The 71,177-nt window shown below is 43.3% G+C and overlaps 1 protein-coding gene across 1 annotated transcript; it reads left to right on the top strand.

Annotated features, from left to right (window-relative positions):
• The first annotated feature begins 12,888 nt into the window (after window positions 1–12,888).
• On the top strand, window positions 12,889–70,876 carry KDM5B (lysine demethylase 5B). The gene is made up of 27 exons (XM_075775856.1): window positions 12,889–13,831; window positions 26,318–26,395; window positions 27,698–27,820; window positions 28,687–28,857; window positions 35,242–35,376; window positions 39,044–39,137; window positions 40,687–40,790; window positions 42,278–42,436; window positions 43,013–43,132; window positions 43,615–43,773; window positions 44,222–44,403; window positions 47,345–47,507; window positions 48,521–48,640; window positions 50,304–50,498; window positions 50,902–51,083; window positions 51,715–51,839; window positions 52,161–52,311; window positions 55,954–56,068; window positions 58,030–58,385; window positions 59,505–59,643; window positions 61,612–61,791; window positions 62,285–62,443; window positions 64,235–64,720; window positions 66,920–67,031; window positions 68,361–68,515; window positions 69,050–69,376; window positions 70,034–70,876. Exons 1-27 carry the CDS (start codon window positions 13,694–13,696, stop codon window positions 70,169–70,171), a joined length of 4,566 nt encoding a protein of 1,521 aa, XP_075631971.1. The 5' UTR covers window positions 12,889–13,693; the 3' UTR covers window positions 70,172–70,876.
• The last annotated feature ends 301 nt before the right edge of the window (window positions 70,877–71,177 follow it).

The following is a 71,177-nucleotide window of genomic DNA, read 5'->3' as shown; positions in this document are numbered from 1 at the left end:
ATTTCTGATTTCTATAGTAAGTATGCCACAGTGTAATTGTATGATAAAAATCTCTGCCTGTTTTAGGTTTATGGATGGTACAGGTAACATAAGCACACAACTGCACATGCTGCCACCTTCAGCAGTTTGAGCAAACTTTTCTCAAATAAAATTGAGAAAGGGCTTTTGCCTCAGATACTTCAAACCCTGTCAGATGACATTCACCCTAGCAGCCTGTCGCTGAAAAGCATGAACTTTTTTAGGAGAGCATAGCTCTTTGAATTGGTGAGGTTAATTGAAAGTGAGTAAAGAAACAATAGTGTGACCCATTATTCTAGTGGAAAAAGTAGAGGTGACATTGCATATCATCTGTTCTTGGTAATGCTTTAGGAAAATACAAAGCAGTATCTGAAAAAAATGGGTAATATGACTTGGTATTAAAGATTCTCTGCCTTTACCTTCTGTCTTTCTCCAGACTGTTATAGTGAGGAGTCAGAACAATGTCTCATGGGCAGTTTAGACTGATTTCTTGTGAAAACTTTGAGGAACTAGTAAAAAAAGCTGAGGGAATAGCAGTGTCAATGCATTACTTTGCCACTATGCTGCTGTAAATGTGCATGTAGCTTTTGATTGTCCCAAGCCTTCAGTCTTGCTAGGCCTTCTGCTGGCATACTACTTCCACTCTGGAGAATTCTCTAAGGCAAGGAAGACGTCATTCTGTGCTTGACTTTGCTTTTCAGTCAAATCTGCATGAACCCTGTAACAGCAGAGATCTTGACATCTGAAACAAAGCTGCTAATGTGCTACCCCATGCCATTCTCTTCTGATGTTTTTAAATGCCTGTATTTCTGCCAAATAAAACTTTTGTTTGCCTTTGCACAAGGTCATGTTTTCCTTTATGTAGGAGATGCTTCACAGAAGCAAAATTGCAGTTGTCAGTATGTATATTGCAGAGCTATTTTAATGTAATGGGATGGCTTTTTCACTTTTCTTGCTGAAGTATTGTAACAACCTAAGATTCAAGTTATTTTGCAGATTTTTGTAGTCAATGCATTTTTACCTTTGAATTCATTTTTACAAGCCTTAAAAGTTTTCGAAGAAAAATCAGCTAGAGTACTAAGTGTGAGATACCATATCTTGTATAGGAATCGTGAATTACCAGGGGTTGGGAAAGTACAGAGGAAGTGTAATTGAGGCTCCTGTCAGGTATAAGATACTGGATTAGGTGACTCCTGATCTCACCAGTTCTTATGTCATGTTTATAAAGGATTACTTCAAAAGAAAAGGTGGTTTTTATTTGAACTCTGAAAACAGGGACTGGGCCTGTAAAGAAACTCAGCAGTAAGGAGCTGAAGAACAATTTTCTGTCATATTGCAGAATTCCACTGAAGTGCTGTAGGGATTATCTGTGTGTATTGGCAAGGTGATAATCATTAATCCTGTCCTATCTTGGTCTGACCTAGAGGAGGACTAACTATGTAACTTCCAGACTGTGCAGAGACTTTGATCTACAGATTTCTTCTAAAAGTTGGGCAAGAGGATTAAAGGTTTGTAGACTCAACTGGCTATTAATGGAGAGAAGGAATAAGAGCACAATGAAGTGGGAGAAATTCCATTGCTCTGAAGGTATTGTTGGAGCTTGCTGAGAAATACCAGGAGACTGAAATGAAAAAAGGGTAAGAGCCGTGTGAGGAGTGGTACCTTCTGTGGAGCTTTTCGGTGAAGTGAGTCAGTTAAATCCCAGTCTCTTCATCTTTTTGATGCCATGTGCCCATCCATTGGCTCTCTGAAGACCCTATGTTCCATGGCCAGCTTCACGTGACAGAAACCATGTTCACTTGTTTAAAGATATTCTTAGTCCATCTGATACTGTCCTGTTTCCTCAGTGATTTATAAGACTTCCAGTCATTGTTCAGGAGCATGTTTCACAGTTTCTCTGCAGCACTGTTCTGGTTTCCCTGGTCTGCGTCAAGAGCTGGGAGTATTTGAGCACGAGAAGTTAAATAATTCTTTTCGAATGCTTACTAAAAGCATCAGCTGTAAATACTAAGTGTGAGGGTCTAGAAAACATTCCAGAAACATTTAGGAACTACTTTTTTCTAGTATTTAGAAAATAGTTAGAAGTGCAGGAAGGCTTAGTCTTAAGTGAGTTACTCTTACTGAGAAGAGGTGCATCTTAGTCCCTTTAAAATGAAGTACTGTGTGAGCTGGGTTCTGCTTTAAGGTCTACCCGGGCTTGTCTGTGACACCAGTAAGGGTTTGAGTGGTCTCAGTTCTGGCCCAATATGTGCAACAGTTAATTGTGTTATGTCAGCTGCAAAACTGAGTGTGTTTTAGCCTGAGGGAAGAACAAGACCCACTTTTTGGCTTTCAAAAAGTGGGAAGGGAGTCCTGATCATAGGCAGAAATATTTAAATTCACTTTATAAGATTGGGACTGGAGATCAGATGGTCATAGAGAAACTGAAAAAAATTTTCAAGGCAACTTTACAGGCTTGAGTTTCTGTTCATCTGGATACAATCAGCTCCAGAAATGCTGTTCCAACTGTCTTGCATTAATACTGGTTAGGCATTTCTCCCACTTCAACTTTGTTACCTTTTGGAGGTGATTGGTGATGTTTAACTGCTGTTACACAGTGGTGTGGGCCTGTTTACAGCCTTTCTGGAAGAGCTGCACTTCTTCTGTCTCTAAATGTTGTAGGATTGAAATGGTGAGATGCTATTGCTGGTCTCTGTGTACTGTTATTAAACATCAGACAGCTTTGCTACTCGGGCAGCTGGTCGAACAGAGGCCAGTGAAGGAGATACTCGGGCAGTTCATAACTCTGTACCTTATGTCTGGTGGGTAAGATTCATTTTTTCCAAACATTCTACTTTGGAAGTGAGTTACCTATTGTCTGAGCTAGGTACACTAGGATTCTTTTGCAAAATCAAGGGGAGTAGGGGAAAGAAAATGGGAACAGTGGGCTTTTCCTGTTCCTTCTAGATGGTAAAGTTAGAACTAGGTGAATTTCCTAAGTGTCTGTTGAAGGCCCAAGGTATCACATCCAGAACTCTGCATTTAACTTCTAGAGACTTGAATTGGGGCAAATTCCTCTGTCCGAAATGGCTGAAACTTTCTGAGAAAGCTGTTCTTGCCCTGCACTTCTATTACTTCTGTGAATCTCTCTGAGACAACGACCTCTCTGAGGTCACTGGCTGTCAGTGGTCATGTTCCTTTTTCAGAGACGGCTGCTGCGAGTGGCTTGTTTCAGTGCTTCAAATTAGGGATGAATTCCAAGCAGGGTTCTTCAAGAAGGCTACCAAGACCTTAAGCATTTTCAAAAGAAAATGCGTTGCTTTTTCTTTTATTAGAGCTCAGGGGCCACAACTGTCAAATGTGTTTCGTAGTCTTACATTGTTACCACTTGCAAAAGCTACTTCCAGTCAGTTATACTGAGTAGAGATCTCAGTGGCTTTTCAGTTATTTCAAAATCCAGTTTGTAGAACCTGCCTTGAGTGAATGCTGCTGGCATGCATTGTTTCAGAGATGTTAATGTACTGTTTTGAGCCTGGCATTGTTTTCCAGCAGTTCTGGAGTCGATCTTGTGCAATTCTGCACAAGTTGTCAAAGCTGCCCCCCATGCAGAGTTACTTTCAGTTTTCTGTCTGTAGCTGCTGTTAAAGCAGCTTAACTGCTGGCTATCACTATCCCAGTCCTCCCTTTCTCACCTGTGCAATTGTGGGTTTGCTCTTACGCTGCCTCTGGCACCATGTTTTGTGTTAAATTAGCAAAAACCCCTTATCCCTCGTTGGGGGAGGGGCATGGTTTTCTTTTGCTCTTGTGAATGAAGGTGGCTCAGTGTAGGATCAGCTGGGTGCTGGAGCAGGGTCAGGGCGGTGTGGGGTACCATGGGGTCAGCTACAGCGGCTGTCGAACCACAGGCTTGAATGTTCTCTGGGATGGAATGGTTTCTGCCTTTGTTCTTCACAACTTATATGGAGTGTTTATGTGGAAGGCAAAAGCATGTGCATGTATGTGTGGAAGTGTCCCAGTCACGTCTCGGTACATTATAGAACAGTTTCTGCCATTGTCCACAAATGCTTTTGAAAACACTGATGTCTTGCAGTAAGCACATATGGCACCCAGAAATGGAGGGTTTCCTTTTCTAGGACTTCCCTCATAATTCAGGCAACAGTTACTGGTAGTTCTATGCAACCTACTCTTCTGTTTCTTGTTTTACTTTTTGCTGTGTGTTTAGTGTTTGTCTTCTCTCTCTGTTTTCAAATTCTGTGTCTGTTTCTTTACGTGTTCACTGCTGTTGCAGCTATCAACAGCGTGTTTAAGTTCCAGCTTTGTCTATTACAGCATATGTGCACTGGCTTCATTATCTTCACTGCCTACAAGTATTTTAATGTCTAGTAAGTGTGTCTGCATGTGTTAGATTTGCCTGATGAGGCTGAGTGGGGCAGCTTGACTGCATATTGATTTAGACCTTGTTTACTTTTGATTTGATGTATCAAATACTCATACGTGTTCATTGCAGACACTTCCCTAAAGCACCTATGTGCTGATACACCCATTGTTTTGCTAATTGTAGGTGCTGACAGATCAAGAGCAATCCTTACTGCTGTTGTACTTGTGGTCACTAGAAAACTTTTCTTGTTCAGTCTTGTACTTCCTTGCAAAAGATGCTCTAAATTCTGTTGGAAATTTTGAAATTTTTACATCATCTTCATCAGATGTGTGTGGTTCCAGATATGAACACTAGCCAGGAAGCCAGGCTTCCTTTGCAAGAATCCCTCAGAACTTGGTGTGTTCCAAGGGCCTGATTTCTGTTTATTTTGGCAGTTAATTGACTGTAGAGCTCAAGTTCTTTCCATTGCCAGGTTGTTTAATCACATCCTTTCCCCTTTGAATGTGTTCTGGCTCCCGAGCTGGTTTTAGACCTGCCTGCCGTCTACCAGATTCTGTATCAGTGTGCCTTGTTCTAGTATTCACGTGGTTTCTTACCACCTTTGCTTTGCTAACATTGTCACCTTTGTCATCAGTATTGTCTGAAATATTTTCTCTGCCTTAGTTCACCTAGCTCTTACACGTTCTCCAGTGTATCTGAGCAATCTGCAACTATTTCTGCAGATGCCTTCTAGAAGCAGTTTTTCCCATGGCTCTTCATCAGTGAATGATAGTGGGTTTAAACCCAAAGTTTTTCTGATGTTCTGACTTGTTGTCTGTTCAGTCTTGGGCTGTAACTTTTTAGTGTATTTTAAGTGACCTACAAGGGTTAGATGACTTTGTGAATACTTGTTCTTGAAACCCAGACAGTAGCTTGTTGGGGAGGGGGTGCTGAGGGTTTGGGGAGTATCTGCATATTTGAACTAGGTCTGTAAATCTGTCCTGACTGCAGCTGCAGGTTACCCAAGTACAAGGATCCCCTGAATCCCTGTGCTATTGCGCAAGCTAATGAAGTCTCCTTATTGCCTCTTTAATGTTACCCTTTATGCATCTAAAAGCAAGTGAATCCTGGAACATATGTCTGGGGTAATCAAGGGGGATTTCAGCTGTAGCAGAGGCAGGAAGCTTGACTAGGAATGAGATTTGTTAATTAAACATTTTCTGTAAAAACAGTTTCCCTCGTTGCCTGGGCCTGTGTAGTGTCACTGAGTTGTGGAGAGGCGGGCAGTGGGTTTATCTGGTGGGGTGATGTGTCACTGCTTTCTGATGAAGGTGCAGTCTTCTCTGAGGTTTTTTTAGTGCTGCTTCTACTCACCCTATGCAAAAACCACAGCTGAGTTCAGATATTTTGGGGGAACAGTTGTGATGGCTACAGTGAAACAGAAAGTACCAGGGGCTTAGGGGTGGAGAAGCTGTGAGTTCACTTCTGAGATACCTTTTTTTTTTTTCTTAGAAAAACCTATGCTTTGTGGGTTTCTACATCATGGCAAGTTGTATTTCCCAAGTTGCTCAGTTTTGTTGCCAGAGCTTTGTAGTGGGGTTCACTTTTCCAAGCACCAAGGTCTGGAGCTGAACTAGTCACTCAAGGCTTCCTGTAGAGTCAATGCAGAGAAGTAAGGGGGGCTTAGGGTGATGTTACTCTGACCTATTTTAGACACCTGCTTTCAGATAATGAGCCTTAAAGCTTCACCTGAGTGCTCCATTGGTGACTGGTCCCTTGTCAGTCTCCACACTTAACTGGAAGAATCCCACCCTTGCCATGTCCTGCCTGGATGCAGACTGTGTCCCACGCTGCTGCCATTTGCTATTAGTGTGCCGAAGAGCAAGAAGGTACAACCCTAATTTGTTGGGCATGAGTCAGCAGCTGCCTGGAGTGAAGTGAGGTGTGTGAAACAGCACCTCAGCTCTGCCTTTCCAGCGCTTCCTACAATCGTGGCTTGCTTATCCTTGTTCTTACAGCAGTCTGGCCACAGATTTGGAGTGAGACTTTACTCAGCCTTTAATAGTTGCTAATGATAGGGTATGGGACTTTAAGAATTTTATTAATACAGGTAATGCTGAAGGCAGTTGCACAACTGCAGAGGACTCCATATTGGAGCAGAGGTATTTTAGTCCTCCACGTGCTCACCAGCTGTTCTTACCTGTCTATTGACATAGTCCCCACTAGGAGCTGTGTGCAGCTGTGGGACTTCCGTCCTCAGCCAGCTTGGTTCTAGCCCAGAAACAAGGCTCTGATTTCCTGCCTGCCCCTTCAGCGTGGCCCCTCTGCACAGTTTCCTGTAGCTGACATCTTCAGCCTGCAGTCTGAAGAGTTAAGAGCTGGTGGTGGTGGTCAGGCTTCCCCCAAGTGTAGGAGGCATCACAGACACGAAGCAGGCGTGTCAGCACGGAGCAGGGCAGTGGCGTGGAGTGCAGCTTCTGGAAGAAAGGCAAAAAATTACCAGGGCATCTCTTTATTGAAACCAATGGTTCTCCTGTAGCAAAAGTTGCTGGCAAAGTACCTAATTCTCCATCTAAGAATGCTTCTGCTGAGACTCAATTAGCCAGGATACAATGTGAGACAAGCAGTCTGGGTACCCAGCATCACAGCAAGAGTCAGTGTGATGTCTGAGCTGGGAGTTATGCTTTTAAAATGTCCATAGCCTGGTACATCGAGTACTCCATACGTCTAACCAGGACCCTGAGATGGCAGCAGCTAAGCACCAGTAGTCCTTTTTCTCAAGGACTGACATACATCAGCATCTCTGGGAGCAGCTGGCTTTCTGGAAAATGTAAAACTCTTTTTTTCTAGCCTTGATGATGAAACCCAAACTACTTTGCAGGTTTGTACAGGCTGCTGGTTTGCCCAGGAAAAACTGGTTTGGTTTGATCTGTCATAGATTCTGCTTACTAAATCTGTTTGTTCCCAGGAACCTATTTTCTTACAGAGCCGAGAGGCTCAGCATATTTTTCTCCCTGCCCTGTACTATCATCATCTAAACACATAATATTTTAATTAGGGCAAACTGTCTGCTGATGAAATGAGTGCTTTGACTTCAATGGTGTTTCACTTATCTATGACTTATAAAAAACCTGACTGTAAACTCATATGTGTTGCTGGTTGTCTCTGGACATGACAGTCTAAACCTTGGACTCTTATGGGCAGGATCTCCTCCAGCTCTCTTCTAGGTCATTCTGGAGTGAAGCTTGTGTAATAGTAGCATCTTTTCTTAAGTATCGCTAACTGCGGAGCCTCTGGGAGCAGTTCGGTTAGCTTTTTCAGTGTCCAGAGTGCGGATCTGTCTGGGGTATGGTCTTTCCTAAAGCTTATCTCAGTGTTCCTGTTGTTCCAGGCTGATGCAGCCAGCACTTGCTGGATGCCACAGGAATGGGCTGCAGTAAAAGCTCTTGCTGTGTTACCGGATTACACCAAACAGACTGCAGGCTGCTGGGATGAAAGGTATCCTTTCCTGACTGAGGCCCAGCTTCTTGTGAGCTGCTCCCCTTCGTTCCTGCCCATTTTTAGCACTGGAATTAACAGCTCTGTAGTGTGTGCCTGGAAATGGATAGGATTCGAAGTTACCAAGTATCAATCTGAATTAATGCTGACTTAACTGGAATTACTGTTTGAACTGGTACCTAGCCTTTGTCTGAAAAGCAATGGCGCTCTAGGATAGTGTGGGCATAAAAGTGGGAAAGCTTAATGTTTGGGGTTTTTTTTGCAGTGTCTGAGTTGGGTATCTAAACCCAAGCCAGGCAATATGGGCTGTATGAACAAGGTGCTCCAGGCAGATGATGGCTAGTGTGGAAGACTGAAGGGGAGGCTGCACTAGTAGGAAAGTTGACAGTATGGTTCCCATCCAAGAAAACACAAAAAAGGATTTGCTAAATATCCCTACAGTTGATGGGACTTCCTGCAAACAAATGGTATGTGAAGAAAGCTGTGCTGAAGCGATGCATTGAGGGATGTTCAAATGTGCAGGATTGTGGATGGATGCTGTATTCCAGGCTCATGGCTAGGCACAGGATGGGGCACAACCGTGTGAGGATGGATGTATTGCCAAGGAAAAGCCGCTGACCTAGGGAAGAGTACTTGGCTTCAGTTGGAACCCTTGATGCTCCTTGCCTTGGGCCAGTGTGACCCCTTGTTTCTTGGTGTCTCTGCTAGGTCACTGCCAGGCCAGCAGCTGCTGTCTCTCGGGTATAATACTGAACTGCAGCAAATGGGGAAATGCTGCTCACTAGGAACAAATATAACAGGCTTAAAGAAAGCCTATCTAATAAAAGGTTTTAATTAATGACAGTCCACTGAACCATGAAGAAGGAATGTCTGCGTTCTCATCCCAACTGAGAGAAATCTGCTTTCCTTTCTGCAGTTTGTGCCTCTAATACTTGGGGAATTCATCACAGAATCCAGGGCCATTGATTTCTAAGCCAGACAGTTCTGTGCCATGTTAATCCCCTGAATACAACAAACACTCTGCAGATGCCTCAGCAGAAGGAGGGTACAGGAGAAAGCAGTGTGCACAAGTACACGTTTGTGTTGATGAAGCATTTACATTAGCAGGTAGCAGGGTGGAAAGACAAGATGCCTGATGGGGTATTCAGACCCTCCAGGGCTTGCTGCTTACCTTAAATTTCCATCTTAGCCAGACCTGAGCCACCTTGCCCTCCCTTCAAGGCACCTGCTTCTTGCCTTGGGTCGTCGCTTGATCTCCCTGCTCTGCTCACCTTTAGATCTTTGTAGCAAGTGGGGTTTTTTTCTCCTCCATCATAACTTCCCGGGCGAAATACCTGCTGTGAGTGTTTTTCCATCAGAACCCCTTGGGGGCCCTTGTGTGTGACTATCAGCAGACTGGTCCTGCTAAACCTGGGCCTTCCAGCTCTGATAAACAGCTTCTCAAGGAGTTGCTACTGAAAAGACTTTTTGCCTGACACCAGAAATGACTGGTGTTTAAACATCCTTGAAACTCTTGGGGAAACTCTCAGACCCAAAGTCACAAAGTGGTCTGCCAGAGACCATTGAGTTTTGGATGTGATGTGGAGCAGCTGTTTCAAAGAATCATAGAATGGTTTGGGTTGGAAGGGACCTCAAAGATCATCTAGTTCCAACCCCCCTGCTGTGGGGCAGGGACACCCTCCACTAGCCCAGGTTGCCCAAAGCCCTATCCAACCTGGTCTTAAACACTTCCAGGGATCCAGGGGCAGCCACAGCTGCTCTGGGCAACCTGTGCCAGGGCCTCAGCACCCTCACAGGGAAGAATTTCTTTCTAACATGTAATCTAGATCGACCCTCCTTCAGCTTAAACCCATTACCCCTTGTCCTCTCACTACACTCCCTGATAAATTGTCCCTCACCATCTTGTAGGTCCCCTTCAGGTACCTACAAGGTAGATCTCCCTGGAGCCTTCTCTTCTCCAGGCTGAACAACCCCAACTCTCTCAGCCTGTCCTCATAGGAGAGGTGCTCCAGCCCTCTGATCAGCTTTGTGGCTTCCTCTGGACTTGCTCCAACAGGTCCATGTCTCTCCTGTACTGGGGCCCCCAGAGCTGGACGCAGTACTCCAGGTGGGGTCTCACCAGAGCAGAGTAGAGGGGCAGGATCACCTCCCTTGACCTGCTGGTCCCACCTCTCGATGCAGCCCAGGACATGGTTGGCTTTCTGGGCTGCAAGCACATGCTGCTGGCTCATGTCAAGCTTTTCATCAATCGTTACCCCCAAGTCCTCCTCAGGGCTGCTTTCAATCCATTCCTTGCCCAGCCTGTAGTTGTGCTTGGGATTGTGCTGATCCACGTGCGGGACCTTGCACTTGGCCTTGTTGAACTTCATGCAGTTCGCACGGCCCACCTCTCCAGCCTGTCCAGGTCCCTCTGGATGGCATCCCTTCCCTCCAGTGTGTCGACTATACCACACAGCTTGGTGGTGTCAGCAAACTTGCTGAGGGTGCACTCGATCCCACTTTCCATGTCACCAACAAAGATGTTGAACAGTGCTGGTCCCAGTACCTGATCCCTGAGGAACACCACTCATCGCTGTTCTCCACTTGGACATTGAGCCATTGACCACAATTCTTTGAGTGTGACCATCCAGCCAATTCCTTATCCACCAAGCCATCCATCCATTGAAACCATGTCTCCAATTTAGACACAAGGATGTCATGCGGGACAATGTCAAATGTCTTGCACAAGTCCAGGTAGATGATGTCAGTTGTCCTTCCCTTACCCACTGACGCTGTAATCCCATCATAGAAGGCCACCAAGTTTGTCAGGCATGATTTGCCCTTAATGAAGCTGTGTTGGCTGTCACCAATCACCTTCTTATTTTCCATGTGTTTGAAGGTGGTGAAGCAGCTTTGTTTTCTCTCTGCTTTGTGGTACTTGCTGATTTGTACTGGAGGTTCCTGTGGTGTAAAATGAAAATATAAACCAGATATGCTGTATTTTACAGATAACAGTTTGTTTTACATCTATAGAACCATAGACTAGTTTGGGTTGGAAGGGACCTCCCAGCCCACCCAGTCCCACCCCTGCCATGGGCAGGGACACTCTCCACTAGCCCAGGTTGCCCAAAGCCCCATCCAACCTGGCCTTGAACACTGCCAGGGAGCCAGGGGCAGCCACAGCTTCTCTGGGCAACCTGTGCCAGGGCCTCAGCACCCTCACAGGGAAGGATTTCTGCCTCGCATCTGGTCTAAATCTCCCCTCCTTCAGTTTAAAGCCATTATCCGTTGTCCTGTCATTTCAGTCCCTGATAAACTGTCCCTCACCATATAGTTTAAGATTCCTATCTAAACCTGATACTGCTCTTGTCCCAGGAAGTGGGTTCACTGACTTCTGTCAGCTATAGACAAAATTCAGCTAAGGAAATGGCAGGAGCCAGAGCCTGTGGAAATCTAAGCTGTTCCCGATGGCCGAGGCCTCTCCAGGGCTCTGAGAGCCGGAGCCTGGCCATGGCCCTAAAGCTGGGTTGGGGGTGACTCCTGGGCCCTGCTGGGGCCAGACTTTCCAAAGAGCTCAGCATTTTGTGCTGCGCCTTCTTGAGATGTGTCCTGGGCCAGCGCCTGCCCCGAGCCCTCGGTGCGTCAGGCGGGGGCCCGTGCTGCCAGGCTCGATGCAGGTGACGTGTGTCTGGGCCCTCGGCAGCCATCTCCGAGCTGTGGCTGCCCCTGGAGGTGTCCGGCAGCCCTCGGTGCTTCAGCCCTGCTCCGCTCTGCAGCGCCCGGGGGTTTGCAGTCATGCAGGCTCCAGCAGCAGAGGAACGTTCCCTTTGCCCCTGTCTGCGCAAAGGCGCTTTACAAAAGCTGCTTTCATTTTTTTGTCTCGGTTTTTAAGTGAGAAGAACTGGCAGCGAACGCTCTGCGCATCGTTACTTCTGTATTCCGATGGCGAGCAGAAGCTCAGGTAGCTGCCTCTAACCATTTCGTACGGGAAACGTTCATCTGTGGTAGGGGAAGGGCGCGTTGACACGGGACTGACGTGAGCAAAGTTTGCGGCGGGACGATGGCAGCTCTCGAGGGGTTAAATGACCCCGGGACCCCTGAACCACCAGCCGCTTCCGCGTCTGACTCAGTCAAACGCTATGTTATAGTGAACCTTTCTCTTAAGTTTTGTTCAAAATTTTAGGTCACTAAGTGAAGTTTTATTAAAAAATTACACCACGAGCGTTGTGTGCTCATATTAAAGTTCTTGGTGTGGGGTTTTTTGGGTTTTTTTGTCGTCGTTTTTTTGGGTGGGTGGTTTGTTATTTAACCGCAGGCTGCAGCAGCGTTCGCGTTGCCATCGTGCTGGTAACGCAGCTCCGTGCTCTGAGCTCCTCGTGTCCCTGCGGGCCGGGAGCTCCGTGGGCCGCTGGGTTCAGCGGGGACGCGAGTGGGCGCGGGGGGGGGGGGGGGCGGGGCCTCCTGGCCACGCACGTGCGCTACGTGCGGCGCCTGCTGCTGCGGCGGGGCCGCCCCTCCCCCTCCCCGAGCACCGCGGGGGGATGGGGGCGCCGCACCGTGCCCCGAGGGACAGCACACACACACACAGAACGCGCCCCGGTTCACGGGGGAGGGGGGGGGCCTCGCCGTACTCCCCGCGGGGGGAAGGGAGCCCCGTTAACCGCCGGTGCGGGGGGGGGGGGGGAGGGGCACCTCCCCGTGTTCTCTCAGGAGCGGGGGGGGCGCCCTCTTATCCCCGTTAACGGCGCTTGGGGGGGGGGAGAAGCTCCCCGTGCTCGCTCAGGGTCGGCGGAGGCGGTCCCCCATGTCCTCGGGCGGCGGGAGGACAATGGGGCCGCGGAACAAAGGGGCCGGGCCGGGGCTGCCAGGGGCTCGCGGCGGCCGTTCGGGGCCGGGCCCAGACAATGCGGCCGCGCGGAGCCGCGCGAACCCGCCCCGTCTGTGACGCAACAGCGGCGCAGCCAATGGCGGCGAGCGGACAGGCTCTTTAAAAAAAGAAGCGCCGGCCGGCGGTGGCTGTCAGCTGTGGCGGATCCCTCCGCGCATGTAAACAGAGCTCGGAGGGCCGCCGGCCCATGTGCCGCTCGCCGACGCAGAAGCGGCTTAACGGGCCCGGGCTGCGCTGCGGCCGCCGCGGCCCCGCCGGTGCATGAAGAGCGGCCCCCCGGCTCGGGGGCGGCCGTGCTGGGCACCGGTGCCGCCCGGGGTGGCGGGCGCGGGGCCCGAGAGCGCAGTGCGGGGCTGAGGGGCCTCCCCGAACCGGCGGTGCTGGGGGGAGCGGCCACGAGAGGGGCCCGAGTCCCGGGGCTGCGCACAAAGGCACTCGTGTGCGGGGGGAGCGCGGGGCCGAGACCCGGCCGGGCGGTGGTGCCGCCGGGCAGGCTCCCGGCGGGGGGGGGTGAGCGAGCGGCGGCTCCCGAGGTCCAGGTCCCTGCCGGCCCCTCGGCGCCGGGCGCGGGCAAGAGCCCGAGAGCAACACGGCGGGGCCGGAGTGGCCCCGCGCTGACCAGACCGGGCTCCGGCCCTCGGTGAGGGGAGCCGCGACCCGCTCTACCCCCCACCCCCCCCCGCCACCGGGTGGTCAGCAGAGCGCGGGCTGCCCCGGGGACACCGGGCCCGCCCCGGCCCCGACGCCCCCTCACAAAGGCGCGTGACGGGGCGGGGCGGCCACCGCCCCCTCCCCCCGCCCAGGCCGGGGCGGACTCTTTTTCTCTCGCGCTCTAGCTCCTTACCCCCCCCCACCCCCCTCCCGGCGGAGGCGCACGTCCCGTTCCAGCGGCGCTCGGCGGCCCAGCGGCTGTTGGAGGATTGTTCGGAGCGGCGGGGAGCGGCGGCGGGCGGCCCCTGGCCCGGGCCCGGGCCATGGCCGAGTTCCTGCCCCCGCCCGAGTGCCCCGTCTTCGAGCCCAGCTGGGAGGAGTTCGCCGACCCTTTCGCCTTCATCCACAAGATCCGGCCCATCGCCGAGCAGACCGGCATCTGCAAGGTGCGGCCGCCGCCGGTGAGTGCCCGCATGGCGCCGCCGGGGAACGGCCTTTGTGTGGCGGCCCGGCCCGCACCGGCGACCACCCGTCCCTTCTTCCCTCCTTCCCCCCCCCCCCCCTTCCTCGCCTGCCGCCGGCGGCCGCTCCGCTCCCCTCGGGCGCGCAGGTGGGGCCGGCCGGGGAGGGCAGGCGGGGCCGCCCCCTTTGCCGCTCTGAAGTTTCGACGCCCCCGGGCCGGGGCAGCGGGGCTGGAGGGCGACCGCCTGGCCGTCCGCTCCCGCAAAGTCGCTCCCAAGTGCCGGAGTTGCCCGGCAGAAAGTAGCCGGAGCGGCCGCCGGGTGCGAGCTGACCCGGCCGCACCGCGCTCCCCGCCTGGCCGGGCTCGGCCTCCTGCCCAGCCCCGCTGCTCGGCCCCCAAAAGTTACAAGTTGGCCGGGAGCGGCGGCGGGGGGCGAGCGGTCCCCCCGTGCCGAGCCCCAGAGGAGGCAGCTGCCTGGGTGTTGCCCTCCATGTTGGCATTGTGGTGGTGCAGGGCTGTGCAGACCTCTCCTCGCCCGCCCCTGGCCCCGCGGCGGCCTTCCTCCGGCCCTGCTCCTCCTCTGCCTCAGTTTTAATACAGGTAACTGCTTCCTCAAGTTGAACGCCACCAAACTCCGCAGCCGTGAGTTTGGCTGGTGGCTTTGCGAGCCGAATCCTAGACAGACATGGCCACCATTTTAGAATGCAATACACAGTGGGAAGAGTAATAAGCCTTCATCTTCATCATCATCACCTCGGCCGGTGCTGTAGTAAGCTCAAAATTGGGGTGTGAATTCTGATCTCCTTTTGTTGGTCGGCTCAATTTACTGAGAAATGCCATGAAGATCTTAGAACCATAGTTTGTGTAGTCAGAATTGTTAGTCCGTGTAAAGGGATAAACAACTGCACTGGTGAGGAGAGGGGCTTCTCATTGTAAAAATCTAATGAACAAGCGTGTGCGAATCATCTTTATTTTGAGTGAATTGCTCTTTCTCTAAGTGGAGGGTGGTGCGAGTCTGGGGTGGTGCAGCTGGCTTGAGGGTAGTTAACATGATGGCAACAACTAGAATGCTAAACTGAGAGCCTTCAATCTCATCCAGCAAGAGGCAAAGCTGACAAAACGTTTCTGCAGACCTAAGTTTTGTGAGTGAGACTTTGAGTTCAAAGAAATAATGTTCAGAAACACATGCTCCTTGGTTTCATGTTTTGATCATTGCCGGGACTCCTGTTGGTAACCATCCTTTTCCTTCCAAATTAAAATAGAAGTAACTTGCTGCGTTACTGTCTGAGATGGTAGAAATGTTTATAGCAGATTGAATAATGTGAATCCCATCAGAGAGGAAGATGTTTCTGTTCTCTGGAGGAAGAGTCCTGGTTTGCAGTGGTATGAACGCACCACAAGAACACTCTTGAATTTATATCTAGGTAGAATATGCCAGTGCCCCCTTTCATGCAGCATAGCCAAATGCTGACATAGTTAAGGGGGTAAGATGGTTTTCATTATACAGTCAATATTGAACTTGTGTAATATTTTTGAGTAGAATAATCTCTTTGGGTTGTATATTGTCAACAGTATTTCAGCAACTGCGTGCAGAAGAGGATTTTTATGAAGGTTTTTTTCTTTTGTGATTTGTTTTTAAAAAAATCTCATCTGTGTTTCTTGGCTGCTTGTGTAAAAAGCCCAAACCCTATAATAACGGCTTCTTGTAAGCAATATTAGCTGTTAGAGACTCATAAATGAATAGCTCTCCTAAGGAATGAATTACTTACTACAACTGCATTTTTGGCATGCTCTCATCCTCACTTACTAAAGAGCTAATATCTTTCTGTGTTTATGATCATACGTTTCACTGAACGTATTTAGAAGTAGGATGAAAATAGTTGGAGCTGCTGAGGGCTGAGCACTGAACAGTCGCATGAGGCCTGGCTTTCAGGAGAGCTCAGCTACCGTGGCTCTCACCTACCCTAGATAATTACTTGGATGACTTGTGCAAGTGCAGTTGTTCCTTCACCTAGAGCATAGAGGGAGCCCTTCCAGAGCTACCAGAAAAAGCCTTGGAGTTGACGTAGTTCCTGGCCTTCCTCCTGAAAACAGGAGACGCAATGAATGTTCAGTTATTGTTCTTTGCTATGTAATCGAATGGTTTATAATACTGTGAGCTACAAACTATACCGATCTTTTCATAAAATTGTATGTGTTGCAACCGAATGCATTGTTTAGCGACAGCTGAGGCTTGAAATCTTCGTTCATCCAAGTGAAGCTTTTGCCTGCGTTCTTAGTCCGATTACGTGCTGGTAAGCAGGGAGGCAGCACCATGAACTGTCAGGACCTGTACTGAAAAAGGAATTAAACATTTGATTGCATTATTTTAGCTTAAACTCTGCTGGATAATTATCAGCAGATGAATTTGTGCCTTTGTGTCTGAACTGCGATATGGAAATAACATCATGTGAACCTGGTGGTGCCCAACTGTAGCATCACAATTTGCTCATGAAGAAGTCCTTACTCCTAAGGTAGCTTTGATGTTTTGGCACTAGACCACAAAGAGGAGAGCTCCTGGTTCTCTGAAGGACCAGGGACATCTTTTTCTCTGGTACCTTTCTGCTAGCATTAGCTGGGCACCAGGTCAGCTTGGAGCAAACCACGTCTGTGGTGGCTTCTCTTGTGTGGCAGGTTTCAAGGACAGTGAACTGCTTTTGGGGGGGAGGTGGGTATCAAGGCATCTGACATACTGTAGGCATTTGGGTGGAAGATAGTGGATTCTGGGTGATCGTTGCATGTTCACAGGATGAAAGAATGTCCAGGAATATAACAGGAGGTATAATTTCTGCATAGCAGTTTCCATTTGAGCTCTTGAGAGAAGCTGCTTTTCCCTCTTCATTCCAGTTCAGTTTGTTCCAGTCATCACTGATGACTTAGTTTTGCTCTTATTTGGGTGAGTCTGGGATATGGCAATGACTGTCTTGCAGAGGGTGCAACAATAACCGCATTCACTGATGCTGTTCTGTATGACATGGGAATGCAAAGCGAAGGCATTTGTCAATAGTCTTGAGCATAAGTTGACAGTCCCATTGGCAGTAAAGTGATCAGATGAGGTATGGGGCTTTACCAGCGACGGTTGCTTCTGGCAGTTACGTGCTACGTAAATTAGAGATGCTTCAACTCTTTGCTGCTGAACTGAAGGTGGGGAGCTGGGTGCAGAACAACTGGTGGTGGCAAACAACTTGTTTGCAGGCCGTCATGTGCTGTCTCGTAGTTAGGATTTTCTTCTATGAACGGAAAACATCCTTTATTAGGATTTCTTTATTTAAATGGTAATTGGAACGGGTGGTTTATTCCAAAGCTTGGCATGTCAAGTGGTGGCGTTACAGTCTGGAAGATCTTATGATAGCTCTGCAAACTATGGGGGACATTTAGAGAAATGAAATGAAGTATCGTTTGAGTAATACCATTGTTATTTGAAGTAAGTAGTTAATAGTGATTAATGAAAGCAAACAGTTGTAATAAATTTGAAGTCTAGCTTCAAGAATGAAAGGTAAAATGTAAAGCATATGATAAGCTTCTTGCTTCAAGTTGTTCTTGAGAATGGGCTCTTCCTTCTGCTTCGTTGTATAGTTGCTTTGCTGCCATGAAGAAATAGCTAATAACAGTTACCTAAATCTTATTTACCACATTAATCTGTTTCAAAATATACAGTATTGTACAATATACTAGAAACATAGTAGTTTTCCCATGGCCAAACATTAAAATTGAGAAAATTCAGGCTGAATTTCATTGCTTTAAGTAAGGTGAATAGGGAGAAGTACGGTTAAGGCCTCCAAGTAACCCTTAAGTCTGCCCTGATAAAAGTAAGCGTTTTAAGATCAGAAAGTCTGTGTTAATATAGCTGAAATCTTGAAGGAATTGACACTGGATTCTCTAAATTGTTGACACACATTTTTCAGTCAATCCTGGAATACTGGAAAACTTTTGAGATTAATTAACTTAATTATGGGTTTAAATTCTGTATGGGTGCAGTTGTTGTTGACCACATCTCACTCCAGGGTAGAAGAATGACTGGTACAGTCTTGAATAGGAACTTGAAAGGTGATAGTATGAAATACGATTGTATGAAAACTGGCGTTGTCAAATCAGTTTTATTGTTTTCTATGAGGCTGTGTATTTGGTTAAGTCAGTTGTGTTGTCATGATCCGAGATCTATAAATTAATTGTGTTTCAGTATTCTAATTATAATTATTGTTGTGCAAAATTGATATCATGCTGAAGGAATCACAAATTATTTCAACTATTAATGAGAATTTGTAATGAAGGATATGTTTTTAATGGTCTTTCAGAACCTCAAGCCAAGGGTATCTAATTTTCATTAAAAGTCTAGAAGAACAAAAGAAATAATTCCATACAGATCGCAGGTTTATGGCGGGTAGCTCATTGTTGCAGAGGGATCCCGATTGCCTAATAAACAATGGGTGTTATGAAACAGTGATCACTTCAGTAGGACTCGATGTGAGCTTTTGCATTTAGGAACAAAGGAGCATAGGGCAGTCTTAGAGGAGGGAGGGTTGTAGAAAAGTAACTGTGGGTCCTTGTGGAATCCAGTGTAACGGTAGAATGGATACTTCGGCTAAACCAGCGAATGCAGCTCTTGAGTTTTTTACTAAAAAATAGGATGATTTTACCTCTGGTAGCATGAGAGTAGAAAATACTGCATTCAGAATACTGCTCTCATTTGAGAATTTTGAAAAGATATGACAACTAGAGAGGGTATGGAGAAGTGTCAAGAAAGTTCTGCACAAATTTTGCAAAATTTGATCTGAACAAAACTTGAGTGGTGAAACCTAAAGGCACAGGGCTTCCGAGAACTGCAGCTGCTGCTCCAGGGACGTTTTTTCAGGAGCAACGTTGATTTAAACAGTGTCTGTTCAGGCTGCTCATTCAGCTGCTTGCTTGATTTATTTTCATTTTTATGGAGAAAAAGAAAACACAAAGCTAACCAAACCCCTTCGTTAAACTATGGACTGAATTCAGTTCACTTTTGGAGCAACTTTGTTGAGGGTTCTGGCAATCTCCCGGTCCTGAAGTTGTAAAACACACCACCGCTAAAACAGGAATTAATGCAGAGAATTGTTAGACTTTGTCCCAAACAGGATGTTGATCGTGGTGATCCCTCTGATTTGATAATACACAGAGGCTCAGTCACTTGATTTTATCAAAAAGAAAACAGAGAGATAACTCGATTACAATACGTAAGTGAGCTTCATAGGGAGAAAATCGTGGTCTGTCAGGCTCGATGAGAAGCGCTTGAGCCGCTGGCTCCTGTTCGGCACAAGCCAGGCTGGCTTGAATTGGGTAACAGAGCGTGCGTTTTTAACTGTGAGGGCGATCAGCTGTTGGGGCAAAAATGAAGGTGGGGGGTGGATTTGGTCCTTTATGGCACTTTGGGGTCAAGAATGGGCGGGTTTTTGGGAAGAGATGTTTTAGTGCTGAGGTTCCTGTTCACATGCTGTCAAATTCTAGTGAAGAAAAATGGATCACTCACCAAAGCTCGTTAGGAAGTTTTTACTTTAAATGAAGAATTTGCTGTGTTCAGTACAGGGGTTGTGCTGTGAAATTGGGTAAATTCAGAGTCGGTTATTTACTGGTTTCCTCTGATCTTTAACTATCAGGAAAATGTGAAAAAGGAGTACGGTTTTAGTAACGGCAGCTGCCATGCACAGCGCTGCTGCAGTCACTGGGGGTATGGTGTCTGCGCTTCAGAAACACTGAAACATTGGAGTGTGCTCAAAGGATGAGGAGAGAATATCCTCTCCTCCACTCGGCCTCTTCCAGTGAGGGGTTTCAAACACTCTACTTAGCTCATTGAAAATTTAAGATGAAACAATTTAGCCTGGAACTCTCTGTATGGGGCAATAGTAGCAGCAGGTTTGGGGAGGTTTTGTAGTTGTTTAATTTGAGATAAATAGTGTCAATTAGCTAAAAGCTGAAACTAGGGTTTCAAACTAAACCCAACTCCATTCCCCAGCATTGAAACTAAAGCTGCCAGGGAATGGCACTAATCTGTGCCTGCGTATCCATTGGGATGCGCTTTCTGTCGAGCCCAAATGACTGAGTTGTGTCTGGGAGCTGCTGGGGGCAATGCTGTGCCTGTGTTCGGGAGACCAGGTTGAATGTTTTTAAAAACCAGGGAGAACTTCTGGGATCATACAACCTGCCACTGTTACGTGTCTGAGTAAATGCTCTTTGCTGAAAGTAGGTGCTTTACAAGTGAAAATCTGAGCAGCTTGAATGGAGACGGATGAAGCCAGCAGCATTGTCCGTAGCTGTTCTGCTGCTGTTCTGGGGTGGCTGTTACATTCAGATCTTTTCTTAATCTGAGTTACATTGGGATTAAAATTGGGATTCGAAAGCTGCCGGTTACAGCTCCAAAGAGGGCACAGACTGTCTCCCGGGGCTGTGATGGGAGAGCTGCAGAAACACTCTGCGCTGACCCTGCCGCTCTCTGGGAACGTACTACAGGATCAGACCAAAGGTCCGTCGGCATCGTGCTATAGCTCTTGGGGCCTGGTGCCCGTGAACGCTGACGGCTGAGCCCGGCCCCAGTACGGATGGATGCTTTGCTTCGAGGTCTAGGTCGCTGCCTCCAAAATGAATCGGAGATCCTGGGTTCCTTGCCAGCGTGCTGACCCCAAGGCCCTGTGTATCTGCAGCTGTTTGTGCCGTGCTGCTGGTACATTGCTTATTCGTGCCTGGTGCTGCCAGAGCCTCTGTGTCTGTTCTTGCATGCAGTTGCCTCCGTGGAGAGAAGACTGGTACCTCCTGTATGTAAACCCTGGTACCTGTTTTGTGTTGATGTTCAAACCCTATGTATAGTTTCTGTCCTCTGCCTTTGGGTCTCAAGGAGCAGCCAGCTCTGGTGCTTGAGAATCATCTCAGGTTTACCTGATCTTTTATTTCTCTCCAAGTTTGGAGCTGGCACAGAAATGCTGGGATCTAGAGAGGTAATTTCCATTGCAAGCTCATCTTTGTCTGTGGTTCTCAAATGGGAAGGATTTGTGGTTGTGTTTTCTCCTTTGCTAGTCTGTAGTACATGAGCCCAGTTTTGTTTCAAATGAGAAATACTCCACCAAGCTTGTATTATTGAAGAGTTTTACGTGTAAGGTATCCAGCTGCACCCAGGGTCCCTTCTTAGCACGGAGGAATTCAGTGGTTTTGTTGGAAAAATCACCTACACTCAACCAGGCAAGGACCATGTCACCACAAACTAGGTTAGCTGATGATTGGAGTTACCAACTAATGTTAGCCTTTTAACAGGGTCAGAGGGGGATTAGTTCCTGTCCAAAAGGAAGCTTTGTGGATGACCCGCTGACACTGCTGGGGCGATAAATGGTGATGCACATCAGTTTTACATAGATTCTGCTATCTGAGTTTCTTTTGAGTGTGTTTTTAATGTAGTCATAAAACCATGAGACTAAAAGGGACCTCCTGAGTCACCGAGTCTGCTCCCTGCCTCTTGAGGCAGCAATCACATAACACCTCTGCAAAGGCAAGATCATAGATCTGGGAACAAAGAATGTAGGTCACGCTCGCAGGGTGGGCATCCTGGGAAGCAGGGAATTACTATAGTTAACTGAATGAATATGTGTTTCTCCGGCAAGAATTGCTAAGATATTCTTTTGGATCTTACTATGAGACGCTGTCTAGCAAAATAATGAAAGTGATGTCTTTTTTTGTGTCTGACATTGGAGAGATTGCAACTAAAATGCTACTTGCGGTTTTCAAAAGATGTTGAAAAAATGGGAGAGGTTTCAGAAAAAAGCCTGAGGAAAATCTTTATTTGTGGGGCTGGAAAGCTGGTCCTGTAAAGAGAAGAAAAAAGATATTTGTTCATTGAAAAATGCCTTGAAACATTGCTTGCAGGAAGTGTTCATGAATAGCTTCTTGGACAGTAAGCAATACTTGATTAAAGATGAGGATAAAGGGAAAAAGAAAAGTTGAAGCTAACTAACCTGTAGAACAGCTCACCAGTGACAGTGGTAACTTCTTGTTCACTTGAATTCAAGGGGTTGGGGGTGGTTAAATTTTAATTAGAGGGAGTTTGGATAAGGTGCAAGGTTTACCAGCTGAAATTACATGAAGCCTGCTGTTCCTGTAATGACGAGTCTGAAGGAGGAATATAGAAATACTGTAGAAATAGTTCCCCTGACCATTTGTAGTTTGCATTACTACTTGAAATATTAACGTGATTCTTGGAGTATGCCTTCTGCACAGCTGGATTTGTCTATGAAGTTTATAGAAGGTTTGAAATTTTGATGTCAGTCTCATTTTTTTGCATGGATTTGTATTCAGGTTTATTCTGCTAGGTCTGGTTAACAAATACATCCCAACATAGGCAAATGATGTTGCATGTCTTGCAGGCTTCTAACGATAATGTCTGGATGCTAAAAAGCAACAAACTCATTTCTGATGAAGAGGTGGTGTAAAAACTCTGTATTTTTTAGGAAATTCAGGTTTTCTTGCTTTTTATGTGGTGGTTTGAAAGAAACTTAAATTGATCTTTTTTGATTTTATTTATTTCTTTTTTTTTTTTTTTTTTAAAAAGGGGAAATCCAGACCAGTTGCTTTTGCGGACCTTGCAAGCGCATGCTGGGTGGAAATGGCAAGTCTCGCAGGTTTCCCAGACACAAATGTAAGGGAAGTGGGCCTGTAGAGTTGGTTTGTGTGGTTTGCTCTTCCTCGGTGAAGCTGGTGGTGCGGATCAGCTGCTCTGCAGAATTAGCCTTGCCAGGGAAAGCTCCCTCTTGCGGTGCTGCTGCATTCCCAAGGTGCATAAAGGCATTGCTTTCAAAACACCGATGTCTCTTAATGCTCCTTTTAATGAACATTGCGTTTATCTTAATAAGTTGTGCTTCAAAATGTATGCAAGCTTTTTGCTGAGTCAATAATAGACTTATTAGAGAAGGGTTGAAAGCATCTTGTTTAGGAATTGAGGAACTTGCCATACCCTGGAATATAAGACAATAAATATTATTCTCATCGGCTATTTCAACTTGGAGTAGTTCAGATGGTCCAAAATGAACCGTTTGTGACTTTAAAATGAATCAGTGATAGTCAGGGTGGCCTGTTTACTGCACCTGCTGTAATTTCTCCGGATGGTGAATGGCTATGTATCGGTGGCTAACGTCATGTGAAACGGTTTGTGATAAATGAGATGTGCATTAGTGTGTTTCTAAAGTCAGAAATCTTTTTATAACAATCTAATATGACCTCTTACATAATACATAGCATGCATTTCCCTCTGCTCTACGTGCTTAAAAATATCAAAAGCCAGAGTAAATCCAGGGTTACCTCTCATTAAGCCAATTCACCGTATCTCAACAGAAGTTCTTGCAGTGGCTTTCTCCTTGCTAAAAGTTAAACACTTTTAAGACTGTTAAATTTTTATTTCTAGTTGACGGACCCAAGACTGAAAAGCTGTCTCCTGAAAGTCCTGTATTGAACAGATTGAATTTCCAAAGCTTTTCTTTGTAAAATAGCTGAGGTACCATCAAAGGGTTCTGGTGTGTGTAGTGTTCATTCAGTATCATTAAACTTAAAAACTGCAAGGTGTAGAAACTACCTGTTGTGGAAGCTTGGGTGTCTGGAGCCGTGTTACTTTTTTTCCAATGAACTAGATAACTAGTGCTTTGCTAGAGCAAGCGTCTTTGGCCGAAAAGGAAAGAATTTCCCAAAATGTGTGCCAGTCAGTAATAAATAGGAGATGTATGGAGCTAACCAGCCAATTCTGGAGGAGCGTGTTTCAGTACGCCACGTTGCGAATGAGGTATTTCTGTAAGATAATGCATGTAATCTTAATTTTTTTTCATAGCTGGAGGGGGACAAGCTTGCTGCTGTCCTGTCTGAAGGCAGGCTGCTTTCTAGCAGTGGGTCCTAAGTCTGTATCCGTCCTGGGAACGCCTGTGTCTTTATTTCTTTAAGATTGAGCGGGAGCTGGAACCTGTAGGAACAGGTGGGAATGCTGTTCCTCCTGTTGTGCCCCAGTGGCACGCAGGCTTTCCTCCGTGCCAGGGATGTGCAGCCCAACCAGGAGACTCTCCTGCATTCCCCCCGCCCCCCTCCTTTGGCTTTACTGACGGTCTGCAGCTACTTTATCTGCAAGCGATAGCCCTGAAGGACAGCATCAGAGGTAGGATCACTGCCTGTGCGAGCTGAGTTCTTGCTCCTGTTCTTTTTATTCCTGTCTCTTGTCTTCTGCAGATCCTTATTACGGGATCCTGGTTTAGGTTAATGCATGGCCCACCTGGCGACAGCCTTGGCTCATTACTTGGCTAAGCAGTCAGCCAGCACATGCCTCTCTGTTTTAATTTACTCTCTCAGCCTAAGCACAGTGCTTAGGGTCTTACAGTTCTCCTTTGGCAATGTCATCCCCAGCATGTCCCAAGGGTGGTGTCTGTCCTCTCCTGGTTTGGGTACCTGTCTTCTGTCTCTCTTCACACACAGAGCAAACTCCAGACTTGTGACTAATGTAACAAATTGGTTCAGCTTGAAAGTCAGATTTGTCATGTTGAAGTACGGCACTTCAAATCTTGCCCTAAATGTTCCCAGTCATGTTTCTCATCCTACAGTTTGGGAGGCACGAATTATTCGGCAGATACCAGAACGTTACAAAAGAACGTCAAATGTTTCCTTCATCAGACTGGCTATTCTCATTGCATTTGGTGTTCTGGCAAATAAAAATGTAGGATTGATTTTATCTAGTTGTTTAAGAACATCATGCCATTGGACACCAGTCTTAGTCCTGTGGTTAAAAGAACAAAAACGATTGAGAAGCATGTCACATTGGTTGAGGATTGACCATCCTCTTGATAATTGGTCATCTTGATCCCCCTATTGTCATCTAACTTGCAGTTCAAGTTTTAATGTCAACCTTGCCAAGTTTTGATGTGCTGAAACTGCCTTGTAGGATCAGAAAACTTGAGAGGTCTGGATTAGTCAATGTATGTTTGATAAAATGTGTAGATCGGTGTCTGTCCGTGTTTGCTCTTCAGGTTTTCCACACTTTCGGTTACTCCTGCATCCCTCCTCTGTTCTTGTGAAAATACCTGATTCTGCCTCAGGCTTGCTCTAGTGACAAGGGGGGATGTCCCAACTAGAATTGTGCCTGGGTGTTTGTATGTAAGCTAATTGCTCTGCATATCCTTTATGGTTGTTTTTGACACTAATTTTCATATTAAGTATGTCTGCTAAAATAACAAATACTCTACTTATGATGCTGGTCTTACTTCAGTTGCCTTAGTCCACAGGCATTGAGTAAATGTTCTTTTTCCTGGTAGAAAGCTCTTGTCTTACTCCACTATCAGTAACTCTCATGCACGTTATCTTCATTTTGTAATTAGTGATAATAAGATAGCTTTATATGTAATAAATTACTGTCAAGTTGAAATCAAATCTAACTTGGTTTAGTGAAGCTGTGTATTGCCAAACCAACTACATGTGATAGATGTCAGAGATCTAAAAGATAAAATTGCTTTATAGTTGTATTTATAAATAACACTACCAGTTGCAGGTATTTTGTCAAAGTAATAATGATCTTTTTAAATTGGTCATATTCCAGCTGTTCCTGAGTGTTTGCAGACAAGGAATTAAGAAAAGAAGCTTTCATTTCTGGTTTTTAGTATAGCTGCTGTTTGTTTTGGAGACTAGCGTTCATGAGTGCTAACTACTGCATTTGTCCTTCATGAGCACGTGAAGTCTCTGCTATCAAACGTTAGTCTTCCTGATCAAGGCAGGCATTACAGTTTGGATCATGGTTTATGAAACTTGGCTTTGTTCTGTGTTTTGCATGGTAACGATACTGAATTTGTTGAGTGACATCTTATCTCAAAGTTGTGACTGAGTCTGTTACTCTGGTTTAAAGCCCCAGGTGGGTTTGACTTCCAGGGAGTTCTCCTTTTGCTGTCCGGCAGACAAAACCCTCGGCTCTCGTACAGTCCCCATTTGGGAGTGGGCTGGTGGTGGTTGGTGTGAGACTGGGGCAAATGGGCTGTGCAGCACCTTGAGCTGGGTGCGTGGGGAGGGAGAAGATGGACTGACTGGGTCTGCAACTGAAGGCTTATCTTTGGGGACAGGTCCTTAGTTCCAGAATGTAATTTATTTAGTGGTTTCATTATCTGTCTATTTGAAAGGGGTAGACAATGAAGCTTACTCGGCATCTCTTATTGTTCCTGCTTTCCAGGCTTGTTCAACATGAAGTAGTTTGGAAGCAGCAGTAGACCTCGCCTGGAAGCGTGATGGGGTGCGATGGCTGACAGGTTGAGGTGCTGCGCAGCCGCTATGCTGGAAGGGCACATGCCTTACAGATTAGTGCTGAGGAGGGCTTGGGAACCATGAGGCCTCTTCCATGCTTTGGGCTCACCTGGCTTTTGACTGTCATATGGACAAGTTTCCTTCATTTTCCTGGTCTTTTGATGAAGCTCTTCTGTTTTTGCAGGACTGGCAGCCTCCATTTGCATGTGATGTCGATAAGCTTCACTTTACACCAAGGATCCAGAGGCTCAATGAACTAGAGGTAAACTGTAAAGCTGAACATTGCTTCTGCTCCAAAATGTTTAAATATTTTTTTGAGATGGTGTTTTCCAGTGGTTTGACCATAAGCTGTGTTTGACTTGAGCTGAGAGCACTCAGGACTGCTGAACATCAGTTTTTAATTAGTACAGAAATTCATCTGTTTCAGAATCTTGTTGAAAACATGCCAAGCATGAAAAGTAAAGTTAATGCTCAATAAAGGAACATAATTCAGGCCTCTTCCACACAGAGGCGCTTATAAGTGGTTAAACTCAAATTCTGAAGTGCCATAGATTTTTGTCTGCATTTTGCACATACAGCGTCTTTTAAAAGTAGAAGAGATGAAACATTTACAGAGCACTTTAAAAATAACAAGCCGTTGAGAAGAAACAATTACAAAATCTGGATTCAGTTGGTGGAAATTTGCTGTTTGCAAGCACTTTCATTCACCGCTTTCATGAATTCAGACTAGAAGAAGGGAGCGGTGAGGAGTCCTGCTTAGCTCGCTACTGGTACTGATTGGAATGACGGTGACTCTTTGCCTGCCTGATTTTTCTTGTGATGTTTGCTTTCTAAAGTCCTGGTGTGGTGACGTGAAGCGCCGGGGTAAGGGTTCCAGCGCTGGCTTCGGATGCTGAGAGAGTGATTTGTGCGGACACAAGCTGGTTCAGAGCTCTCTGGAGTTTAAGAACAAGCTGGTCTGTATGGACATGGCCGTTTTGACCTTGAAAATAAAACATGTGAAGATGTTAAGTCTAAGCTACTACTCTTTAACATAGCACCAGTCCAATTACCTTGCTGTTTGAATTGCTGTGCAGACAGACGCATTGGCTTTCCCTGCCCTGACGGGTTTGTATCCATAAAAATGAAACCAGTGCAGTTGGGAGTGAAAAGGGATAACAGAATCCCCCTTTTTAATTTTTTTAAAATAAGCCATAAATATTGGTTTATTTTTGGTTTATTACAAATAAACCAAATTAATAAATGTAATACTTCATTACAATGTAATAAATCCTAGCAATGCAGCTAGTTTAGGTGGTTTTTAGCAGTAATAACTCATTGCTTGTCTGTTCTCAGGAAGTACTTTTCTAAATGCAGTAAAAGTTAACAGTAAGTGACTTGAGGGAGGACTGGTGGTATCTGTATGGAATTTTTTTCCCTGCATATGACAAGAGAGAAAAATGCAGAATTACACTTGCAAATGGAAAAGCCAGGCAGGCAACTGAGGCTGCAACATTATAAACACTGGGATACCAAAGATAATCTGCGTTTAGCATGCAATTCTATTTTTTTACTTTTATTTCAGGCCCAAACTCGTGTAAAGCTGAATTTTCTGGACCAGATTGCAAAGTTTTGGGAGCTTCAAGGATGTACGCTGAAAATTCCACACGTGGAGAGGAAGATCTTGGATTTATTTCAGCTTAATAGAGTAAGACTGTTACAAGGGAGAAACTCATCCTACTGTTACCTCAGTTTCTGGGATGATACCACAATTGTTCAAGGGAGACTTTGTGGTGTATCTAAGCTGAAAAGCTGAAAAAAGTATTACTTTGTTTAACCTAGCATAGCTAATGAGACAAAAATAGTAAGAAATGTAATATCATGGGAGTTTTCATGTGAGCTAGGAGATGAAATTAAATTTCAAGCTCTTCTTTAAAATCAATCTTGGATACAAACTGGTCAAGAATAAACTTAGGCTTAACTGCAGAAAGCTTCTGAACAATGACAGCAGTGAGAAAAACATTTTTCCATTAGTAATATGGAAGAAAAGAATCCAATTACTTTTAGGATGAAGTTTGTTAAACTTCTGGAGAAGTTTATGTAATCTGATAGTAAGGGGTGGGATTCACTGACCCCAAGGATACATTCTCTCTGGGTTTTTATGTTTAGGGTAGTTTTTCTTTGCTTGCTTTAGAGCCTATTTCATGGTACTTGTTCCAGTGAGAAGAACTGATTATACTGTGCTAGAAGGATGCGTTTGAATACAAAGTGGAGGCATGACAAATTACAGCCAGACAAATTCTCAAAAGTAGGCTGAGTTACTGTTTGGTCACCTAATACAGGTGCTGACTTGTTTGCAAAGTAATTCAAGAAGTTTAGAATTCCTGAATAGGTTATACGTATTCCAGTTGTTGCTTTTAAACAACTTTTATGTTTTGTGTTTTTCTAAATCTATACTTTTCTGGTTTAAAATAGCAATTGTGGTGTTGTCTTGCCTTTTAAACTAGCAATGCTTTCCTTAAACACTGATAATTTTAGTATTAAATATATGACCATTTTGTTTTTGCTTTTTAGCTAGTTGCAGAAGAAGGAGGATTTGATATTGTTTGCAAGGAGAGAAAATGGACCAAAATAGCCACTAGGATGGGATTTGCTCCAGGCAAAGCTGTGGGTTCACACATCCGTGCACATTATGAGCGCATTCTCTATCCTTACAACTTATTCCAGTCTGGAGCAAGCCTATTGGTAAGCTACACTGAAGCTAACTGAAGTCCAGTTTAGCAGCCAGTCTGTTATTTTTTTTTAATTGATGGAACATTTCCAAAGACCGCATTTATGGCAAGCAGGTGACAAGAGGCAGGCTGTGGTGTTGGTGAAAGCTGCAGGCAAACTTTTAATCAAAAGTAAAGATTTTAGAATTACTCTTTAAGGTAGCCTCTTAGTGACTGCTTTGAATACTACCTTTTTGTATTTTCTCTACAGTTTACAGAAGCCTCGTGATAACGGACTTTCAGACTTCCTATAACAATTTCTTTAATGCTGTTTTGTCGAATGCCAAATACTACTATATTCACAGATCAGTATAGGTCCATCTCTGATAGAACAAGAGTGCTGTGGGTCAGTATCGCTTGCACATAGAGTGGCTGAGGAACTGTATCAAACCATGGCAGATTTGTGGCAGTAACCCAGCTCACTCTCACTAAGGGTGTCCAAGTTCAAGAATGCTTCATGGATATTGCAGCGTGGGTAACAGTACTTGTGACTTTTTTTCAAGCTTAAATCTTCCATCTTTCCTGCTTATATTTGGCCATTAAAACAAAATTCAGTTTGGTTGAGAGTGGAAGCAACGTAATGCCTAATGAAGAAGAGGGCTTTTCTTTTAGAGCAGTAGTCACTTATTTGGAAAACCAAAATAGGTTGCAGTTGCCAACATCTATTTTTATTTATTAGAAATACTCTTACTATGATGATCTTTCAGAGAGAGGAGTGTTGACCTTTTTTTTTTTTTTAAGCAATACAAGCCCTAATCCTGTTACAAGCATGTGTATCTGTCTCTACAGAAATCAACACTAGCCTTTTACCTAAAGCTGCCAAAGTGAGGGAGGGATTTGAAATAAGTCAAGAAAGGTTGGAATTGAAGGCTTTTTCCTTAGCTAGTGTGGTGGGTTGACCCTGGGTGAGGGCCAGGTGCCCACCAGAGCTGCTCTTTCACTCCCCTCCTTCACTAGACAGGGGAGAAAAGGTGCAACAAAAAGCCTGTGGGTCGAGATAAGGACAGGGAGAGATCACTCACTAATTATCATCATGAGCAAAACAGACTGAATTTAGAGAGGGAATTCATCTAATTTATTACTAAGCAAAACAGAGTAGAGGAATGAGAAATAAATCCAAATCTTAAAACACCTCCCCCCACCCCTCCCATCTTCCCGGGCTCAACTTCACTCCCGGCTTCAACCTCCGCCCCACTCAGCGGCACAGGGGGACGGGGAGTGGGGGTTACGGTCAGTTCCTCACGCGGTGTTTCTGCCGCTTCTTCATCGTCAGGGGGAGGACTCCTCTCATCGTTCCCCTGCTCCAGCATGGAGTCCCTCTCATGGGAGACAGTCCTTCATGACCTTCCCATGGGCTACAGTCCTTCACGAACTGCTCCAGCGTGGGTCTCTCCCACGGGGTGCAGACCTTCAGGAGCAAACTGCTCCAGCGTGAGGTCCCCCACGGGGTCACAAGTCCTGCCAGCAAACCTGCTCTGGCGTGGTCTCCTCTCTCCACGGGGCCGCAGGTCCTGCCAGGAACTTGCTCCAGCATGGGCTTCCCACGGGGTCACAGCCTCCTTCAGGTGTCTCCACCTGCTCCGGTGTGGGGTCCTCCACGGGCTGCAGGTGGAATCTCTACACCCCCTCATCCTCCTGCCATGGACTGCAGGGGGACAGCCTGCTTCACCATGGTCTTCACCATGGGCTGCAGGGGGATCTCTGCTCTGGCACCTGGAGCACCTCCTCCCCCTCCTTCTGCACTGACCTTGGTGTCTGCAGAGTTTCTTACATCTTCTCACTCCTCTCTCTGGCTGCAAAAGTTCTCTAGCTGTTTTTCTCTTTCTTAAATATGTTATGACAGAGGTGCTGATTGGCTTGGCCTTGGCCAGCGGCGGGTCCGTCTTGGAGCCGGCTGGTATTGGCTCTGTCAGACACAGGGGAAGCTTCTGGCAGCTTCTCACAGAAGCCACCCCTGTAGCCCCACCACCACCAAAACCTTGCCTTGCAAACCCAACACAGCTAGTGATGATCAGTTTTCAGTGAAGAAGAGCTAGATTCTGCAAACCCTTCAGAAAAAATAATTTAACTTGTGTAGGTTTGAGTTTTTGCAAACGGAGCGAAATATAGTTGAAGGAAACTGCTGTATCAAAAATATTTTGCTTTGACTCAGACACGTTGATGTTAAGCAATGGAAAGCAACACCATTTTCTGAAGGCATTTCATTGAAAACTTTGCATTTTTATTAGTTCTCAAAATGTGGATTCTCGTTTTTTTGAAGGCGACGTGTTTTGTGACACCTCACTTTGTTTTCATATTTGTGAGATGCAATTATACAGGGAAAGATCTAATAAAAAGTTGGAAAATAGTTCATGTGGTACTGCACTCTCCGTGCCGGTGTCTGTCATGCAGTTGATGTTTACGTTCATGGCTTTCTCAGTAGTGAACCCTTTTAGGAAAAAAAAGCATTCTCAAATGAGGTCACGCTTCTGTCTTTTGCAGTGGGCACCTGATATTTGTTCCAAACTGATGTATTTAGTGCATGCAGTTCTGGAAAAGCTACGTTAACTTCATTTTTTAACTCTTCCCCCCCAAAAGCTATTAAATTATTTCCTTCCCATATGTGGCAGAGATGTGTATTTTCAATTAACGGAGAGAATCCATAGAAATATGTTGAGTTTAGGTCACTCTTCACTCTAAGATTTTTTTTTTTTTTTTCTTCCTGACAATGTTGTCTTCCAACTGAGTTTGTTTTGCAATATGTTTTTTGAGGAAGAATCTCAGATGACATTCTTTTTGGCTTTCTTCCATGTGTTCTCAGTAAGTGGTGCTTTCCCAGATGCTTCTTGTGTAGGTGTCCGTTTTATTGTATGTCTGTTCAGTGCGTTACGGGGAATCTAAGCATCTGTGACTTTTGTTTTTGGAGAAGATGTAGCTATTAGATTTGACAGCTGTCAGTTTGAGATGTGTGGTTCCTTCTTGCGATATTTCAACAAGCCATTTGAGAGAAACTCTTCATGCAGCCAGGATGATCATCCATAAAAGATGAGTGCTTGCATTCACTGAGTTTTTGAATGTATTTTTTTTAATTGGTAGTACTTGCGGTATTAATTGACTTTTTTCTGCAAAAGCCAAAAATACAGAATGATGTAGTTTACACCAATGACTATGCCATAACTTAAATCTTGTCCAAATCTGTGTGTAGCACTAGTTGTATGTGTGGCTTAAATATATGTTAAACTGGCTTCTGGAGTTATTTTGACAGATAGCCCAGCTGGAGATATTGCTATATACATACTAAAAGAGTTAAACTCTCTGGAGCTGTTCAGAAGTTAATAGATAGCATGTTTTTATTAAAGCTCTTGTTTAGTCAAACAGCAAAAATTTCTTAAATCAACCAGTTTCTAATAGTCAAAGCAGCTCTCCACAGGTGTGTATTTATTTTATTCTTATCTTAAAACATTGGACTAGAGAGGTCTTGGGTGTTTGTCTCCAGAGTAGTTGCAGTAGACCTTTTGGTGTACTGGTTCTTACTATCTGTGCCTTGCTTGTGTCCTACTGATGGTTACTATGGCTGAGAATATTACAAAATCACTTTGTATGCCCAGAGGGATACATGTCCCCCTGTGTGAATTGAGGTGTCCAGAATCTTCTGTCAATGCTTCTTCTGTGATGCATTGCCCAGATGTTTGCATTATTTAAAATGCAGATTCTGGGGGGATAGAGGTGGTCTTGTGGTGTTTCTCTTTTTCACTGAATACAACCGGTTCAGTAATTCTGGGTCTGGTTTCTTTTCCAAAGGGAGTCTTTAATGTTCCATGTGGGATTCATATGTCCAAAGATTTGTATGTGTATGTCTCTAATAAAGATGTTTCTGTATGAGACGGTTCTCTAGGACTCTGCTGTTAGTGGAGAGAAATAAGCACCTCGGGAGTTTGGTGGTTCTTATCCTCAAGTGGATATGTAGCAGGGTAGACCAGTTGTATTCGGCAAGTATGGGGAGCCTGGGTGATTAGTTTATGTGTAAATTACTACTGCATAAATATCTAAATCTGAAGGAGTTGAATGGTATCTCTACATTTTTTTTCCATCTTTGACGTTCTGGAGGCCTTGTGAACATTCCTGCTGTGTCCTTAATGCTGCTCCTTAATGCTTTCAGCTGGTGGGCTTTTAACTTGCTCTCTGCCACCATTTGGAGTTCAAGGATTGTATGTGCAACCATCTTCTCCGAATATAATGCAATCACGATCACAGTCTAGATTACAGTATGTAGAATGAGTTTACGGTAGAGTAATTATTGATACAAGCTTAACCTTACCAAAATTGGCTCTCTTAGTTGGGAGAGGAAGGGACCGAAGAAATAACAGGTAGTATCCTTGGTTAAAGACCTGTGCTTGCAGTTGATCCAGTCAGTCTAGGAGTAAAGTGGGTTCAGAGGAATTCTATCCTTAAGACAGGACTTACATTTCTAGTTCTTCTTCTAGGTACAACTGAAAATGTTAATTAACAGCCGTTTCATACTACTGCTTTGCCTTCAGGTTACTGAGGCACTGGGAAGTGTTTCTGCTTAAATAGTTGTTGAAACCTCAGTATTTAGGAAATGTCTTCTGGGCATTTTTCAATGAACAGTGCTTTTTTCTCGTTTTTACTTTGGACACTCCACTGGAGTGAGGCAAGTCATGCTATTTCTTGTCTGTCTTTCCATGTTTCACTGCCCTTTTTGTTTACGAAAAGCTGTTTGCCTTCTAGATACTTGCTTTCACAGATCATGTGTCCTTTGTTACTAGAAGGAGTAGAAACTGTGTTTAGTGAAAGGTTTGGATTTCACATGAGGACATGATTCAAGGAACCAGAATTCGCAAAAGTCATTAAAATTGGCAATGTTCTGTATAGCCTTAGTCTCATGTGCTTTTCTGTTCTCTCATTTTCATGTTTTTCCTACTCACTTGCCTTTTCTGCTTGTCCATTTTCTGTCCTAAGAAATTGTTACTTGTGACTTTCTCCCCCTGATGTTAATGTGAAATAATTCACATAATCATCTTTCTGCGTGAGCTGTAAGGGAGCAAGCTCTCGGGAGGAGCTGGCTGCTCTCTGGCCCCAGGTACGCAGCACGGGAACAAGCCACGAGAGCCTCAGCCAGGACTTACTGCTCCTGTGCTTAAGCGGCAAAGTTGAATGGGTTTCTGCATTTAATGTTGAAATTAAGTCAGACATTTGCTTTCAAAGTATAAATCTAGAATTTACAAAGTCTAAGGTTGAAGGCGGTCCTAAACAAAACAGACATTCTGGAGGTTTCTTTGAGCACTGTTGTGAACTCTCTGTGGGTGAGAGGTAATGGTATCCTGCTACCCTTGACTGATTTTTTTGTTGTTGTTGTTAAATACATACTTCTTTCAGCGTGGACTTGTCTTCTAAAATACCACTTTTTCTTCCTTTTCCATCCCCCCCGTTCTGACTACCATTTGTTTCAGAAAGTGTGATTTCTGTGCTGTCTACAGCGCATCAGTCCTTATGCTGCTGCAGCGGTTCTCTTGCGGTTGCTATCCTGTTTCTCAATTGCTGAGAAAATGCTTGTGATGGGAACAGATTAACAGAACTGAGGAGGTGTGGACCAGCAATTCATGTGAAATACTTTCTGACAACATAAGACTTTTTTCTTTCTTCAGGATTTGTTGTTTACTCGTTAAACTGTTATATTTTGTCTACTGTTACTGAATGTTGTGTGGCTTGACAAACTTGGAATTGTCATTAATTATTATTTTTCCTGCCAAATATATGCACAGTTTTCAGCAATTAAATGCGTTCATTCAGCAACTTGAAAGAACTAAAACTGTTCCTGCATCATCATCTTCCCTTCTGCCCTTAATTCATGCAGCAGAGTTGTCCTCACCAAAGCATACAAAGAACGTAGTCTCTTCTTCAGACAAAATTGTATTTCAGTTAAGAGAGGGATGTATGACAGGCTGTAACTTACTTTCGTATTGCGCTCTGTTAGCATTACAGGAATGCAACCTGAGGATACTACAGCACTTTCCAGTATGCTGGTACAGTCTCCAAAAGTACCATCTACTAGAAGAATTGGTGTTGGTATTCCCATAGAGGAATGTTCGGTGCTCATAACATTTAAAGGATAACTTCAGCTTTATTTAAGATCCTCTATTATGGTTACTGCATTCAGTAAAAGGGCAGGAAAAAGTGATTTTGTGTCTTGTTCAAATAGGTAATGTTACAATTGTCATAAATACTGTTTTTATTAACTCAGCACAGTAATTATTAAAGCCCTGTCTACGTTCTTTCACATTAGCTAGGAAATTGTTCTACACAAGGTTTGTATTAGCAGTGGAGGCAGAAATTAAGTAATCAAATTGTGTCTCTCTAGTGCTTGCAGAAACCAGACCTCACCAGTGACACAAAGGACAAGGAGTATAAGCCCCACGATATTCCACAGAGACAGTCTGTTCAGCCATCTGAAACTTGTCCACCTGCTCGTCGAGCAAAACGCCTAAGAGCAGAGGTGAGAATCTGTCTTTATGAGGGCAAATGCTCCATGGTGACAGAGCTTGAAATTGTAATGCAGCGATAGTTTGCCTAGCCACCAGGCACAGCAGGGTTTGGTTAAGTTTCAGGGCAAATGTTATTTTGATCAAATTGCTAAATGTTAAACAGCTGTTTAACTTTTTTGTCATTGTTAAATATACCTAAATGTTTATAAATACATAAATTATAATACAGTAAGGATTGTGTGATACTTTAAAAAGTGTGTTACTGAGGTTTGGAGTTCTGAGAGGCTTTTCTACTGAAGCTGTTCCACTTATACATTAGTTATGAGTGTGTACACTATACTAATGTTTTTAGCATGATTATAAATAATAGTTGCTCGTAGATTAAAATACAGGTGACAAAATCTAGACAAGAAGCTTGTCTTTTGCAGCTTTGATCTCTGACATTTCCTCAGAGAACAGCCAGCGAACAGTAGTTATTCTTTAAATGTGTTGGGAGATTTCTGTAAATCTTTCATGAGGTGAAGGCAGATGTTAGAGCAGAGAAGGTTAGAACATTAGCATTGTTGTATTTCATTTTTTTACTCTGAGTTCTATCCATTTGCGATATTTTCACCATGCAATATAAGGGAAAAAATTGCATAACATTAAGTCAATATGGTTTTGTACAGTCAAACAGGATTAATCTTACATGTGCTAAAGAAATAATATTTATTTGGATAAGCATAAAATTTGTTGATTATATCTGCATAGCGTTTTCCTGTGAAGACATATTTTAGGAGATCATGATGTGTCTCCTTCATTGCTGGAAAACTGTAATATTGTGACTTCAGTCTTTCCAGCCTGATGTTCCTGCCTTCAGAGAGTTTACTATTTCTTTTGTTTGAGCAGATGAAGAGTAGGGGAGGCTTATTCCCCAGAGACGGTCTTATTGGTGGTGACGTCATGAGTTAGGAAGGTCATGATTGACTCCCTTTGTTTATAATCCAGATTTCTATTTAAGTTCATTTCAGACTCTCTATTAACTCCCATTGTTCTAGACTTGGTCTTTATTACTTGCAAGTAGTACAGCTTAGTTGTTGCAAATTCTGCCTATAATTATTCTTGGTTAATAAGTTACAGTTAAGCTTTTCTAAAGCTTTTCCACTCAAATACCCGTTTACAAGTTGATTTATAATTCTGAGAAAACCTCAGTAGTTTGATCTGAAACTTTCCATTTGAAGTATCTGCCTGTAGGTGAAAGATGCTGACTCTCACGTACCCATCAAAGATTAACAGCAGGGCAAATATGCACTAAAATTTTAGCTCTTTCTCTGGCAGTGGTGTCAGATGACACTGACTAACACAGAGAGCACGTTTTTCTCATTTCTGTGGAAACTAATTGCTCATACTTAGCCAAATGCAAGGCTACCCTCTCAGCTCTTCCCTAAGCACTGTGGATGTCATGCACCTAATTTTTGTGCAAAGAAAATACTTGGTTCAGAATAGAATTGGAACATACAGAGCTAAGGCAGCATGGACTGACTCACTTAGCAAGGATCTGTACAGTTTTAAGACAATTTCCGAAAGTTAAGATTTGTTAATGTGAGTGTTTCTCTTCCATTGCGGTGCAAAGGCAGCTAAGTTGATGAAATCTGTTTTATCTTTCATTGAAGCCACACACAGTTGGTACTTGCACCGACCTGGCTGCAGAGTAGTAATGTTTGGTTACTGTGTCTCGACTTTTTTCTCTAAGGATTTGTCAGTGTCTTAACTTGTAAAACCTGAATTGGTTCTCATGTTCACCAGTTTGACATTTCCTGCTTCTCAAAGGGGTAACCATCTACTATAAACCTTTAAAATGAGTGAACTACAGGAAAGTACTGTAAATTATTCTTACTAGCAAAAAATACAGCCTGTGGGATAAGTGTTAATTTGCAATTGGGACACATACAGTTTCATCTTGCCCTTTCCTACCTGGTGAGTAAACACTTAGGAGAAAATGTTCAGAATTGGAAAGGAAAAGGGCAGTGACGGTCATAGACTGGTTTTGAAATGCAGAGGCTTTAGATGCTTGATGTAGAAAAGTGTAAAAGATCAGAACAATGGTGCGGAAGCGAAAGTGAGATGAATCAATATGATAAAAGACTCAGGCCAAAAAAAAAAAAAGCTGCTCTTGTGAAGCTAAATATAGGCTTAAGCACAGAATACGGATGCAACTCATAGAAGTTAAAGATGCAGAAGATGGGGCATCTGTTATTGCATTGCTTGAGGATCAGCGCAAACTGGTCCCGATTCAGTATTACTAAATATAATGAACAGCTTTTTTTTTTTGCATATCTTAAGCAATGGGACCTCTGCCTGGTCTCATGGAGACAGCAATTTGGACAAAGAACATAAAAAGTGGATGAGAAGTAATGTCAAAACCACATCTGTAAAAATCCAAAACAAATCAACCAACCTACCAAAAACCCCTGAACAAAACACCCCCTCACCCCCTTTGAATACCTGATGCTGCATTCAGGCTTTTAGAGCGAGGCCGACAAGTCCCATTTTTGGGGGTTCAGGGAGTGGTTGATCGTGGACTGACTTTCGTGAGTAGCAAGAGAGAGTGGATGCATGACCTCATTTCCTTAAGAAATTAGGCTTAAAAAATACGTTGTTTGAGAAACCCATCTTAACGCTGAGAGATTTGAGAATTGTTCTCCCACAGTCTCAAAACTTCAGGGAAGAAATATAAGAATTAAATGGAAAAATATTATTCTGTGTTGAAAGCTCCACAATACACCAGGTGAGTTCCCTGCTTAGGAGGAGTATGCTCTGCTTCTCAAGAGTAAAAGAAAATCTATGAAAGCCCAAAGTTCCTTGCTCCTTTGCTTCTTACTAAGTTCCACTGAAATCAAACTAAAAAGATGGTATCATTATTGGCACAGGCTTTTTGTAGGATTTCCTTTCAAATCTCCTGGTTGTTCTCTGTGTTATTTCTCTCAGAACTCTTTTTTTTAAATAATTGAATACAAGTATTTCAGAAATTCAGATTACCTTTTTAGATTTATTCATTTGTAAGTAAAAACAGTTGAGTCTAAGTGAAGTCCTCAAAGTCTTTATCTGACTTCCACCTGCCTAGCTTTTTCCTAGTACAAGTCAGGTTACAAGTTTTAAGACCTCTGTTGTACCTCAGTGAAGTGTTTGTGTCTCACATCAGCTTGTTCTCTGAACCTGTGCAGTCCTCTCTTGGCATTTGTCAGAGCGGATTAAGAATTGTAGGCAGAATTTTTTTTTTTTCCAATTTGGAAGTAAAAATTGTCTGTTGTCCCCGGTTCTTTTCTCAGCTCTTGAGTATTGAAATGTGTATTTTCGAACCTTGCAGGGTCCTCCACCAAAGTTACTCCAGTGTAGAGACTCGCATAGAATTACTCAGATCTTAATAGGCATGCTCTTGTTAGGGCTGCATGTTGAACACAGCCAGCAGCTTCCCTTCTTCAGAGCCAAAGCAGCTCTGGGGCCGGGAGAAGCTGAGGGCAGGTCGGTCTCCTCGGGCGCTGGGCACAGTACCCAGCTCTGCATTCCAAAATCCTCCATCGGTACTCAGACAGGCAGCCGTGAGTTTAGATGGCAGTGAACGTTTTCCCAAATACAAGTGTAAAACCGAAGTGTTCCATCTAAGGACATTACTGATTTTTTTCTTTTTCTCTTTTTAAGGCAACCAATATTAAAACTGAATCTGACCCTCCAGAAGCCAGAACTCATAATCTGAGACGTAGAATGGGATGTGCACCTCCAAAGTGTGAAAATGGTGAGTGGCAAGTGGGGAACGAAACAAATGTGAAGGTATTTTCTGTTACTTTGTACAAACTTGGTTTAAGACCAGCTGGAACAATTCAAAGTATTTAAAAAAAAATACTTCTGTTAACTTCATTTTTAAATTGAAATTTATTGTAAAAGTTATTTTATGGCTTTGAAATCTTTTTGTTTGTTTTGTAAGTGGTTGAGTTTTCTTGGAGAAGAATATATTCCAATCCACTAGCTTTAAATAGAGGAAACTCTTTTAAGAATGTATTAGATTTCAGACACTTTTAGGAAAGAATTTGAATTTGAAATCAGGAATTGAAACTCATAAAGGCAAAAGATACTATGTTGTGAATTAAACAATAACGTTCCTATAATATGATTTTTTTGAATTGCTTATATCAAGAGTCCTGAGTGTGTTGTTATCTGTTCTTAAGAAGTAGTAATTTCGGACTGAGAAGAAATGTTTCGTGCCATCAAACAGAAGAATAAGCTTGTTGACAAATAATTTGGCAAAGCAAATATAGGAGCTATTTACAACTAGTTCATAATTGAAATTAACTGAGCAGTTTGTCAGTCTCCTCTGTTCATTCAAAATCTCTTTTTCCCCCCCCCAAGAATCTGTGGAAGTCGTGATCTTTTTTTTTAACTGGATATTTTTTTCTTTAAAGAGTGTCTCTAGGCATTAACCTTTTTTCTCCCCCCCCCCCCCCCCCCCCCCCCCCAAAGAGTATAAGGAAAAAGCTCTTGACAGTTTTTTAATATTTAAATTTCTGAGAGATGTAGAATGTTCTTCTCTTTAGTATCTTTGTTAGCTGCCAGACTCCCAAGAAATGCTTCAGCTTTTGTCTCATGTCTGGGTGTAAAGGCCTCTAGCTCACTCATAACTTCAGCTAAGGACATCATTGCCCCTTTGTCTTCAGCACCAGAGCCCGGGGATTCTTCACACTCTGGTGTGTGGATTTGGGTGTGTGGGTTGTTGTTTCTTTATAATGTCAGGAATGAAGACTTGAGTGGAGACATGCCTGAATTAGGTAGGAGTGTAAGAATGTAGAGGATTTGCTTCTTTGTCAGGCCACTTCTGCTGCATGCTCGTCTTGGACTACATGTTTTCAAGAAAGCTACACCACAAGAAACTGAAGTGTGGAGACATCGTAGGAAGCTGTAGTGTTGTTTCATGTTGTCATGTGACATACTGCTGTAAAATTGATGGAGTGATTCAACTACATTTGTTAATACCACATGGAAATAAAGTCTTAGTTTATGAAGACACTCATAATTCAATTTAAATGAATTTAAATGGGATTTAAAATATCTATTTGAAAATTGTAGGCTGTGATAGTCATTGCTAGCTCACCATGGCATGCTTGGTTTTTCTGATAATACCAGCTTCTGCAGGCATTGTCAGTATTCAAATCTTGCCTTAAGCTAACCGAAACAGGCGTGTGTATGGGGTAACAAGTAATTCAACAAACAACTTAGTGATGCAGTCTAACAAGTAATAACAAATAAAATAATAACAAGTAATACCCTCTTTTTTTCCCTTGTTGCACCAGAAAAGGAAATGCATAGCACAGTGAAACTTCCCGAGAAGAGAGAACATGCTGGGGAGCCAGAGAAAGACAAATCCAAAGTCCGATCTAAAAAACCTACTAATGCTGTGAGTACGCCCTGCCCTCCTGCTGCTTCATATTGATTGCAGGTGTTTCGGGGTTTCTTTTGGGTATGTGGTGAAATCTCACGTCATTTATATCACACTAAGGACTCTCTTGTGCTCTTCATGTAACCCTGTGATTGAAACAAAGCAGTGTCTGTGCCTGCTGGAACGTATGTGCTCGTAAAGCTTTGTGCTGTTACAAAGCTGAAAATAACAGGATAGTTGAGTTTCACCATCTATAACTAAAGTAACTTGTTTTCTGTCTCCAAGGTATGGTCTCAAAATAAGCATTTTTAAAGAAGAATCCAAGTAGAAGTGGTGGTTCTGTGAACTGATCTCTCTCCCCATTGCTCTTTAACCTCAAGGGAACTTACTGTGAGCTTTGGCACCCGGCTCTCCAGCAGACCTGCCGCTTATTCCACAATTTTCAGCACTAACTTGGAAGCGTCGTTGTTCAAATGCTTCTCAAAAACACAACCCTGTTCCTGCTCCAACTCTCCACACCCCTCCCAAACACCCCAAACTGAGAGCAATGGTAGTTTGTCTCACTTTTGAGCAGGTGACACTGAGATTCTTTCGGTCCATGCCACTACTTGGGTCCTTCCTAAACCCAAAAATATTCTTCATTTAATCCACACCTATAGTTAAATACCTGCGAATGAAATGTGCAGTGCTAGAAGCCTGACACCCCCACCCCCCAAACAAAAAAAGCTTGCGGGGAGGAGCAGGGGAGGTGCTGCTGCTTTTTTTTAACAATGTAAGACAGCAGGGTCTGCTTGTCCTCACGGCTCTGTGCTGTACTGGAGAAGAGCCTTCCAGGCTGTTGCTGCAGGCGGTGCGGTGTCAGACAGGCAGCAGACAACCTTCCCGTGTTGGGATTGCCTGCATCTTTTCCTTGTGCCTCGGTAGCTGCTGTGTGAAACCTCCATCCAGCTTCTTGAACAGCTGCCCCCCTGCCCATGGGCACACAGCTCTGCTGGGAAGCTCGTGCCTTTCCAAGTGAAAACGAAGGTCTTGGCCAGCACCTCTGGGGAAAGAGGAGCACTCCCATCAAGACGAACCCCTTTCTCTCTCTCCTGAGGCTCCAAATAGTTGACCTCAGAGGAGGATGAAACATCTGTGCACACACGCTGCATGCGAGAGCAACAAGAAAAAGGATTTGTGAGCCCCCAACAGGTGTTGCGTTATACCTGCCGAATCCACAGTACTGCTGATTTGAAATGTCCTGGCCGCTGAATCAAGCCTTCTGCCATTTGGGGGAAAAAAAAACGTGGAAGGGCTTGCAACTCTTGTGGCCCTTCCTTAAATTAGAGAGGGGTTATTTAAACTTTCACATAAATAGTTTGTGTTTGCTTGTCTCATTTCTGTTTCAGAGGTAAAGTGAAAATAAGCTTTGGCAAATGTCATAGATGACTGAGTTACCAAGCTGCTGTTTCACCATGAGTTGCCTCAAGTGCTCAAATTCCCACTCTGGCGATTTTGTGTTACAGGTGGATTTGTATGTATGTCTCTTATGTGGCAGTGGTAACGATGAGGACCGTCTCCTGTTGTGTGATGGCTGTGATGACAGTTACCATACTTTTTGTTTAATTCCACCCCTTCATGACGTTCCCAAAGGGGACTGGAGGTGTCCACAGTGTTTGGCTCAGGTAATCTGACAAACCATAAAAGTTAGGCTGAAGGTTATTTTTTACTTTGTGGGATTTTTTTAAACTTGATCCTAGTGATTGAAAATACAATTTATTACTTGAGATTCTGCAAACAAGGTGATAGAGGGTAAAGCTAAAATGAAGACTGGGCATGCCCCAAATTGAAAAGCTGTCACTTAATATTTTTGAGCCAAAAATTGATGTGCCTTTAAAGAATACATTGGATTTTAATTAGCACCTTTACCCTGTATTTGAAATTGGAGTCTTACTGGGTCCTTCAGTGTGGAGGTCTAGACATCTTTTTTTTTTTTTTTCTTAGCTTTACTAGAGGAAGAAGAAATTAGGTATATCACTTCATTAATGTTTATGCAGATTTATAAATAAATAAGTATCTTGATTTGGTGAATTAAGCAGTGTTGTTTCTTCTTCTGACTGTTGACTTGGGGCAGTCCTTTCATTTCGGTCAAGCATCCTGCCTTCTTACCCGTCAGATGCTGTAATAGTAACTGATTTGTGTAAAACCTGAGCACAGATTGTCTTAATACATTATAGAAATAATTCTCTTTTTGGTTACAGGAGTGCAATAAGCCTCAAGAAGCATTTGGTTTTGAACAAGCAGCAAGAGACTATACACTTCGCACATTTGGAGAAATGGCAGATGCATTCAAGTCAGACTATTTTAACATGCCAGTACATGTATGTTCATGTATTTATCCTGATGCCATAATGTAGATTTCATTTTTTGTGCTTAGTTAAAATATACAACTTTTGAGGGGGAGCGGAGAATTCTGGTTTTGAATGGGATGAAATCCCAAATCAGAGATTCTCATTTATCAGTGAACCCTTGTTCTTGCTGGTGTTGTGGTTTCTTGTTCCATTGGCTTCTTGGTTGTTGGGGTTTTTTCCAGTGGTTTTGTTTTTCACTTTTGAAGAATTGTCTGTAAGGAAGAGAATACTCTCCAACTGTCACCCATTTCTGAGAGCACAAAGCAGCAGTATCTCCTGGGTGGAACCATGTTTCTGCTGCATTTTTTTTTTTCTCTTGTTGAAACGATTTTGAAATGGGGAAATGCTTCAAGCTAATGGAGGTTCCTCCCTGAGATATCTTTTATGCACATGCTTTTTATATACCGATTTCCTCAGTATATACTCCTTGTTTTTCTTCTTCTTGTACCTAGATGGTCCCCACTGAGCTGGTTGAAAAAGAATTCTGGAGACTTGTTAGTACCATTGAAGAGGATGTGACAGTAGAATATGGAGCTGATATTGCTTCAAAAGAATTTGGCAGTGGCTTCCCAGTTAGGGGTGGGAAATTTAAAGTTAGACCAGAAGAAGAGGTAGGTCTGTTTTAGTTCACTCTGTATGTTTGTATTGCAGTTCTTCATTAAATAAGTCTGTCTGGTTCAAAGCACAGTAATGGAGTAACTGAGTTGCAAAGTGTTTGGTGTGTCTGGCACAGTATTTGAAAAGGAGAATTACATCAGAGTTTTGAATAAATGAAATTTGCTGTGATCAGACTTTAAAAGCCACTGGTTTATCCTAGAAGTTAATAAATAATTTCCAAACTAACAAAAAAAAAAGTCTCATTTTAAGAACGCCGGTCAGATAAGGTTTCTGAAATGAGCAAAGACAACGGAGGTTTTGTTCTTTGATTCATTGACCTATTTCTTATATTTTTCCAGTTGGGAAGGATGCTCTTCTTCTCTTGCTCTTTTGGCAGTTTTACCTTCTTGGGTTTTTCACTTCATGTTGTATAAACCTGTGACTGTTCTGTTCAATTTTCAGGAATACCTTGATAGTGGCTGGAATTTAAACAACATGCCTGTGATGGAGCAGTCTGTTCTTGCTCACATCACTGCAGACATATGTGGAATGAAATTACCCTGGCTGTATGTAGGCATGTGCTTTTCTTCATTTTGTTGGCATATAGAAGACCACTGGAGCTATTCGATTAACTATCTGCATTGGTGAGTTTGAGGAATAAACTCAGCGTGAGAAGCAATCTCCCTTTCATTCCCCATTCCCCTTCTTAATTAGTGGACTAAAACCAGATTCATAGAGTTCAGGCCAGAATAACCCTTGCAGTCCTGTAGCAGCAGGGTTAAAATTGACATAGTGTGATTCCTGCACTGATTTGGTTTTGGACAAGAGGTCATATTTTGGAAAGAGACATCCATTCCCAGTTTTAAATAAATCCATGAGTGATGCAGCAGATACTCCATCAAATGTTTTATTATGCTCAGTGTAAAACTAAAAACCATGAAAATTTTTTTAAAAATCATCTAGCTTCAACTAACAATCTTAAGATCCTGCATATTTTTTTGTCTGTTAGATAGATCATTCTATCATAAATCCTCTCATCAAGCGAACACTTGTCAGCTGTAATCAGGACAGATCTTTGCCATCTCTTTGATATTCTAAATAGATTGAACTTCTTACACTTTTCACCTTACAACAGCTTTTCTAGAGTTTGAATTATTCTTGTCACTCTTCTTGAAACCTGTCAAGGTCTTTCCCTTTCCTTGTTCACATAAGTATTCCAGCAAAATGGTAAAACCACATCCCAGCTACTATTCAGTAGGTTGTCTTTTTGGTTGGTTATTCAGTTGTTGCTCCTTGAAACAGCTGCTGCTGTAGCACAGTCCAAGTAGTCAGTGACTTAATTCATTTGCTTTCTTAGTACTTAACATTAAAAAAAAAAAAAAAAAGCTAAGTAAATGAGTGATCAGGATTACATTGTAAAAATTACATTCCTTGTCATTGTTTGGGTTTTTTTGGTGGTGGGTTTGTTTGGGTTTGTTTGTTTTGTTTTTTTTTTTTGTGTCTGGGTCTTCAGCTGAAAACTGTGAGGAAGAGAGGAAGTTTTCTGTTTGCCATAGAAATTTCATTTCTTCATTTCTTCAAGGAGGGCTTCCCTCAGTATTGTTAGGAAGGCATGTCCTTCATAATTTGTCCTGAATTGCATTAGTGTTTGCAGTCTAGGTGAGAAAGATGCATAAGTGCATACTTATATACATGCACACACATGTACATACCTTGACAGACACATGTGAAAGTTGCCCCACCTGCTTTTCATTTATTTCTCCTTCGGCATGAAAGTCTTTGATGTCTTTTCATTTGCACATATTTTTCTGTATTTCCCTTCAACTCAGAGGTGTTAGGCTGGGGTTTTTAGCCTATTTGAGATCAATGTGTAGTTGAGGTTAATACTTTTCTTGGCCAGAGGAGTCAATCTTAATGACCTGCCACTGAAGAGACAGTGATCCAAACTCTGAAAAGACTTCAGAAGACAGGACTCGTTCTTGTGGAATATGAGGGATGGCATGTCCATCTGCAGTGTTCCCATGTGCCTTGAAGGAACTTGTATCCTGATATAGGATTTTGAGCAGGTAGTCCCAAGTGAACCAGGCTACAACAGCACACCTTCCATAGGGTTCCAGGCAATAGTTCTCCTGCGTGACTCTCAATCCTGTGTTAGTTCTTGAAATGGTAGAAGGACTAAAACAAATCTTCGCTTCTGAAGATGTTTGCAAATAAATAAGATGTCAGTCCTGGTCAGAGGAAGAATTTCCATCATTGATGCTAGTATTTCTGAAGGCAGGAATGTAGAGCTGTGAGGTAGCCGTGCAGAAAGAACTGTCACCTTCATCCATTCTGCAACTTGCTGCCTTCATAAGGCTGATGCCTTAACACATAATTGGAATTGTATCTTTCTCCATTATCTGTTCTCCTGAGGTCCAGAGACCCTGGTACCAGTATCCTGGTCCAGGTTTAGCATAGTTCACATCTGCTGTCATCCACTCCTTGGCACTGACACGTATCAAGGAGCAGAATTCTTGACTAACCCAGTACTGGATCAGGACGGAGGACAGCTGTTAGTTGCATCTGTGGCTGGTCTTCATGAATGCACGGAATTGTTCCAAGATGATGACCAGGTCCAAGGCTGCGTAGTCATTTAACACCGCAGAGTGACGACTCTGCTTGTGCTTCTCCTTGTGATCCCAGTGTCACTGCCCTTACAGAGTGTGTAGTCGTGTCGTGTCCCCCCCCAACCGCAGCTGGCTGTCCCATTTGCCATGACAGAGGTGCTGTTTGAGTACAGGAGTAACCTCTAGGTACGAGGGGTATGCCTCTGGATTTGTACTTCACTCTTTTCTTCCGGAATCCTCCCAATTGCTTCATGACCTATTGGGAAAAAGAAGCTGTTAGGTCAGCTTTTCTCTGCCAGCTTTTTCAGGAATCTTGGGAAAAGGCGGTTTGTCTGTTATCTTCTTTTCTAAATACTTTTTCTAACGTTGTTCTTTATAAGGGATTGAAAGGCGTTTTCATCTTTGCACTGCGGTGAGCCAGCTTCACTGTAAACCTGAAACGATATCTACTGGAACACATCTGCATAACCTTAATTTTCTCAACTGGCTTGCCTTGGCTTAAGCTGTTGCTAAAAGTTCTTTGTTCCTACTCTGGATATGGAATATTTTTGTTCTTGATGTCTTTTGTATAATTTGGAAGTTTAATTTCTACTTACTATATGTTGCTTTTATGGCAGTTATGCACAAGACCAAAAGAACTGGCTTTGGTTATTAGTTCCAAGAGGGAGTTTGTGTTCATGGTAAAAGAGAAACGGCTTATGTTTTGAAGTTGTGCTAGAATCAGCAGAATTTCACTGAGGACTTCTTCAGTCTTTTTTTCCCTAGAATATTTTAAGTATGTGCTAAGAAATGTAGGCAGTTAAAAAGTTAGGTCTGGAGGAGGGACCTGTGTAAAATGTGAAGATTCAGGAAGGTGCCTAATCTTTGCATTTCTTCCTAGTGATATACCCTTCTTTTGACATGGTGTAATTTAAAGCAGAAGACTGAAAATGTAACTTACAAGATTGCTTATATTTAACTTTTTTTAATAATCTTGCAGGGGGGAGCCTAAAACGTGGTATGGAGCCCCAGGGTATGCAGCTGAACAGCTGGAGGATGTAATGAAGAAGCTTGCTCCAGAGCTATTTGAATCTCAGCCAGATCTCTTGCACCAACTTGTCACCATAATGAACCCGAATACTTTGATGGCCCACGGAGTGCCTGTATGTTGTTGGACTCCTGTGCTACTCCCCCAAACTGAACCCTCTTCCATTTGCACTGAATTCTACTTCAAAGCTGATAATTGAAGCCACTTTTATTACAGAGATGGTGTGGTAGTTGCCATGTGTGTTGTATCTTCCTTATCTAGTGTAATGTGCCAGTGTGAACAGATGGGCAATGGAATCATTGCTTTTGGAATTGCTTGGCAAACTCTTCTCTGGAGATCCACCTTTAGTGTATTTCTATTTCTGTATCTCAGCTGGAAAGTTTTTAGTCTCAACCTTTGAAACAATGGCAGGACCTCTTCGTATGTCTGTCTAATCAGACACAATTTTTTTGGCATAGAGTTTCTGGCAAGGGGCCAGACCCCATTCTTCCTTTATTTGTCATCCACATCCTCTATTTTTCCTGGATAAGTTCTTAGGTATTTAAAAACATTTTTCATCAGTTTCCATCATACTCCATACTAGATTATTCATGGGAATTATGTCCCTTTACAACTTAATTAGCTTTTGACTACCTGACCTTGGGACTTGAAGGAAAATCTGGAAAAAGCAGCAAAATTTGTGGTGTCTGCTATGCTTTGAGAGACTCCAAAATTGAAAGTTGCAGGAAGACTCGCCTGCTTTCATGCTGATTATATACCACCAAAAGTATTAGATTTACAGCAGTATGAACTTTTGAGTAGGTTCCAAACTTCTCTTCCCCTTCAGCTGCCCGTTGAAGCGAGCCTTGCCTGTGCTTTACCTGTGTAACTGCACAGAGCCAGCAAAGTGCAAAAGGCACAGGCAGCTGACTTAAAATGGGTTGGTGTGTGGGTATGGCTGAATGAAACCCCTTTGCTTCTAGGGTTTTATATGACAAATTACCAAATGCTGGGTGTAATTCTTGGGCTTATGGTTTAGAACTATCCAAAGTTGTCGTAGAAGTTACTAGGAATTGGAAATCCATATTCTCTTCGCAGCCTTCAGTTCTGTTAAGGTTTGACCTAATGCTCATCTGTCTGTTCTCTTAGGTTTATCGAACCAATCAGTGTGCCGGAGAGTTTGTGATCACCTTTCCAAGAGCTTATCACAGTGGCTTCAATCAGGGTTTCAATTTTGCTGAAGCTGTGAACTTCTGCACGGTTGACTGGGTATGTTCCAAAACCAGTTTCTCATTACATATGCGGTCCCAAAGTTGTTCGTAGCTGATGTACAGCTCTAATTTACTGCTGATGTGCAAATCTAATCCACAGATCAGAAGGAGCCTATTACTGGAAGCATAATGTTTTGCTGAAGGTATTTCTTTCATATAGTGAACTGTGGGCTTTCTCTGGTTCCTAAGGTTTGGTTTGAAACTATACATTAGGGCAGATGCATCTTTTACAGCAGACGGTAGGCTAGGTCCTGTGAGAAGCACCAGTGCTGCTGGAATCTACTCCTTTTGCGTCCCAAAATTCCATTCAAATTGTTAAGAGCTGGAATGAAATTTTTCTCTTTATTGCACTGGGAATTCTCTAAGAGGTGCTTTCTACAGCTGAAAAAGAAAGCTGACTTGGACTTCTTAAATTTAGCTTCTGTGGTTAAATCAGATGTTACATTTAACATACGTTAAGAACAGGTAAAGACTTTGATAGTCCTCTTGGAGAAAAGATAATAAGAATTGTGTCTGATGTGAGTACATCCTCTTGGACAGCAGAGGTGCTGTAGGTTTTTAGGGAAGAATACTTAATGAGAAGGGAACAGGAAGTTTTAATGTTCAAACAGAAGGTTTACAGCCCAGTACTTTATTCCCATTAAACTTCACTCAGCTCATTGAAACAACAGAAACGGGCACACATTACAGTTATTAGGTCATGGTAATGTATTAAGTCTTTTTTTCTTTTTGTAAATAAAAACAAATGGAGCATAGTTGCTCCAAAGTTACAAGTAATCATTTCTCCTTCCCAGCAGATTTCTCAGACACAGGGTATTGCCTGATCTCAGAAAGATCCTCTGAAGCTACTGATATTTCGGGTTACTCCTCTTCTGTTTTTTTTTCCCCAAAAAAGGTCTTGGCTATTTGTAAATGTAGCCCATCTAAAAATGTTGCTAGATTTAAAAAACATCATTTAGATTAGGAGATAGCTAAAATTGGAAGAAAGCTTTCTGCATTGTGGCTGTGTTCACGTAGCAGTTGGGTTGGGTTTGTTTTTCCTCTTGACCTTCCATGAGTTGTAACCTGCGCATCGCTACCCACCTGGCCAGTGAGAGCCTTAAAATAAAGCTATGAGTAACCTGCCCAGCTCATAATGAATTGTTTACTCTACCTGGGGTTGGTTAGGGACTTTAATGGTTCATGGAGTCAGCAGTTTCTCAACACTGTTTGTGTCCTATGTAAAACAGCCATAGCAATTGAGAAAAAGGCCCCACGTGTGCCGCAACCTGCCTGTGACAGGGCGTCCCTCGGGTGCAAGAACAGGGCGAGGGTATCGACTGTTCCCTCTGCTGCTTTGCTAGCCTCTGTCTGTTTTTAGCTTGGGTCTTCCTCAGCCTGCTGTGGTTTAGTGATTTAGTTACCCCTAATTATTCCCTCTGTGAACCTAGCCAAGCAACTTGGATCCCCAGTGTCCGCTGTAAAGGAGTTCTAAGCAGTCCTGGTTTACAAGAACTCAGGGCCCTGATTTCTCTAGTTTTAAATTCTGAATTATGAATATCATTGCTAGAAGGATTTGTCTTGGCCTTTCATTTAGATAGTTTTGGGTTAGTAGCATAATAAAGTTAGTACCTTAATGTATATTTCAAAATAAACCATTCATTTAATGTTTTTCAATGCAGCTGCCCTTGGGTCGCCAATGTGTGGAACATTACCGTCTGCTAAACCGTTACTGTGTGTTTTCTCACGATGAGATGATCTGCAAAATGGCTTCCAAAGCAGATGTTCTTGATGTTGTGGTAGCATCTACAGTTCAGAAAGACATGGCTATTATGATTGAAGATGAGAAGAGGTTGCGTGAGAAGGTTGATAAACTGGTGAGTTGGAGGAAATAGTATTGTAATGGATGAAGGAACAGTTACACAGTGGTGTGAGAACACGCTGGGACTTGTACTGTGTTGTCAATGACTTAGAGCTCTGTGGTGCCTTCCTGAGCAGTGGGGTTGATTTCAGAGGACCACCTGGGTAAGGAATCATTTATCGTGCATCTTGTTTTAGCATCTGCCCTTTTTTATGGTTCAGATAGTCTCTTTTACAGTAATATTCTTTCAATGATTTAGTTAGAATAGCGGGTTTTTCATTAACCAAGATTTCTGTCTACCTGGTTTTAATATCTTATTTCTGAACTTCATTATTCCTTTGATAAATTCTGATGTTTTAGCTTGGAATAATCACCTCTTCCTTAGATTTTGAAGCGATGCAACGTACACTCTTTTGCAGGGAGTGACTGACTCGGAGAGAGTGGCTTTTGAGCTGTTTCCTGATGACGAGCGACAGTGCTTGAAGTGTAAAACCACCTGTTTCATGTCTGCTGTTTATTGTCCGTGTAAACCTGGATTATTGGTATGCTTGTACCATGTCGAGGATCTCTGCTCCTGTCCCACCTACAAATATAAACTGGGGTAAGCTTTAGATTGCAGTAATACTGTGTTCTGGAGATATTTATTATATGTGTAGGTATTGTGGTCTGATCATCTGGTGTCTATTTGTCAATGGTGCTAGTCTCGGTATTCTGTTTCTCTCTGTCCTTTGCAAATACAGTACCCCCAAAACAAAGTGCCTTTTCTGTGCTCGTATACAAAGACTCTTTCTTTTCAGCATTCAGCTCTTCTTGCTCCATAATGGCACAAATTGCTGGATAAGTTAGTTTGCTTTTTGTATTTATAGCCACAAGGTCATCGTCCCTTACATCCAGTCCTTGCCGAGTAATATTTTTTGCTTTTGTTAGCTTTCATTCCTGTTATCTTTCCTTTCCTGTTGTTTGTTACATGTTTATCCTACATGAGTGTAGCTTGTCCTAAGACAATTTCACAGTTGCTTCAATTGTAATGTTAAAATTGCTTTTTGAAGCAATTGCAACATTGAAATTGTCTTAGGAGGAACATGGTGTGGTTGGAGGTCTTAATTGTATAACCCTGGATGCGTAGTGGATCGTTTCTGTGTTGTGTGGGCCAGCATATCGCCATGGTCTTCCCTTCCGCCCTCCTGCTCCCCCCAGTTTTTGCTGAAGTTTGAATTCTGTGCTACTTGTAGGTACCGCTATACCCTGGAGGAACTGTATCCAATGATGAACGCGCTAAAGATGCGTGCGGAATCATACAACGAATGGGCTTCCAATGTTAACGAAGCTCTGGAGGCAAAAATTAACAATAAAAAAAGTAAGTATCTTACCTTTTGTTTGCAACACATAATTTTAAAAGGCTAATTTGTCAGTTTTTAGTTTCTGAACCTTTGCAACTTTTGTCTTATGTGACAATCAAAAGAAATCATCTGTGATTTCATGTTTTAAAGTAAATATTTTAGCTGTTATAGTTCCAGAAATTATGCTGTCTCTGTGTGAGAAGACTGTAACTCATTTTGACACAAAATATAACTGAAGTTGAAATAGAAATATTTTTAATGTGTTGTGTTACTCAGCCTTACCATTTAAAATTCATTGCAAAGGGAGACTTTTGTTAACTTAGTATTTTTCCCAAAAGGTCTCATCAGTTTTAAGGCTTTGATAGAAGAATCAGAAATGAAAAAGTTTCCAGACAATGATCTACTGCGACACCTCAGACTGGTTACGCAAGATGCAGACAAATGTGCCTCGGTTGCACAGCAGCTTCTTAATGGCAAAAGACAAACCAGGTGAATGTTACTGTATGTGTTTGCAATAAAACTGAGTCACTGAAGAGAGATGCCAGTGTTCTGTAAGGCTTAAAAATGAAAGTAATCTATTTGTCTTCTCAGAAGAGCCATCTTTTACAGGGAGATTCACCTTTACTGCATGTAATAAGTTAAACATCCTGAGCTTTGAATTTCTTCTTCCTCTGTGTTTTTGACAGTTGGGCAGTAAATTCATTCTAATGTTCCCCAAAAGGAAAAATTGGTGTTGTATTTCCAGACAAAGCAACACCCAACAAGATACAGTCCACTTGCGTTTGTGCCATGGGGACTGAAAAATCTGTCTGTGGTGCATATGTCATCATATTCATTACGCTTTATGCCTTGTGGAAAAATAAAGTGTCATAACTTCCTGAGCTGATGATGGGGGGAATACTGTATGAGATCTCTGAAAAACACTTGCTCTTTCTTTGGCAGTACTTACATAAAATCTTTTAGACAGGTTATTTGCTCAAGGAATTTGAAGGTAGGGCAGTCTTTGGGTAATACATTCTTTGTGACCTGGATGCCTGGTCCTGCTAGCGCTTTCTGTGTCTGAAATGAGCTGAAAGAAGTCAGAAGATCCAGAAGGACAAGGCCAGATCTCCTCACTGCATCGGTTTGATTGTGACTGTATTGATGTAGTAGCCTTTCTCTGGGGATCACAAATTGCCATCTTGTGTTGCAGATTCTCCGCTCAGACTTACAGTGGCTGTACCTGGCTGCGCGGGATGATGGGTTCCTAAGAAAATCTTGGGTTTATGTATGTGGAGGACAATATTGCTCAAGTCCAACAATCGTAACAGTGTGAAGTACTTCAGGAAAAACTGTTTCTCTTTTGTCCCATCTGGACAATTTTCACCTTTCTGCTGCTTTGACCGACGTGGTGTTTGTCAGAGCAGTTGCTCTTTATGCTGGTATAACTGCATGTGTCTGGTTTCTGCACGTTGCCTGCCTCAGCAGGAAACTTGTAGCTTGTCACTCTTTGTGTTCTTGCAGTACTTCAAGGCTGGCTTCGAAGGACTTTGGTAGTAGAATATTCAACTACTATTTAGACATGATTCTTGTAGCTGCGCTTTCCCTTCCTTTAGTGATCCTTGTGTAAGCCTTTGTAGCCAGGACTTGATAAAAATTCACTCTCGCTGTCTTGCAAACACAGGAAGATGAAGCCCCTGTCACAGCAATGTAAAAATACTACAACAGGTAATTAAAAATTCAGCATTCCAACAGATGTCACTTCTCCCAGATAAGTAATTGCCAACCTGGAGATTCATGGCAGTGTTATCAAAAGACTTGCCCACTCCTAATCTCTTCCTTCATTTAGTGTTAAGCCATCTCTTCTCGTTCTGGTATCCCCAGGCTGTGTGTTCTCGCATCCTCGGTATTTGCTCAGCCCTCCTGATGATGAACTTGGAGCAGCAGCCGGGCCCTTTCCAGCTGTTCTGTGCCAGACAAGCTCTTCCAGGAGTCCCTCCTGCTCTTAACATGTCCCTGACTTTGGGCCTGGAAAAAGCAGGGGGCATTTTTATCTTAATCTCCTTGACTAAGTCTGTGCTTTTGTCAGGGTGATAGTGCACAAGCCTTTCGCACAGCTGTACTCACCAGCGCCTTCAGCGTTACGGGCTGTGATGAATAATCCACCCAGTGTTGCACTACACAGGATCAAGGCAGCTCTTGGATTATGTTTCTTTCTTGTTCTAAAAGTGTTTCTAGCCCTTCTCTCACCATTTCTCCTTTGATTTTTTTTTTCTTACATAGTCCAGTTGCATGTCTTCATAATTAAACTCCATGTTATTTAATGGATTTTTTTTTTTTTCCTTGAACGATTGAAGGGGGGAGTGCTCATAACCTATGTAGGAAGATAAAAAAGAGAGAATAATCTGCTTAAAATCGTAATACATGTTATATCAAATAGTTTCATCTAGTGAAGTTCACATATCTGCAGGATGCTGGGCAGCCTTTGTCACACAGACTGCTGTGTGTTGGGTATGACGGATTGTGGATTCTGCCTAAAGTTTGGTTCGTGCTTTTGACAAACTTTCCTTTCTGGACTGAGCATTTTGTTCTGGTCCTCAGTTGGGAAGAGTCACGCAGCAGACTTGACTCAACTGGAAGGGTCATCCCTGTTAATCATGGTAGTCAGTGATACTCAAGGATCTCCTCCCATGTAGTGTACACAGCAGTTCCTGGGGAGAAAAAACCGAGAGAGATGATAAATATTCTCTTAGAGTAAATCTTGTGACTCTTGCTCACCACCTTCTCTGCAGTACCTGGGGAGATGCAGATGGGCTGTACTTCCCTATTTCCTCCGGTTCTGGTGGTGCTGGGTGATGAAGCCGTCCTAACAGATGCTGTTCCTGATAACAGCTCCCTGAATCGGGCCCAGGGACAGCATAGCCCTCGTTCCCCTCTGGCCCTGGAAGGGAACAGCATGGCAGCAGGGCAGGTATAAAGGGATGTTCTCACTGTCCGACCCCTTTCTTCTCTGGGTCTCATGACCCTTTTCTGCTTTTTAGGGTCTCCAAGAGTTTAGAGACCTGGTGCTTAGAGATGTTTGTGATTAATAACCCTGGATGGACATGGCTTTTCTTCTGTGAATGCTTTTATTTTTTTCATGCTCATGTAATTTCTGGTTATCAAAAACATCTTGTGACAGTCAATATTGCGGTTTAGATGTGTGCGTGTGTATACACATAAATATATATTTATTTTAGAAACTTGTGCCTTTCCTGGAAGATGCTGCAGAACTTCCACAAAAAATAGTAAAACATTGTAGACCATAAAACAGCCTGTGTTGTACCTGAGACTTTAAATTAGTTTTATTGTTCAGCTTACTATGGATTTTGGAACTCCCGATGTGATGTTGCACATCCTTTACAGATACCTATTTTTAACATAGAATGGTAAATTAAAATTTATTTTATAGTGTTCACATTCCAGTCATGCTGGCATATCCTGCTGGGATGTTGTTTTCCTCTTTTGTTTAAGTGACATAGTGTGGATTAAATTGGAGCCAGCATTGTAAGAGATTTCTTTCCTTTTCTGTTCAGGGTTCTCAGACCTAATTAATATTGGCTTGAGTTTAGAGAGGTTTTTAATATTAGCCAATTTGTTAACACTTATAAGCCGCTCATTTGATACAAAGCTTTTAGATAAAAATGAAAATGATGATTTCAGTGTAAAGAGGATTTTTCAGAAGTGCCTACATGACCTGTGGATAGAAAACTCATTCAAAATTGGGATTTGTTCTCTTTTAGTATGGGCATGGGGGAGACCTTACTACAATAGCTATTGCAACACAACTGAATAGTTTATCCACAATTGCTTTGTGTTCTGGAAAAAAAGCCTAATTTTATTCTGTAATAACCAGTGCTTTTCCAAGGCTGAGTAGCTGTTCCAGAATACTATTTAATCTGAAAGGGTGTTCTCAACAATAGCTTATTCTACTATAGCTAACTGAGGTTTTCCCATGTATGGAAGCCCTAGGCTGCTTGGATGCTTTTGAATATTCTATTATTTGTGAGTCAAGTTTGACTTACAAGAAATCATAAGCAGACTTTTGAGAAGTTTAGATTTTATTTTAGTTTTTGGTGGCATCCAACAAAGTTGAATTGTGTGTAATTGCAGGTACCGCTCCGGAGGAGGGAAGTGTCAAAATCAACTGACTGTGAATGAGCTCCGGTTGTTTGTGAGGCAGCTGTATGCTCTGCCGTGTGTCCTCAGTCAAACTCCATTACTGAAGGTAACTTGGAAAATTCTAGGGGAAAGAAGACGAGCATATTTGTCGTAGTGATGTATTCGCACTGCATTAATCTCCTATCTCACCATTTGCTCCAAGAATAAATACATTTAAACTGGCTAGACCTGGGAACTTGTGCACAAGTTGCCTAAGGACGGAGCTCTCTGACCTGCTAGTGTTCAGGGTCAGGAGATTTTTTTACTACATAGGGGAATCAAAATGTTGCTGTTGCACAAAGTAATGTGAAAGAAGCAGCAGGATGACCTGGGTAACTACAGATTAAAAGTTTGGGGTCAGTTAACTAGTGTCCTCTTAAGAGTGAAGCCAGGTTTATCTGAGAACGTTCCAAACTCTATAATGCTCTGGGTGACAGTTCTCCATTCATATCACTTTCCTCCTTTGTTAATCCAGAATCGGCTTTCTCACAGTCTTGTAATGAGACACCTCCTCGTGCTGTCAACCCAGGAAACACCGTACACCCTGAGCCAAAGCTAGCAGCCTAGGCTACCTAAATGCGTGTTCCAGCAGAGTACCTGCTGCTGACATACTGTCAGCTAGTGCTGCCCACCAGACAATCAGCCTTCAGACAAGTTGAAAGTAATTCCAGATTTAGTTTCAGAATTTGCCAAAATGTTGCATATCACACTGAGGAGTACTCCCCCCGCCTTCCCCCCACCCCCCCCAAAAAAAAAAAAGGAACAGAAATTCAGGGCAGCTGCAGTTTCTGTCTTAAAGGAGAACGGCTTTGCATATTTGTGACTCTCAGAACCAGGAGATGGAGCGTCTGGCTCCTGAACCACCTCTTAGGTGCCCACACAAGGCTGAGAGACCAGACAGTGTTGTGTAACTGAATCAGAACAGACCAGTTCAACCCAGTTTTCTGACAATTTCTTTTGAAGCTTTATCAGGTCCGGAATGTGTGAATCAAATTTTATGTAATCCTATTTACAGTTAGTTGTTCATAGCATTGTAACTCTGTGAAGTTATTTAACTATTTAAAAAGCAGAAGTTCAGAAATGCCAGACGTGCAAACAGTTCTCCATCTGGCATTCTTGAACAGGGAAATATCAAATACACGTGGTCAGGGTATGTCATTCTCAACAATCCTAAATTATATGTAGTCATGCAAATTAGACTGTTAATATAAATGACCAACAGTTACTGGAGATAGGTTCACAATTTAAAATATCGCTAAAAAGGCTTTATTTCCATTTGCCTACCCTGCAAACAACCTCATTGGCAAAATACCAAGATGGCAGCTGTGAAGGGAGAGCTCACTGCGGGAACAGTGTTTCAGCCAGAACTAGAAGCCTTGGGCAGGGTGGCTAGGTACAGAATAATGCCAGCCTTCGTGGTGGGATTACTCTCCCTGACTGACCGTTATCCTGGGTGAAGTGCAGCCACAGATACACCTTTTGGGGGGTAATTAGCTGTTGAACATACAGAGAGAGAGAGAAGGTGTTGTGCTGCATGAAAGAGTAAAATGCCTGTGGCTTACTGAGACTGCATGGTCCAGGTCAAAAACCTTCACAGTGCAGCAGAAATAAACCCCAGAAGCTCCCTGCCCTTCCCAGCATTCTTCAAAGCCGTGTTAATCTTAACCTTGCTGGTTTTCAGCCTTCTTAATCATTCCACAACAAAGCCAGAAAACAGCACCAAGGAAACGTTTACATTTTCCCTTTAGATCCTTTCTATTTTTCTGAGACCTCTTTTTGATACCTGTCTTAGTTCAAAGGAGTTTAGAGTGGAATTCTCTTGTTCTGCGATCCTCGAGCTGGTACATGAGGAGATGCTGACATATGCACTACGTGTTGAAGACACACTGAGTGTTCCAAATGTCATGATAATTTGCCATGCATGTTGTGTGCATTGCAACGTGGTGTTTGCCAGAAAGCTTGCACATACATGTTTGAGAGATGGCAGTGGGTTTTCTTCTTGTTTATTGTTGCATTTGGATATTTCAGGATCTTCTTGATCGTGTGGAAAGTTTTCAACAGCAAAGCCAAAAACTCCTTTCTGAAGAAATGCCCAGTGCTGCAGAGCTTCAGGAGCTGTTGGATGTCAGCTTTGACTTCGATGTTGATCTACCCCAACTGGCTGAACTGCGGACACGCCTGGAACAGGCACGCTGGCTCGAGGATGTGCAGCTGGCTTCCTCAGACCAAAACTCTCTTACTCTAGATGATATGAGACGTCTTATAGACTCAGGTGTTGGACTCGTTCCCTACCCAGCAGTCGAGAAAGCAATGGCGAAGCTGCAGGAGCTCCTTACTGTATCCGAACACTGGGATGACAAAGCCAGAAATCTGATAAAGGCCAGGTAGGAGCTTAGAGTTGCATTTTGTAGTACCATGAGCTGTTTAAGATGGAAATAGTTGGCTTTCCTTCTGAAGGGGTTTCTTTTGTTCATCCAGTTCACAACAGGAAGGCAAAACTTGTCCAGAAGGGAAAGGGTTGGAGAAAGGGGATGAGTGACTGAGCGATTTTAAATGTTGCTGTTGGCTTGCTTCACTGTCATTGTGCAAACTCTGCGTTTGCCACAAGGAAGGGTTTCCAGACACCTCTTCCTTTCTTTCCACCTTCTTCCCACCCCCAGTGTCAGGCTGGAGGATGCATGGCCAGATGGAGCTTAGATAGATATCACCAACTGATAAAATTTTATTATATGGATTATTTCTAACACTGAGGAGGTTTTTCCAGATAGTTGGTGCAGGGGAGAAGGAAATAAGCCAAATACATCCTTACTGAAAAAAAATTTCTTACTCATTGCTTTGCCTTTCTGATTTATCAAGTAAAATGGGGGAGAGTGCAGTCTACTGAAAATTTAGAAAGGTGGCACAAACTCGTATGCGAGGTTTCTTCCCTCAGGATTCCTGATTTTTATATTTTTTGTTATTTTTTAGTTCCCCCCCCACCCCGGCCTCATATTATGAAAGTATTTGATTGTTTCTTACCCATTAGTAACCATACTGTTTTAAAACAATAACTTCATAGAGCACAGAACTGGAATAAGCTTGGGTTTAACCCCCAAAATGGGGATGCACTTGTGTTTATACTTTTCTAAAACAGAATCAAACTCTGAAATACAGAAAAGTCGTCTTCAAGTTTTTTAGCCTTCTGATGTAGAATCTCTTAGCTGGTGCTACTTCAGGGTTCGGTGTGCGTTTGAGGATCTGAGGTTCTATCATTCAAAAGTTAGTAAATGTTAAATCTCCCTTAAGCCCAAACGTGTGAATATTTCTAGTAGGACTCTGTCGGAAGCAAATACATTTCTAAAAGCCTGCCTGCACTACCAGTGGCCTGGTGGGGCAGTGTACATCTCGGGCACTGGGCATAACGTCGTTATTTGCTGTAACCCTTTGGTTTTAATAAGCCAGATGAGTAGAACCACCCCATTGTGCTGCAGTGTTTTACATTCCAAGATGTTTTGTTTACATAGACCACGGCAGTCGCTGAGCAGTCTTGTAGCAGCAGTGAAGGAAATAGAGGAGATCCCAGCCTATCTCCCGAACGGTGTCGCGCTGAAAGACACGGTGCAGAAGGCCAAGGACTGGTTGCAGGAAGTGGAAGCCCTGCAGGTACGTGAACTGGCCCTTCTTGGTGAGTGGCAGTTGCCCTGTCAGGTTAACAGTACGTATGTTTGGTGCTTCAGCTTCCCACTGAATTAAGAATGCTTCATCTGTGACTTCTGTTGCTCAGATGTGGTGCTATTATGTTACTTGTGTTTCTGGGCCTGATTTGTATTCCTTCACCTTTGCAATTAACTGACTGCAATAAAACCTCTAAAGAAGCTATTAAGAAAAATCTAAAATTGAAAAGATATACTATGGAACTTGAAGTTTTGCTCAGTTGCTTAGTAACAATTACTTGGTAATTCATTCGCTGTTTCCACATCTGCATCGTCAGTGATATTTCAGACATCCTGTGATGGAGAGGTATTCCCTCACTTGTTTGCCATTAAGCATGGCTGGTCTCGAGGCTGTTCCTTGTTCTATTCCTGTATGGCCAGCCTTTGATTTCCAAGATTATAATTTTGTAGTAGTTCTGTTTGAATTTTGAGGTGGAAGTTACTTGATTTCCTCTTCGTCCTTCCCTCTTTCCACCATCCTGTTCCATTTTTAAGGCTCCTTCCAGCTTTGTGTGATTTCCATGTTCATGCTCTGAAATAAGTCTTCAACTGAGCAAAAAGTTGATGGTGGAGAATGAAAAGCAGAGTCTGATACAGACCTGTGCAGGGTTTCATCTTGGCTTCTGATGCTTCCCACTCTTTTATTTATTTATTTTTAAACTTTTCAGACACTTATTTGTGGATCCAATTCCCTTTATTGTTTTTAGAGGTGGTGGGTTTTTTTTTAGGTTCTTAGTGGCAGCTTAACTCTCCTCTCTTCTCTCTCCCACCCTTGTGTTAGCATACTCACTTGTGCAGCCAGACACCATGCGGTTCCAGTGAGAATTGTGGCCGGGGCTGACTCTGAAGTGGTTGATGGCTCAGCCTCGCAAGTACTCGAGCCAGGGGCAGGAAAGGTGGGACTGGGGTAGCCCTGACTTCAGGTTTTGATACAAGCTGCCAAGTATTTTCTTATATTTTTGTTTGTCCTCATGTTTTCTTCATAAAGTGAACTCTGATCTGACTTACTGTATCTTCAGGTCCATCTGACCTAAATTGGGCTTTCAATAAAAACTTCTGAGTTCAAGAAGCTTTTATTGAAAAAAACCTAGTTGTCCTGAGCCTTAAAATTTTGAAGGAATAAAGTTCATGTAATACTGACTTCTGTTTGAGGACTATCATGAGAGGACATAAGTGAATTGTTCTTGGCATTGCAACTTCTTGGTTTGGATTCTGAAATTCTGCCTCCTGTACATGGAGAAATGCATCTTCACGTGCCAAGAATTTTTGCTTCAATTTTATGAAGATTGTAGTAAATGCTCGCAGTTGTTGTGACTTGCAGGGAAGTTCTTGGTATCAGCGCTTTGAGATTTGCTGCTAGAGATGTTTGGGTTGTTCTGGATGACTCCTTGTTTTAGAAATTACCTCTCGGTAATTTCTAGCTGCTTTGCTGCCGGACCTCTGGTAACTGGTGGTCTGAGGCGTAGGCTGCTGAGCGAGCGTACAGAGCTCGCGTTCAAATGGCATGTTGGGTACTTGAGGTGGTTCCTTGCTCTTGGTGTGGCAAGGACTAGGTTAGACTTGTCTTCTGGGTCTATTCCAAAATTATTTTGAATTTCTGCTGTGAACGCAGATTGTTAGATTGGGAGTCTGCTTACGTTGATGGCAGGTTTTGTTTTGTTTTGTTTTTTTTAAACTGTCATTTGGTAAGTATATTCTCCCCCTCCCCAAGTGTTTTATTAGTTTTGTCTGTGTACTTAATGACTGGAGCATGAGAAGCACAAATGTTGGAATAACAGCTATGGAAGTGACTGAAGTGTCCAAGCAGTAAATTCATTCTCACAAGCTCTACCTTCAGTTAATCTAAATGATGTGCTGTGACTCATGGAAGTGGTATGTCTTGTATGCATCGAGCATTTCTTGATTTATAACCTGACAGGTTGGAGGACGTGTGCCTGTACTAGACACGCTAGCAGAACTTGTCACAAGAGGTCGATCTATTCCAGTGCATCTGGAGTACCTGCCGAGGCTGGAGTCCCTGGTGTCGGAAGTTCAAGCGTGGAAGGAGTGTGCAGCGAGCACGTTTCTGTGCGAGAACTCCCCTTATTCTCTTTTGGAGGTAAGAGATCTCAGCCCTGGAGAAGACTGCCATTCATGCCACAGCAAAAGCACATCAGAGTTACAGTAACTAACTCATGAAGTAGCAGTAAATATTAAGTATATTTGCAGAATTGTTTTAGGATTATTTTACTTACTTTAACATAATTTTCATTAGATTGACCTATACTTCTAATGATAATTTTAAACTTTTTAAATGCTTAAGATTTAGCTATACTTTCTCTATTGTTTTTAATCAGTGGCTGTCAAGAGCATGCTTTGCCAGTCTGACATTTTCAATATGAATGTGGGAATATTGACATGTTTGTGGCACTGAATTTACACTGAATTTTTAACCTTCCAGCTCTCCCCATGTTCCAGATAACCTCATCCTAGTCCCCCAAATCTTTGATGGAAAAAACTGCAAGAATCCCTGTTCTAACCTGTGTGGCTGTGTTAGGGCAGGACGAATGCATTAAAAATGTTGCTGACAGCCCTGCTTTTCTGTCCATCAGGTGTTATGTCCCCGCTGTGATATCGGAATGCTGACTCTGAAGAGAAAGCAGAAAAAGTTGAAGGAGCCAGTGCCAAGTGGAAAGAAGAAAAGCACTAAGCTAGAGACTCTGAGTGACTTGGAAAGAGCGCTCTCTGAGAGCAAAGATACTGCATCTGCGGTATGTGCTTTAAGATTTTTTTCGAACTGGAGTTTCTTCTAAGTTCTTTGAATGTTTATGTTTGCCTCTCGTGCAGGAGTGTTATCTTCCACTCTTCCCTGTTTGCACTGCTGTTCTGCAGAAGGACTTCTATGACTGAGCTTTTCTGTGCCGGCTTCAGATTTCCCCAAATTGTTTTTAGTGGAAAAAATGTGTGTTGTCTTTGTGTGTGAAGTAGCCTTACAGTTTGCCAGGCAATGCCTGTAGCCTAACAAAGCATAGGACAATAAAAAATTGAGGCCTGTTTTCATCCACCATACCAAAACTTTATTAAAGGTAAGATAGGGTTTTCCCAAGTCTGATCCTTTCAAAGAACACAATAACCCAGCACCATTTATAATTAAAATAAACACCATAAATCATTAAATAAAACCTCGCACATTATGAAGTCAATAAAACGCTGGTTCTGGATGGAGCAGACTTAGTCGCTGGTGGTGAAGTGCTTCGTCCCAAAAGTTCTGTGTCAGAGCCAACACTACGGTCAGGTTAAACAGTGTCCTGTGGCTAGTGAGGAGCAGCAGACTGATTTGGTAGGGTTTGAATATAATTGTCCCTTCAGGTATGGGACACTGAAGTTTTAACCTATGGCAACTACTTGAAACTTGTACGTTCCGTGCTGTGGTTTTGGCCTTCCTTGTCTGGAAATCCAGACTTAGAGACTGCAGCCCTACAAGTGCTGTAAGGAGAAGAGACCGGTTCCTTTGAATCGCACACTCTTCTCCCCTTTGGCTAGGTAATCCCTTGGTAAGGGCTGGGGGGTTGGCAGAGAAGGATACTCGCATGGGCTGTACCCAGGAAAATGCGGTTGTTCAGTGTGTCAGGTTTTGTCTCTGACACGAGGGGACAAGAATCCTCTTACAGTGGAGGTTTTTGGATACTTTCACAACTTGACGCTGTAGCTGCAGTGCTCAGCACCTGTCCATACGTACTGGTGTGCTGTGCCCGAGTCCCATATTGCCCAGGCTGGACACAGGTCCCTCGGTTTTGCATAGTTGGTTTTTCTCTAGTCATCACATTTCAAAGCCATGATGTGTGAAGTAACTGTTTTGTATATATTTATAAACCTTCCTGTATACATTTATATACGTAATAAAATGTGTAGAATTTATTAGTCGCAGCTGCTACTAACAGCCTTTATGAAACTGAAACATACTGCTATCTTTAATAGCAGTTAATGCTAAAGATTCCTGAAAAAAAAGCATCCTGAATGCATCTGAATTTCACGTGGTGTTCACAAACCCTGGAGTGAGTACCTAGGTCAGGGCGCAGCCCTGTGCACTTGCAGCGTGTGCAAGGGGTTATCTGGGATGCATTTGTACGTCTGAACGCTGTCCAGATGTGCGTTACCATTTTACAGAGTCAGACTAGGTATTGGAGAGAGACGTTCTTAGAGAAGTACCGGCAAGCCAAATCTGCCCTTGTTTCAGGATGTAAGCTGCTTTAGTGAAGATAATGGTTTTGTAGTGCAAAAGATGAAGGATTTGGACCAGAGCAGAAGGGAGTTAGGAGTTTATTTCTTGCAAAGGAATAAGCTTTGTATCTCTGGGCTTGATGAGAAAATGGAAGGAAACTGAAGTCACATTGCTGCACATTCTCGTAACTGCTTTGCTTCAAACGTTCAAAGCCTGGAGGGCGTGCAGGGGTGAGGAGCCTCTTACCAATCTGAAGAGTGCGATTGTGTGGAGGTCAGCCTGTTTCTAATGAGGAATGTTCCTCTCACGATTACATACCTTTCTTTGAACTCCCTTTTAGATGGCTACGCTTGGGGAAGCTCGACTGAAGGAGATGGAAGCGTTGCGTTCTCTGCGAGCAGCAAACGAAGTGAAGGTGCTGTCTAGTGAAGAGGACACAGAGCTGAAAGTCTGTCTGTGCCAGAAGGAGCCGGCAGCTCCAATGATACAGTGTGAACTCTGCAGAGGGTTCTTCCATACCGGTTGTGTTTCGGTGCCCAACGTTTTGCAGGGACCTCGTGTGTGGCTGTGTCCGCACTGTCATCGATCTGAAAAGCCACCGTTAGAAAAGATCTTACCATTGCTGGCCTCCTTGCAGCGTATCCGTGTGAGGCTTCCTGAGGGAGATGCCTTACGGTATATGATCGAGAGAACTGTGAACTGGCAGCACAGAGCACAACAAATGTTATATTCAGGGAATCTAAAACTTGTACAAGACAAAGTTGGCTCAGGATTATTGTACAGCAGATGGCAAGCCACGGCAGGCCAATTGCCAGAGACAAACAAGGTGAGGCTGAGCTGCATCTGGGTTTCCTGGCATTGGGTGGTGTGCGGTCAGCAAGAACAGTCAGTAACGCCTCTCTGGGTTCTGGGTTCATTGCATCTGCGTAGAAATACTGGCAAGGCAGATTATTTACATGTTGCTTTACAGCTATAAGGAGTTGGGGTTCTGCCGTGATGGTTAGCCAGGGGGTCTGTGTCCTCCAGCAACAGCTTTGTGTTCTCCTTCTGGTGGAGTCCTGGGAACAGTTACTCCTAAAGGGCCTATTTTATTTTCCCTTCTCTTCCTAGCTCCTATGCTCTAGTGTGACACTGAACAACAGAGTTGCTGAAGCCGTTGTTTCTGGAGTGCTTAGTATTCCATTAATCTTTATATTCTGTTCTTACAAGTATTTCAATGTAGTTTTTTAAAGTGTTGAGAACTAGTAACAGAGGCACAAACCATACAGTTTGTTACCAGCTTAGCTCTCAGATGAGGTTGTTTTCAACAGCGTATCTTCATCCGCTACTGCTCCTCCTTCCCCTTACCACTTCCACCAGAACTCCCAAGCTGAATATTCTGCTGATATTACTGAGTTAAGCTACAGCAGCTGTTTCAGGTGTGGTCATGAGGGAGTTTCAGACTTCCTCAGTGAAGATCTTTCAGCAAAAAGCGCAGGGAAAGTGGGAAATGGGTTAAGCATTTCTAGTTTTCCTGAGATGATAAATCTGAAGTAAAGGTTTGTGCAGCATAACGAACATAAAACACCCCAAAATGAAATGCACTCTGTTGCTTTTACTTTGTTTGAAACACCTTAGTTTTGCTAGTCCAACCCTGTTAGTTAGTCTGTGTGTTTTCTGTTTTCATGCTCAGTTATGTTAAAACATAAGATGTGCCACGCATGCATGAAGAGGTGTATGGTAGCTGCTTCTCAGGTAACTCAGCCATACCAAGTTGCTTGTGTTGACCAAATTTTTCAAGTAGGCAAGCCTAGTTTTAGAAATTAAAAATACGTTTAGGTATCTAAGAGAATTTTTCTGATAATTTAGGTTTGAAAGTATCTTTTTACTAGACCAGTTAGTGTAGCTGAAAAAAATTGGGCAAGATTTTGGTCATGTAAGTTGATGTTTGGGCCAGAAATGGAAACAGTAAGCTTAGTTTTAGTAGTTTGGCCTGGTACCGTGAGGTTCCTGTGACCTGAAAGCAGTCTAACCATTTTTGTGTTGTCCAAGTGCGTCAGCTTGGGTCCCTTGCTGGGCCTGAGCTAAGGAGCCTTCCTGGACATGGTGGTACTGAGGGCAGGTCAGAGGTGGCCTCCAGAGCCATCTCATCACAGGTGCTGAGCTAATAAAACTTTGGTCTCAATGGGTTTGAGGTGTTTTTTTAGTGAATCCAGTGTCTCAGCATTGCTGTCCTGTCCTGTAACCATTCTATTTTCCCTGTTATCTGGAGTAATCCAACACTGTCCTTCCCCCAGAGAAGCTCATAGCAGCAGCCACTGGAGTTGGGCTTCTTTGGCACTGAACAAAGTTAAGAATGTGGAGCACTTAGACGAGTTTGAAAAATTCACTTGAATAACAGCTGTGAGAACTGATGAAAGGGGCCCAGACGCTTGAATTGGAGAGGCAGGCGATATTTTGGAAGGTATATGCTGAGATCCTTTCTGACACTCCTGAGTCCAGAACTGACACTTGCTGGCTTGCATACGCGGACTTTGCATAAGTACGCGCACATTTTGCCATCAGCACGTCACGTGCGCGCTGAGGTAAAGAGAAGTGCTTCAGAACAGTCTGGTGTCTCATCAGATCACGGCAGGGAGAAATCACTTCTTTATGGTGAACAAAGGAGGAAACTGTAATTTTACCCTGAGTCAACTCTAGAGCTGAAGCCTTTGCTTCCACAAGTCTGGGATCATCCCTGCGGTGACTCTGCCTGTGTCATCTCTGCTCCTCAGGCTCTTTCTCCTCTGGTAGAGCATGCTGCTGGATGCACTAGGGTTGGTTTCTGATCTCTTTGGAAATGGTAATTCACAGCTAAGAATTCTGGCAATAAAATTGCTTTTGCCTATTTCCAGGTGTAGGATGAAGGATTTAGGTGTATGAGGCTGAACAGTTTCCAGGTACACAAGATTGAAGCAATTATAGGAGAAACAAGTATTGATTCTAAATTGTATCTCAAAACTACATGTTAAGTGAAAATATCTCTGTGTGGTTTTTTTTTTCGTAGGTTTCCCAGACAATTGGAGCAATGTCATTCTCCATGCCTCATGACTGGGATAACAGAACCATATATTTACATTCTCCATTTTCTACAGGACAGCACTGCATCCCACTTCATGGTTTGTAATCTTTACTTTGATTTTTTTTTTTCCCCCCTCTTCCTTTTTTTGCCCCATGTTTTGTAGAGAAGAGAGGGTGTCCTGGTCAGAGGAGGTGGCTCAGGTGGGGAGGCACGTGACTGTGCAGTGTGTCTGCTTGCTTCTTCATCCCCTCAGCAACTTTGGAACTTAATGTCTAACTTTGGCAGAGGGTAAATTTCTCAGCAACACAAATTTCCCACATACAAGAAAAAGATGTGATGCAGTAGGACAAGAGGTATCAGTCCCCAGTGCGCAGCTTGCAGGAGGGGAGAGACCACTGAAATTGTGGGAGGTGGATGGGAACAGTGTAGGGAAGTAGTGCTGAAGACCACACGGTAATTAACCCATAGGACACGAGTCCACCTAAGTTTTGCTGTAGCACAACTGTCACAGAGTCAGAGACCTGAGTTTTCTGATCTGCTGTGGCTGCTGTTGGTCACTCAGCGCAGGTTCTGCATGCTTCCTAGCTCAGACTTTGTGTTTATTGCACTAACACAGACATGCTAGAAATCACATCATTTTATGATTCTGTAAAAGCAACTATTATTTCTTTCCTCCTGGTGCATAATGTTCTAGGGACACAGGTTTAGTCTTCATGTTTTCGAGTCAGTGCAGCTTAGTCCATACTAATATTACACGAGGCACTTAAACTTCGGTTTAATGTTACAGTTAAGATCAAATGAGGCAGTCCTTTGTACTACCAGGTTTCTTTTTCAGGCCTTATTTGAGTTGTACTGAATACTGTATTAAAAAAAGTTATTTACACAATGATTTTGGCCTCCCCAAGCTGTGACTGTTTCAAAAGCCCAAGGCAAGTTCTGAAGCTCAGCAGCAGCAGTGGGTGATGACTATACAGCACGACGCAGTTGCAGAGCTTGTCCTCTCAACTTTTCTTCCTCTCCTGTCTTGGCTTCGCTTACGGATTCCACTCAGTTTGTTCATCTTACCCACTTGTTACGTAGTGAGGGATCGTAACACTTCTTGTAGCTTCAGAAGGAAGAGAAATTACCAAGAATGATGGCAATGGCTTATCCTTGAACCAGCAAGGAAGGAAGCCTGGAAGGGTACTGAGCTACAGTGCAGTAACTTCTATACAAGCCTTTATCTTCATTTTTAACAGCAGGGTTAAAAAGAAGCAGTGAGGAGGGAACAGATAAGAGTGAAATCATACAGTTGCAGATTTTTAAAAAGTCATTCACAGGGTTTTTTTATGTGCTACCAGAGAAGAATTTTCATTATCTGTGCAGTTCTCATCCGTGCTGACACTGAAGAATTCCTTTTTTCCTCTCTCCCTGTCTTTCATAATAGTCATTAGCACAGAGCTGGATGAGCTGATGATGGAAGCCCAGCTGCTACAGGTTTCTCTGCCTGAAATACAGGAGCTGTACCAGATTCTATTCACAAAGCAAAGCCCTGTTTTGCAGACCGAGCAGCGGTCATTCGTTGGACCAACAAATGAAAAGGCAAGTGTCTGGCCATAGGAATGAGTTTGGGGTCACTTGGGAGTAGAGGCTCTTCCTGAACCCATAAGCTTTACAAAGAGGTTTGTGTGTGCCTGGTCTTCCATGAAAATACATCTTCCTTGTTCAAAAGGGGTCAAGAAGTTGATAACAAATTTGTTATTCAAACTATTGAATGTGATTTGTGGCCTAATGCATTTTTGCAATTTGAATCTGGGGTTTATGGTCACTCTCTGTATTGTTAAATACATTATCCTAATTTGACTCTTGCCCTGTGTTGAAGAGGCTTTCTGAGAGAGCTGCTTCTGAAGCAGTGGACTCAGGCAAGAAATAAGAATCTTTTTTTCCATAAATCCTGTCACTGGGCTGTGACCCTATCCTTTGCTCCCCTTATACATCCCACATAGGCTGAAAAGGCAGCACCCTGTCAAACACTGCAGTTTTACTGAAGTCTGTTCCTAAAAGCAGGATATAGAATAATGATACAATGAGTGCTAGTTGCATACTTAAAATTTTGCCAAAATATCTTTCCAATAGAACGAGTGCTGCCGGGGAAAAAAGGATGGAATTAGTTACACGGAGAGAAAACTAAAGCGGCGTTTTGAGAGAGAGAGCTTCTGTGATGAGAAGAGAGCAAGAGTAAAAAAAGTGAGAACACCAAAAAAGAAGAAACTGAAACTGAATCACTCAAAGGATCTCTGCACTAACAAACTGGAGCGAGAGCGGGAACGTCTCTTTGAGATGCAGCGTTCCAGTGAAAGCCACTTGCTTCCCTCAGATATGTCATTCTCTGAGCAGGAGGACTCTGAGGATGAAGATGCCATCTGCCCTGCTGTGAATTGTCTCCAGCCTGAGGGAGATGAGGTCAGTAGAGGCAGGGCGCTCTGGTGTTCTGAACACTGGGATCTAGGAGGTTCAGCTGCCCTGAATCTGCTCGACTGCGGAAATACTATTTACAAAGAGAGCACGAGGCACTCGGTAACCCAGAGACAGTGTCTGCCACTGCTGGGACACGTTTAGTACCAATCCTTCCCACCTTCTCCCAGCGCAGCCAGGCCTCATCAAAACATCTCCACAGAATCGGGAGGAGGATGTGGGGCTGTGCAGACACTGTATCCATCTCTGCTCTTGAAATAGGGGTGGAGATAGGCTCTGTGGGTTGCAGCCTTTCTGTGGATGGGGCAGTGCCTTGGAGCTCTGCACGGGCCCGTCCGTATTGGAAAAAGAAGAGGGGCATCCCCTGATGCCTGGGAAGGCCGTGGTGAAGTTGCCACCTATAACCTTGCTATAGGTGGGAAAGGAACAGTAGGGCTACGGGAAGTGTACGAAGCTCCTACGCTTCGGAGGAGCTGGACTGCTGGAGTCCAGAGAACAGTGAGCACAGTTGAATATCCAGCACTAGCCAGTTGTAGTGTGGGACACTTCTCCTTTAAACAGATTAAGAGCCCAAAAGTGACTAATGAATGCTGCGTGTGTTTGCTTGGTCCTTCTCTGAACACCAGTGTGTCTGTTCTTCATTAGGTGGATTGGGTCCAGTGTGACGGCAGCTGCAACCAGTGGTTCCACCAGGTCTGTGTGGGCATCTCTCCAGAAATGGCAGAGAAGGAGGACTACATCTGCATCAGCTGCACTGGGAAGGACTCTCAATATCGGAAGTAAAACTCCCCATAAACCATTCAGGACTTGAATAAAGAAGGTTACCAGAGTTTTCCAATAAAGCCACAGGGCTGGTTTAAGAACCAGATTGCAAATGGTGCTACTTCTATCCTTATGGGATCATTTTCCAGAACTCAATTTTTGACACTTTTGTATTTTCCCTTGATCTGTTTGTGGTTGTTGAGGTTTGAGATGCTGACTGTTTAGCAGGGGTTTCCACCAATTCGGAAGGCATTTGAAACATGCACCTTTTATTGTACAGCATTAAATTACCTCTCTGGGATTTACCGGCGTATTTAATTCAGCTTGGTTTAGGTGCAAAAAAACCCTGCACCATGAATTTTCCAATAACTCCTCTTTTGAGGAAATCCCTGTTTACTCTGTTAACTCTTTGGAGACTTTAGGTTTTTTCCACTTTGTTTTTCGTAGACTAGGTTTATTTATCTGAGCAATAACTTCTATGTCTGGTTTCAGTGACTGGAATGACAATTCTGAACAGCGTGTTGCTTCTAGCATTGGTTGATGTACAGAAAGCAAATGTTAGATCCTAGTGTCACTGATGACCCAGTGATGTAGAAGACAGAAAAAAAAAAAAAAGGTCTGTAAAGTAATTGCCACAGCTGTATTTTGGCTTTCTCCTTTTTTGGGTAGCTTGTATCAAATGTTGCAGTTTATATTGTGGAATAAACCCCTGGTTATGTTATAAAATTAAATGTTGGTGTTTTTAGGGAGCTTGAAATGCAGTTTCATTACCCTCTGGACCAATATTGATTGCATCAATGAGTTCTCATTCAAGAGAAATCCACCTTTAAAAAAAGAAATGCAAAAGCCATGATATTTTCTTACCTTAGTCATATATTCAGGTGTGGAAGGAGAAGGCAGATCAAATGTTACTCACACCAAAAAGAAAAAAACAAACCCCACAACTTTTCAAGTCTTTTGCAAAGCTTTTCCAAACCAGAAATTATTTGCATGTTGGGTGAATAAAGGGTCAAAACTACGACTTGTG

Source organism: Balearica regulorum, chromosome 25 (genome assembly GCF_011004875.1).
Source record: "Balearica regulorum gibbericeps isolate bBalReg1 chromosome 25, bBalReg1.pri, whole genome shotgun sequence".
NCBI classification, from domain to species: Eukaryota; Metazoa; Chordata; class Aves; order Gruiformes; family Gruidae; genus Balearica; species Balearica regulorum.
This window is presented reverse-complemented; position numbering and strand designations above follow the sequence as displayed.

Bases quoted from the DNA above. Each gene is read 5' to 3' on its own strand.
- KDM5B (XM_075775856.1), top strand. From the start codon at position 13,694: ATGGCCGAGTTCCTGCCCCCGCCCGAGTGCCCCGTCTTCGAGCCCAGC. The intron at 44,404-47,344 runs GTGAGTTTGAGG...ATAATCTTGCAG, and splicing joins TCGATTAACTATCTGCATTG to GGGGGAGCCTAAAACGTGGT. The intron at 58,386-59,504 runs GTAGGAGCTTAG...TTGTTTACATAG, and splicing joins AGAAATCTGATAAAGGCCAG to ACCACGGCAGTCGCTGAGCA.